Raw genomic sequence first — 72,089 nt, 5'->3', positions numbered from 1 at the left:
CATCCATTAGTCTCATAAAGTGAAATTACTACTTCTTCGTGTTTATTGGTTTGATTCTCATTCACGGATAAACAATACTCGTTGAGAGCAAAACACCATTGAAGTAGTTTTACTCAACAGCTAGCAACCACTGATTCCCATGTCTCTAGCTTATCTACAACGAATCAATCTACAATTGACAAACTTACAACTTAATATACACGGTGTATTTTACAAATTACGAGTTTAGTTAGTAAGAAAACTATATAATTTTAATTTTGTTAGGTGTGAAGTCTGAGTGATAAAGTTTCATATTGATTATGACTGGAGAAAATGTTAGATTTATAAAAGAGGATGTGTGGCGTGAAGGTCTTTTGAAACCATGAATGTTTGGTCAATTAACACTTTCGGACCTCACTTTTGGACCTCGCTCCCCGGACTTCTCCAACTAGTGGTATCAGAGTCCTGGTTGGCTCGGTGGGGAGCGGAAGTGGAACCTAGAGAAGATCAAGGCTAGTAATGTGGGTGATTCACACTTGTAGGAAAGATTGTTGGATTTCAAGTGTGAGTGGTAAAGTCTTACATCAACTAGAAATTGAGAAAATGTTGGATTTATAAGAAAGATGACTCATAACCTATTTTCTTAAGGTTTTTGATGGATACGTGGTTTCAAGGTCTCTTAAAACTATTGATATTTAATCCATTAACACTTTTGAACCTCATTTCTCGAACATTCTTAAAAAAATTATTTGTAAAATATTAGTTAATCCATTCTAAATATTTAGAGATTCAATTTAATTATTCATGCTTCAACCATGACAAAATAAATAAGGATTATTTATGTATAATATAGTCGATCACACCTTTCAAATCAACCTGGATTTTGTGAATATTAAACTACAATTTTAATAATTCTGAGTATAAAGTTTGGTATCTCTGACTTTTCATTGTATACTATGAACTATCGTTAATACTAGTATTTTTTATAGAAAGGGCAAAATTTCTTTATCTTCTTCGATTTATCTTACATTCAAGTTGGACATGACATATCGAGTCAAGAAAATTTGGATCTTGCATATAATTAATGGGAAGTCCCTCTTCCTAGAACAACCGAGATACCAATGGTCCAAGAACTTCTTATATCTACCTGAATACACACTTCCCTAGAATACTATCACTTTGAAAATGCTTTACCCTGATGTCAAATTCTCAAGAAACACATCAAGTAATCTAATTGAATATATACTCCTCAAAATTGACAACCACCTACTTGAAATGATGACACCAAATAAATAAAAATTGCATGTCTTATAAGAGCGATTAAGAGCAATTTATGGGAATAATATTTATGATCTTAATGCTTTTGACATGTGTTTAGTTATGACATGGTTATCCCATCAAAATCAAAAATATAAATATATCATTTCTCCAAAAAAATATTTGACTATGTTCTATAAAAAAAATGGTCTCTCATTTTCAAGATGATAAACTTAGATTTTATTATTTTTAAGACATTTTGAGCATAACATCTCTAAGTTGGTACATACACCATGAGAGGATTTAAATTCGTTCTTGGAAGCATTTGGTTGATGCCTTTTTGAAGCAATATAAGGATAACATGGACATGGGTCTAGACAAAATGCAACTATAAAATTTGGAAAAAAAGAAGATTGTGAAACTTTCAAGGATAATGCATAATGGTCGAGAGAGTAGGCAACTCAAGTAGATTCATCCATATTTGTACTTTGCAAAAATTATAATAGTTGCAGGAGACTTTGATCACTTAAGGATTGTTATAGGCTTTATAAGTGTTTTTATTAAATAAGTGAATGATCCTCCCTAATTATGGGATTGAGATATTTATAAGAATCTCTCTAATCCTTATTCAGTCCAATAACAAGCCATCCCCTTTTTTTGGGGAGTATGTGGCCTTATGATGTAATGGTTTCCTCTTTTCTTTGAGAAGTGGTGTCCAACCCATGATTCAGTAATGACTTTTTAGTTCCTTCTTATGTCTCTCAAGCCACATGCAGGCTGTAAAGTATAAATAATTGCAGGTTTGGGCGACCAGACCCAATTTAGACACCCAAACCCGCTTTGGGAATCCAACCCCACTTTGGGGAGACCAAACCAATATTGATGCATTTGGTTTAGGATTTTAATCACGGGTCCTCCCTTTTTATGCCCAACAAAATTATCCCATTCTAGAGTCTCTCAAGCATGAGGCTTTGGAAAAGTTTAAGTGATTTTACTCTAATGTATTGTGATCTTAAAGATTCTGTAATGACATGTTCCTAGGGTGAGCCCTCAAGTGTATCTTGGGGAGATTCCCTTGAGAGATATTTGGTATGAGTCCCTCAAGCGAAGCTTGATGAGAGTTCTTCAAGCTTTACTTGGGGAAGCACGTGAAACATTAAATGTTTCCCATGATAGGTATGTCTTGGGTAGACAAGTATGTTGAGGACCATTGGTTTCTTCACACATGTCAGGAAGAGAGACATATGGTGGTTCTTCATGCAACCGTTAATGTGTATCTAAGATAGGCAATCAATGCATACGCAACCTATGTTATCGATTATATAAGAGGTGAACTTCAGTTCATTTTCCATCCACAATATCTTTAGAGTTTTCACTTAGCATGGAAAATTGCATTCAATTCTTCTTAAGCTCAACTTCATCTTCCTTCCTTGCTCACATGTATAACATCTTATTTTGTCTCTTCATCCTCTCTTTTTTCCAAAATTATGATCATTAGGGGGTTAGATGATATGGACAATATTATTGAACTCTCAAATAGTAGAGAGTGTAGTTTGTTTGTGTATGTGTATAGAACGTAGGTTGAAGATGAAGAGAACTCTTTGAAATCCTGGTTTCATATATGATTTTCTCAAAATCACTCCTTAAAAAGGATGCATGCATGAAGTATATATATATATATATATATATATATATATATATATATATATATATATATATATATATATATATATATATATATATATATATATATATATATATATATATATATATATATATATATATATATATATATATATATATATTGTGTATGTGTGCGCGCGCGCAAGTATTAAGCAAAAGAAATGCAAGAGGATTAAAAAAAATGAGATTTTTCGAGATTTTTAATGCATGTGCCGACCTATGTAAGTCATGTGTCGGCACATATGATGCATGTGTCAACCTGTATAGGCGACACATCAACTAGAAGCTACAAGCTTTAAAAATTACTTACGTGTGTCGACCTGAAGGTCGTATGTGTCGACTCATAGGAAAATGTTTCTTCTATGTGTTAACTCATAGCATGTATGCGTCGACACATAATTCTTTTTTTCATATAAAATCCAGTTTTTAATGCATGAAACCTTTTCTAAACCATTTCTAACATGTTGTTATGCTTCCTAATGCTAAGATGCACACTGAGACTCAAAGGATACCGTCCAATACACATAAACGCCAAAGTACCCTAGTTTTGACATCATATAAAACAATTCTAATAGGAAGGGCACCCACATACTCCCCTTTTGTTATGATGGAAAAACTTGCGATGATGCATTTGATGTCTTCATGAAGGCTCCCCCTGAATGTGTACATCATAACTTCATAGCTTGCATATGCTTCTCCCCCTTTGACAATATCAAAAAGAGATAAAGCAATCCATTAGAAGTATAACATAAATACAACGTATCACATATACCATATACCACATAGAGGCATTTGCAAAGAAAGAGCGTGCACTCACATATACTTCATACATGAAGTTACACAAATTGAAGTTAACACAACATAAATATAAAGGCAGTATAAACAACATTGCGAAATTTCCATCCGAAAGCCAACACAATAACATAACCAATGTCACACTTGAAACAAGTGATAAAATTGTCAATACATAATCTTAAGGAAAAAACAAACCAAAAGAAAAACGCAAAATTCATGATGACTCAAATAATGAAATGCATGATTGAAATACTCCACAAGATGTTTGACCCAAAGACACAAGTTCAACATTTTAACGTCCTTAACGACCTCTAGGCATTAGCCTCACACCATGATGCCAACCTTGTCCATCATTTCCAAAGTAATAATCCAAGAAATCTCACATCTCTTTGTAGAATTGAGCATAGTGGTAGTGATTCTCATTTTGAGTAGAAATCATGTGATTAATCCTGGCAATTGTGGCAACATGATAACATCCATCTCATTACGCATAGAGACAAACCTTTCAGTCACATAAGAGGAAAAAGATTCAAAGTTTTCGTCTTGTGTTGTCATGTGCTCTTGAATGAGACGAAATCTCTCCACTTGAGTTTCCTCAAAAGCATATCGCCTCTGACAATCCTTCTCATAACGCTTATGTTTCCTAACTTGGATATTTTGAAGCATAATGATGATGGAAGACTGATCTTCATATTCAACATTAAATTTGTTACCTTGACCATCCTCATGATCAACATCTTGCATAAACGCATCAACCTGAGGAACACCATAAGAAGCACCAATAGGTTGATCATCAACCACATGCGTCTCAGCAGCTTCATCAACAAACTCAACATGGTCATCAAAATTATATATTTTCCTACCATTCTTGCTGACTCGAAAATAATACACCCGACGGTTTTTATCCCAAAAGTATCCCATGTTGGTTAAAGTATGTTGGGAGAACTCTTGAGCCATACTCGGAGATCTATACTGAAGATTCAACATCCTTATGTTGAAATAGTTCAAGATTTTGGCAATCATAGAAACATAATAGAATGAAGTTCCTTTATTACAGTCTTTGATGGAAAACATTAGGGACACAAAGTAGTTTTCCCAATTTATCCGGATTTTGTTCAAAAATAATGTAGACAAGGTGAATTTCAGCATTATCAATCCTTGAGAAACCACCATTCTTTGGGTGTAACACGTGAGAGACAAGCTAAAGTAAAATCCTAGGAACCATCTTCAACTGATCGATTGTTATGGGATCATAACAATCATCAGAACAAGGATCTCTATGCAACTCATTCAGATGAATGTTCCATTTAAAATCTTGATGAAGGTTGGTATTCGTCACCAACGGTTCAACATCATCACTAACAATGATAATTCCAAACATCAACTTCCAAATTTCATCAGTAAAATCATAAACTCTATTACCTATTGTGAACTTGAAGGATGAGCCACATCTATCATGCATCATAGAGTAGAACACACAAATGTTGTAGTCTTATGAAAGCTTCAAGAATTAGTTGATGTTCGACAAGACGAACAACATCTGGAATATCCAAGCAGCCAGCAACAACAGGTTTCCAAACATATTGCTTCACAACAAGGTGGTGTTAGTGTTTCTCTTTAAATTCCTCAACACATGTAGACGAAACCAACGAAAAAGGAGTTTTTGGAAATGTAGAGGATGTGGTAGCCTTACCCTTACCCTTGGAATCACTCTTTTGTCTTGCAATCTTTGGTGCCATGGAGAAATTTTCTAAAATAGTTTCGCACGCGAAGTGTTTGATAGAATGCATGAAGAGAAGTGAAGTTGTTTTAGGGATATATGATTACCCACAAACCCAAACCAAAGATAGAGATACTAAAACACACAAAGATAACAATGAAAACCAAATATGAATGCAAATTCAGAGTTTTGGAGACTTGGGTGTGATTTGAAATATGAGGATAATTAGGGTTTTAGAGAAGAGGGAATATGATGATTAAATGAGGAGGCTTAATGATATGTTTGTAAATGGATATTGAATGAGATTTGGTGAATGAATCTAAGAGGAAGTCACCCAGATCGGAAGAGGGAGTGAATAAATCCCAAGTAAAAAACTTAACAAAAATAGTTTTGAAAATCTTAACGGCTAGCGGAAGTGACCCGAATCGAATCGTCTAAGCTAAATCGCTATCGAAAAACTCGGATATGTGTATATAGAATCAAAGTATGATAATTAAAACAAACTTGATCAAAATACTTTCAACCATAATCAATTGAATGCTATACTAAAAGTAAGGTATATTCCCAATGACAAAATACACAAAAATGCAATTGAGACAAATTATCGAACACCTAGTGTGCAATCAATTTCGTTTAAAATTTTGTATGAATTTGTTGATCTTCAAATCCAACCACAATCTAATAAACTATAATCTACTCAACAAAAACTTTTTCAAATGGTTATCAAAAGGTTTAGCCAAACGTATTGATCGCACAATCGATGAATTCAACAATTTGCAAATGAAATGTAAAAGATATATATATATATATATATATATATATATATATATATATATATATATATATATATATATATATATATATATATATATATATATATATATATATATATATATATATATATATATATATATATATATATATATATAGAGAGAGAGAGAGAGAGAGAGAGAGAGAGAGAATAATAAAGGATTTGTTTAGGAAGTTCCCCAATCGGCCTCTATATGGGTACGTCTGCCCTTAATTCAAACTTGAGTTGAGATAATGAAAATTAACCTTACTTTGCAAAAGTAGTATAATATAGAAATATAGTAATCCAACCCTACAAACCGTATGACTCATGTTGATTCTAACACTTTCTGTTCCCCTGGTTTAAGCTTGATTAAGTTACTCAACAATACCAATTTGATCCACCGTCCCATGCTACTCCCTTGCAAGAAACCTCTGTTCTTCAAAGCTTTCACTTGATCGAATTCAAATTGCGAATTGTTGTAACCCAAGATTTGCTAAGATGATCCACCGTTTCACGCTACTCCTTTCAAGCAACCACTGTTTTTCAAAGCTTTCACTCAATGGAATTCAACTTGTGTAATCTTGTCCAAAACCTTCAAATCCCTAATTGATCTTGAAGGAAAATCCCAGCTTAGTTTTCTTATTTGAAACCCTCAAAGATTGCAACCAAATTTATAATTCATCAACCTAAATTGGACATTATCAACACTCATTATAGATTGCACCCAAACAAAAAAATATTATGTGTAGTTTGTTTGTGTGTATGCATAGAACGTAGGTTTAAGAAGAAGAGAACTCTTTGAAATCCTAGTTTCATATATGATTTTCTAAAAATCACTCTTTAAAAATGAGGCATGCATGAAGTATATATGTGTGCAAGTATGAAGAAAAAGGAATGCAAGAGGGATAGAAAAGAATGAAATTTTTTAATTTTTTTAATGCATGTGCCGACCTATGTAAGTCATGTGTTGACACATATGATACATGTATCGACCTGTACAGACGACACATTAAACAGAAGCTACAGACTTTAAAAATGACTTGCATGTGTTGACATGAAGCTCATATGTGTCGACTCATAGGAAAATGTTTCTTCAACGTGTCCACTCATAGCATGTATGTGTCGACACATAGACCTGTTTTCATATAAAAACCAGTTTTTAATGTATGAAACCCTTTCTAAACCATCTCCAACATGTTGTTATGCTTCCTAATGCTAAGATGCACATTAAGGCTCAGAGGATACCGTCAAATATACATAAACGCTAAAGTACCTTAGTTTTGACATCATACAAAACAATTCTAATAGGAAGGGCACTTACATATACTCATTTCCGCTTCACTTAATATCTTCCCAAAGACTTCAAAGTGGTGAGTCAAATAGGGTCCATGTATCTATCAAACATTCTGGAAAGTCATCTTCTATGGGGCATGATGTCAGGATGTGTATTGTTTAGTAACCATGATCAAATAGATAAGTTCGCTGATGAGTTGAAGGCTGAGTTAAATAGTGCAAGGGAGCACTAGTTTAAGAGCAAGATTTATTGAAGACTATGATTGAGGAGTGTGATGAGGAAAAGTGATTTGAGGCGAAGCCTAAAGAGGACCAAAAGAAGGCAAAGGAATATGCCAAAGAAGTCTGTGAGAAATTCGCTCAGAAAGAAAATAAGCTAAAAGATTCTGAAGAATTTATTAAGGCGACCCTTCTCTCCCAAATAAGGCTAGAGGATGACTTGTCATAGTGCAAAGATAAAATGATCGATACCTTTGACAAGTATTTTTAACGGCCTAAAGAACAAGTGTCATTCTTCTACAATGAATTCTATCTGAGCCAACTTGATTTGTTTAATATGACCAATAACATGAAGCTTGTAGATGATGAGCATAAAGTCCCTCCTGCCACTATGATTCTTACTCATGATGCATAGGCTTTTATTGTGAAAAATGAGGCTTCCCCTAACTTTGAAGAGATGTTAGTTGGTGAAGAAGAAAATAATTGTTAGGATCTTTTTTGTTCTTGTCATTTATAGTTTTTCCCCTTTGTGGGGTTTGTTGGTAATTGTCATACCCTGAATTTTCCCCCACCTAATTCCTCTGCATTCATTCATTTACATTTCATATGATGCATTTTTTAATAGAAAAATTCAAAATTTTGGTTCAAAGTCAACCATTTTTTTCTTGGTCCTCATATCCTTTTAAAATTAATTGTCACTAATCTCTCATTCCATTTAATTCAATTTCATTTTAGAAAGAGTTATTTTAGAAAAATCAATGCAAAGTAAACATTTGAATTGACTGATTTTGACCTTCTTGATTTTTGCTTTACTCATTAACTTTTTTATTTTTATGCATGATCCATTCATTTTATTTCTAAATCCATTTTAATTAATAAACATTTTTAAAACCAATTTTCTTTAGGTTTAACATCACATTTAACTCTATGTTAGGGATATGTTTTAGTTTATTCCAATTTATCATTCAAAAGTTTCTTTTTACAAACCATTTCAAAATTTGTTTCCAAACCATATTTACAAGCCATTATTTTGTTACAGGCTCAAACTTTCTCACTTATTTGTTTTTACATCAAGAATAATGCATAATTATTTAAGCAAATCAAAGGATTAGTTTCTAGTGTGGGGCCTCTCAAAGCTTGTAGGTCTTGATCTTGTATGACCAATTTGTCTTCATTCATGAGGCCAATGGCATTTCACCCCTAATATCAACATAGAGTAGCATCTCTAACTTTGAGCAGAGAAGTTTTGTCTTACACCACAAGAGATAACATAGGGTATTAGCATGGTTTTGGAAAAAATAAAAACACCAAAAGAGTCAAAACAATAAAGTAAAAAAAAAGAGATGTATCAGATTTAGTAAAGCACAATAGTGCGGAAGAGCTTGCACCAAAATGAAAAAACAAATTCCTGTCTTTGTAGAAAGTATGGTTAGGATCATTATCTTTTTAACTATTTTGAATCAAACACAATAGCATAAACCCTAATCCAACCTCACACCATAAACCTGAGAGATCACTATAAAAACAGAGATATTCCACAATAGAAGCACACACGATCAACCAACCACATACAAAGAATTCAAAGAAAAAAACCTAACACATTGAGAAAATCATAATCATATTTTTAACTGCAAAAAAAAACCCTAGCCATAAATTATACAACAACATAATTTAAAAAATAACAAAAAAAAACTAAACAACACAAGCATGCCGTGTGAAAATCAAAGTGGATGAGGGTGGAATCGAAACCGAATATGAAAAAAACAAAAAACAAAGAGCTAGGGAGTGATTTTGTTGCACCTAGATATTTAGGTAGTTCTCCTTCTTTAGACTCCATCGTGTTTAAACTTTGAAACCCTGATTTTTTGCTTTGTTGTGTAAACCTTGATCTTTATTTGTTATTACTTTGAAATAATTATTGTTCATTTCATGTGCGTGGATGGTTGTTGCATGATAGTGGTTTAAGGATCGTTCTTTTGACTTTGAAGTTTATGATTTCGGTTTGGCTTGATCTATATTTAGGTTGGGATTTTGACAAAACGAAGCTCGAATTCAGAAATAGCACACAAAAAACAAGGGGGGTTTGTTTTTAGAGGTTAGGGTTTTGAGAGGGTTGGTCGTTGGCAACCGCTTTTATCCAGAAAAGAGGGTTGAAAGTGATTACCGGAATATGGGGAGGGGAGAGAGACTGAGGAACATTTTGAGAAGAGAGAGAACGAGAGTTTATTATGAAACTCTATATGTTGTGTTTAGCCCTTAAACATGTTTTCTCTTCTTTCCACTTTTTGCCACACGTGTGGCTTTCACTTGTCCACGTGGCCAACCTTTGAGCTACCATGATAGGTTGACTCAGTCAGCAAGGGATCCATCCTACACGCGCACTGTCAGCCTTTGATCTCGCTGCCCCTTCTATCAGAGGGATGGAATTGAGTCAACAAAGTTGACTCCCCTCTTTGTGCTGACTATTTGAGTCATATAATGGGCTTCTATTTCTTATGGGCTGAACCGATTTCACTCCTTGCACCCCTCTGGTCTGCTGCGTTTTTCTTTGTCTTTTAGGCCATTTGGACTTTGTTTTCTTCTTAATATTTTTTTCTTACTTTTGTTTTTGAATTTTATTTTTATTTTTTATTTAATGATAATTATCACATATAACTCTAAAATATTTTTTCCATGATTTCTTTTCTATTATTTTTATTTAATAAATTTTGAAATAATATATTTATTTTGTCATTATTAATTCATTAAATCATTGCTACTATTGTTAAATTGGATAATATAATTAATTAATTTCTAAATAGTTTTTTTATCCTTCATTCTATTATTTAATTAAATTGTCTATTTATTTATTTACTTGTTGCAAGATTAAATAAATAAATATATGATGATATTGATTAAATAAATAAACTAAGTAATTTTGGTTCAGTACCATGTACTTCTTTTTAATCCGATTAAATCGTTTTTATCTCGATTCGAACTTTGTTTTCTCAAAGTTTAATGTTAAAGCATTTTTCTAAATAAACTCGAAAGAAGAGGACTGTTGGAATCTAGCATTCAAACAGAACCCTCGAATGATCGGTTCCCAGACACACCTCTTGGGATAGTCGCTTACTCTTTATTTCGCTACTAAAAAGGACTGTTGGGATCTAGCATTCAGATGTAACCCTTGAACAATTGATTCCAAGGTATGCATCTTATTCTTATCAAGCATTCATTACCCATTAATACAAGTTTTCTTGAAACTTAGATTGAAAATGGACCATTGGAATCTAGCATTCTAGTGGAATCCTGAATATTTGATCCTGAGGCTTATATCTCATTCTCATCGAACATTTTTCATTCACTTATAAAAGACACTAACCAATTAAACTTATTTTTCTCGTCGTCGTGCGATCAAAAAATCGTTTTTCAAAATGAAAGATATTTTGTCTCGAGATGATGCAAAGTAATGCTTCATCCATAACCGTTGAGTTGAGATAAGTGACATTTTCCCGTGAATGTTGATATGTAGAAATTAATTCAATGTGATGCAAACGTCTGTTCCTCACTTGTTTTGGGTAAAACAAGGTTTTATGTCGATTATGACAAAATAGCTTTCGCTAAAATTGACAAACAAACAAATATTTTCTACCCAGAACTACGTATACCTTGAGTTCTCCATCGCACCCGGAGATACGTAGGAGCAAGACCGATAATCTTGTAAGGAACATTAATAATAAAAAATTTGCGACCCCTTTCCTCATCTCTTTTATCTTTTAATAACTCGAAGAAAATAATTAACATAAGCTAACATTCAATTGCAAATTTAACTAAAAGGTTCCCGTTTAGTACAACGGACGTAGGGGGTGCTAATATATTCCCCTTACGTAATCGACTCTCGAACCCAAATATGGTTGTGACGACTATGTTCTTTTCCAAAAGATTTATCGATATTTCCCTATTCCTTCATTGAAATAAATAAAGTTCAGTGACAACTCTATTCGAACTTTTTTTTTCGTGAGTGTGCGATGTGCTTCGCGAAGGATCATATTTTTCGAGTTACAAGAGTAATCATTCCCTTGGGTCCATTTGTAATCATGCCTTAGGGCCTTTTGTAATCATGTGATTCTGAACTTTATGTAATCACGCCTTTTTGGGATTTATTGTCAATGAAGTGCTTTATATTTTCTTTATAGAGTTTCATTGTTATTTATTACCTTTAAAGTGAGCACTTAATGCAACCTAATACAGGTGGTGATGATCCTTCCATGAAGGTGCAACTAAGATGACCTAATAAGGCATAAAGGATTCTTACTTGAAGGTCCAACAAACATAGCCTAATAATGCAAAAATGATCAATGAATCTTTAGATGATGAGCAATGGATTATTGTTATGCAAGAGGAATTGAATCAATTTGACATAAATAAAGTTTGGGAACTTGTTCCTAAACCTAATGGTAAATACATTATTGGCACTAAATGAGTGTTTAAAAATAAATTTTATGAAAGTGGCATAATTGTTAGAAACAAGGCTAGATTAGTAGCCTGAAGCTATAATAAAGAATAAGGTATTGATTTTTATAAAAAAAATCTCTTATTGCAAAATTAGAGGCGATTATATTATTTATTTCATATAGATGTTCTTTGAATTTTCAGTTATTCCAAATGGATGATAAAGGAACATTCTTGAATAGATTATTTAATGAATAAGTTTATGTAAGTCAACCTCCAAGCTTTGAAGACTTCAAGAAGGCCCTATATGGCTTAAATATAGCACCAATGGCGTGGTGTGATAGATTAATCAACATTCTATGTGAAACAGGCTTCAAGATGAATTCAGAGTTCCAATTGCCATAACAAGGTATAGAGGTATAATTAGTCCATTGCTTTATATTACCGCTCGTAGGCTTAACGTAATGTTTAGTATTTGTTTATGTGCTCGTTATCAATCTTGTCAAAAGAATATAATATCTCTTATATCAAAAGTATCATGAAGTATCTCAAAGGAACTGCAGATGTAGATTTATGGTATCCAAAAGGTAGTTTATGTGACTCGGCCGTATATTCTGATTCTGATTATGCAAGATGCAAAATTGATAGAGAAAGCACAAGTGGAACATGCCAAATTTTAGGAAATGCACTAGTTTCTTGGTCATATAAAAAGAAAGCATGTGTTTCCCTAAGTATTGCAGAAGAAAAATATATTATTGTTGGAAGTTGTTGTGCATATGTACTGGTTAAAGCAACAATTATTCAATAATGGTTTAAATCTAGGATGCATTCCTCTAATATACGACAATACAAGTGCCATAAGTTTAACTAAAGATCTAATTATGCACTCCCGAACCAAGCACATAGACATTCCTCACCATTTCCTAAGAGATCGTGTTCTTAAAAGAGACTTTGAAATTACATTTGTGGATACTCATGATCAATTGGCCAATATTTTTACAGAAACTTTGGCCAAATAACCTTTCTTTGAAATAATAAGAGATTTGAGAATCCTGGATGAAAATAATACTTGATATCTATTCATTCAACTGCTACATATTTGTTTTGGTGTATTGATCTTAACCGTCACCCGGTACATACCTTATTCCATATACTTTTATGATATTAATATGTATGTTCATATGAAAATATGTGATAATTTATGCATGGATATGTATTTGATAAAAATAATTTTTCTACATAAAACTATGTTCACTTACTTATTCTTGTTCAAAGATTCTCTCTTCTTGATCATGTGAAAATATGTTTTATTATGTCTTATTACATGTGTGTATTGTTAACATAAGATTACAAGTATGGTGAAATATATGCAAAAGAGCCAAAACTATGTCAAAAACGTTATTTTTAAAAAATTTAAAGGTGGTAATCGATTACCCAATCCTGGTAGTCGATTACCAATGAAGAAAACCATTTTTTTGGACATAACCCATATGGTAATCGATTACCCACATATGGTAATTAATTACCACGATAAAATTTGCCTATATATTTATTTCTTTTAGCATTTTTTTCATTTCACTATTTCCTCTTCTCCTTAAAACGTGTATCCCCTCTTCCTCTCCTCCATTTATCCTCACTTCAAGTTCAAGGTACTATTAGAAGTAATTCATATTTATTAGTTGTACTATTTTCTTAGCCCCTAAGTTTGTTAGAGGGTATTTTAGTATTTTATCCTATTCTAGTAACCCTAGTTTTAGCTTATAAATAGGGTGACAATCATTGTAACTTTTATCATGTTTTGTAGTCGTCATTCTCTTAATAGAATATTTCCATTCATCATTCATTCTACCTTTGCACCAACAATTGGTATCAGAGCTCCGGTTCGGATTCATTGGGAAACACGGGAAACACGAGTGAACGTGAGGTCTTGTGTGTTTGATTTTGATTCTTAGATTCGTGTTGAATCTTGAACAAAATCTGATCAGAATTTTAATTCTGTGGGTTGGGAAACACTGTGAGAAATCTGAGTGTACTGTGCAAGGTAGAAAGATGAACGGAAACGGCAACATGAACACCAAACTTCCAGTATTTGACGGTAAAAACTGGAATCGTTGGATGATCCAAATGCGTGTATTGTTCGGTGCTCAAGATGTTCTAGATCTTGTCACTGATGGTTATGTTCCGGTAGCAGCAGATGCGACGGATGAACAGAAAAACGCGCAGAAGGAAGTAAGGAAGAAGGATCAGAAAGCATTGTTCTTCATTCATCAATGTGTTGATGTAAATGTGTTTGAGAAGATTGCAGATTCAACGACAGCAAAGGCTGCGTGGGACACACTGGTTAGATGTTATGGTGGTGACGCATCAGTGAAGAAGGTGAAGCTTCAGTCCTTGAGAAAGCAATATGAGAATCTCAACATGAAGAATAATGAGAAAGTTTCTGAATACATCTCCAGAGTGATTCTGATCACTAATGAGATGAAAGCGTGTGGAGAAACTCTTTCAAAAGAAACAATCATGGAGAAGGTATTGAGATCCCTTACCTCTCAATTTGATTACATTGTGGTAGCAATAAAACATTCCAAAGATCTGAGCACCATGAGAATTGAAGAGCTGCAGAGCAGTCTAGAAGCGCAAGAGTTGCGTTTGACTGAGAGAACTTCTGAAAGGGAAGTAGAGCAGTAGGCTCTGAAAGCAACTTCTGATAGGAGGTATCAGAAGCAGTCAGAAGCCAGGAGAAGATCTGATGGTGGTCAGAAGTCAGAAAGCTTAACCTCTGATAGACAAAAGAATGCTCAGAAGGGAAAAGAGAAGTATGACAAGAAGAAGATCCAATGTTACTGTTGTAAGAAGTTTGGTCACTTTGCTAGAGACTGTTGGTCAAACAAGGAGAGAAAATCAGAAGAAGCAAATATAGCCAGAAGTTCTGATGACGAATCTGTGCTATTGATGGCCTCTGAATCTGATGATATGGATCTGATAGACTGGTGGTATATGGACACTGGTTGTTCAAATCATCTTACTGGAAACAAGAAATGGCTGGTTGACTTTGACTCTGAAAAGAGGACAAAGATCAGATGTGCTGATGACAAATATCTTAATGCAGAAGGTATGGGAAATGTCAGAGTGATTCTGAACAATGGGAAAACAGCATTGATTCAGAACGTGTGGTATGTACCTAGCATCAGAAGCAATCTGATGAGTGTGGGACAATTAATTGAGAAAGGTTTTTCAGTTACCATGAAGGACAATCTTCTGAAGTTGTATGACTGCAATCAGAAGTTGATTATGGAGTCAGAACAGGGAAGGAATAGAACATTCAAGGTGAATGTCAGAACTGCAGACTCAGAATGTCTTAGTGCAACAAGTGCTGAGAAGGAGAGTGAGCTGTGGCACAGAAGATTTGGTCATTTGAATTTCAGAAGCTTAAAACATCTGAATTCAAAGAAGTTGGTACATGGAATTCCTGCAATTAAGAAGCCTGAAAAATCATGCAAAGTTTGCATGGAAGGAAAACAACCACGATTGCCATTTGCGTCAGAAATTGCTCCAAGAGCAAAACATGCCTTGGGAGTTGTACATTCTGATGTGTGTGGTCCATTTCCAGTAGCATCGATTGGAGGGAATAAATACTTTGTGTTATTTGTTGATGAATTCACAAGAATGACATGGGTATCCCTTATTAAGTTTAAACACGAGGTGTTTGATGAATTCAAGAAGTTCAGAATGAAGGCTGAGAATCAGAGTGGTCAGAAGTTGAAGATTCTTAGAAATGACGGTGGAGGTGAGTATAACTCCAAAGAGTTCCAGAAGTTCTGTGAGGAGAATGGAATTGAGCATGAGGTTACTGCTCCTTATACCCCTCAACACAATGGTCTTGCTGAAAGAAGAAACCGCACTTTGCTTGATATGGTGAGAAGTATGCTAAAGGAGAAGAAACTTCCTCAGAAGCTCTGGGGAGAAGTTGTTGCCACTGCAACGTATGTACTCAACCGATGTCCTACGAAGAAGTTGAAGAAAATAGTTCCAATACAGAAGTGGACTGGAGATAAGCAAAGTGTTAGTCATCTGAAGGTGTTTGGTTCTGTTTGCTATAAACATGTTCCAGAAGCCAGAAGACAAAAGTTGGATGATAGAAGCAAAGTGATGATTCTGATAAGGTACCACAGTACAGGTGCATACAAGCTCTATTGTCCAGAAACCAATAAAATTGAATTCAGCAGAGATGTGATTGTGAAGGAATCAGAAGTTTGGAATTGGGATAAGTCTCAATCTGATTCTGATGTTAGAACCTCTGAAGAAAGGTCAGAGTTAAGAATTTCTGAAGACGTTGATTCTGATTCTGATAGTGAGTCTGACTCTGGAAAAGACTCAGAAGATGAAGGTGACTCTGATGATCCAGACTCTGATGACCCAGACTCTGATGACCCAGACTCTGATGGTAATCCAGATTCTGGTGGCAATTCAGACTCTGGAAATATGCCAGACCCTGAAGATGATCAAAGCTCTGGAGGAAGTCAACCATCTGAAGCTAGAAACTCTGAAGCTCAAGACTCTGAACAAGTTCAGAGACCACAAAGAATCAGAAACATCCCCAGAAGATATGCAGAATTTGACATGCTGCAAGACACTGAAGTAGACTCTGAAGGAGAAGTTATTCAGTGTGCCATGTTAGTAGACTTTGAACCCATAAGTACAGAAGAGGCTCTTAAGCAGAAGCTCTGGCTGAAGGCCATGAAAGAAGAACTTGATGCTATAGAGAGAAACAAGACTTGGAAGCTGACAAAACTTCCAAAAGACAAGAAAGCCATCAGCGTCAGATGGTTTTCAAGCAGAAGTTAAAGCCAGATGGTTCAATTGGCAAACATAAAGCAAGGTTGGTAGCCAGAGGATTTCTACAGAAACCTGGGCTGGATTACTCTGAAGTGTTTGCACCTGTAGCAAGACATGAAACAATCAGAATGGTGATTGCAATAGCTGCTAACAGGAATTGGCCTCTGATGCATTTAGATGTAAAATCTGCATTTCTGAACGGTCCATTAGAAGAAGAAGTTTACGTGTCACAACCTCCTGGATTTGTGAAAAAGAATCAGGAAGGGATGGTGTACAGATTATACAAAGCTCTATATGGATTGAAACAAGCGCCCAGAGCTTGGAATCAGAAGATTGATTCATTTTTCAAGAAGCAAGGCTTTCAGAAATGTGAGATGGAGTACGGTGTCTATGTTCAGCATACTTCTGAAGGAAATATGACTCTGGTATGTTTATATGTTGATGATATACTGTTGACTGGAAGTTCTGAACAGGAGATAGCCAAGTTCAAGAAAGTTCTGATGAATGAATTCGAAATAACTGATCTAGGCAAAATGACATACTTTCTAGGGATGGAATTCAGATACTCTGAGAAAGGTATTATTTTGCATCAGCTTAAGTATGAATTAGAACTTCTGAAGAGATTTGATCTGAAGAATTGTAAGATTGCTGTCACACCTTCTGATACAAATCAGAAACTGGATTTTGACTCTGATGGAAAGGATGTGGACGCTACAACCTTCAAACAGTTGGTTGGTTCTCTGAGGTATTTGTGCAATACCAAACCTGATATTTGCTATTCAGTTGGGATGGTTAGTAGGTTCATGAGTAAACCTAAGTGGTCCCATTACCAAGCTGCTGTCAGGATTCTGAGGTATATCAAGGGAACTCTGAAGTATGGAGTATTATTTCCTTCTGGAAGAAAGGATGAGTCAGAACTTCTGAGTTATTCAGATTCTGATTGGTGTGGAGACAGAGTTGACAGAAGAAGTACGTCTGGGTACTTATTCAAATTTCTGGGAGGTCCCATTTCTTGGTGTTCCAAGAAGCAACCTGTTGTGGCGTTGTCAACTTGTGAAGCTGAATATATTGCAGGTGCTGTTACTGCATGCCAAGATGTGTGGATTCTAAATCTATTGCAGGATCTGAAGGTTAAAGTAAACAAACCTCTGAAGTTGATGATTGACAACAAGTCTGCAATCAATCTTGCCAGAAATCCAGTGTTGCATGGGATAAGCAAGCACATTGAGACCAAGTATCATTTTCTGAGACATCAAGTTCAGAGGGGAGTGTTAGAAGTTGTACACTGCAGCACTCAGAAACAGTTGGCAGATGTTCTGACGAAAGCTATCAAGACTGATCAATTTCTCAGATTAAGGGATGGAATTGGTGTTACAAGTTTTGATGGAATATGAATTAAGGGATGGTATTAGAAGTAATTCATATTTATTAGTTGTACTATTTTCTTAGCCCCTAAGTTTGTTAGAGGGTATTTTAGTATTTTATCCTATTCTAGTAACCCTAGTTTTAGCTTATAAATAGGGTGACAATCATTGTAACTTTTATCATGTTTTGTAGTCGTCATTCTCTTAATAGAATATTTCCATTCATCATTCATTCTACCTTTGCACCAACAGGTACCACCTTTATCTCCACTCCATCTACCAAATAATCATGATGTAATCACCCTAATCCCTAATCCCATTCCTCACAAATCTCACTCAAACCTCAAATCCCCTAAACCATAAAAATCTCCAAATCCCTCAAAACTCCAATGGCTTCTCACCTAAATGTTTGAACTAAAAACCCCACTTTTGAAGGTTAGAAAGGCAAGTTCTAGGAAAAAATATATTGGATTTATCAAGGCTATTACAAACTCCCGAGAAGATGGGTCGCTTCTGGGAAAAGTTTTATGACAAAACGTTAATCCAACAAAGTACGGTAACCTATTAGATTTCCCTAGAATAAATTTTCCTAGGAGGCTTAGAACTTTTGGCTTAAGTGACTTTGGGGAATATTCTGGTCCAATTTATCCTGACTTAGTGAAAGTTATCTACTGTAATCTTCAACCGCATGGCAATAACCTAGTGTCCTAGGTTAAAGGAGTTAAAATTATCCTTACTAATGCCCAAATAGGAAGTATTCTAGGTATTCCTAATGAAGGTGTGTTGATTCTCCCTAACTTAAAGAGTGATTCGGAAGGGTTTAGCAAACATGCAATTTATCTGTCTATGTGTCACTTATCTGAATAAGAGATATTTAGCAAGAAGGAAAGGTTTGAAGTAGGTTCCTCTAAGAGAAAAAAAAATTATCTATTGGAAACCTTTTGTGAAATGAAATCATGTTGCATTATTTATTGACTTATGTCATCATACCCAAAGCAACAAATTGCTCTCAACTCACTGGATTTGAACTCCATATTTTGTATGCACTCAAAAATGACATTGCCTTAAAATTGGCCTATATTATGAAGACTCATATGTTCTCCTCTAGGGTAAAGACAACAAGACTTTCATATGCAAGGGAAATCAACAAACTTATTGGGAATCTTTCTAATGATATAAGGAATGAAACAAGGTTTGATATGAATACTTATGAGAATTTGATTGACTATGGTGTAATATGTAAAATGGGTATGTTTTGGGATGAGCATAAGAAGATGTCTATTTATAGAAATGAAGTTCGACCTTCTACCTCGTCTATTCTACCCTTATAATATAAAGTCATCACCAAAAAGATACTTATGGATAAGATTTGTCTCATAAAAACATTTATGATCTACAAAGTCGAATCCATGGAAACCTCCACTGATACCACATTCAACTCAATGGATACCCGATTCAACTTTGGATACCTGTAGCGGTGTATTCGTCGCTATATGATTTATTGATTAAACCATAAGCAAAGTATACAATGAATCGAGTCGCCACCACACTTTTATTTATCCTAAGGACTGGCTAAAAAGCGAACAAAAGCCTAAGAAGTTTTACACATAAAAAACTAATTAAAAGATCAGAGAGTCTGGGTAAGGGGTAAATTACGCAATGGGAAGGTGTTAGGCACCCACAACGTCCTAGGTACTCCTAGGGAGCCCTTTTCACACTTGTTGTATAAAATTGTTATTTGTTATGAAATATTTATCGTGCAAACATGAATGGGATGATGAGAAAAGAATATACAATTTTTATTGTTTTTGTGTTCGAACGGATGAACCTGTTGCCTACGTACCTTCCATCAAAGGTAAGGATCAAAATGCCGTAGTTCGGCTAAAAGATTTCCAAAAGTTAGTGGATTCAATTTTAAACACAAGCCCTAAGGTCTTACGTTATCCACGGGAGAAAACTCAACCTTATACAAACAACGAGTCCACCATGTGAGAAAAGCTTCAACTTGCTAGTGAGGGGTTAACCCTATAATAAGCAAGGAAGACTTACAATTCAATCAACTAAGGACGAATAGGTGAGATTAACATCAACCAACTAAGATAAATCAAACCTACGGCTAATGTATGAAAGCTTAACAAGAATGGACAAAGCCACAAAACAATTGAATGGGTGAAGTTAATTGATTATGATTATTCACAAAAGGAGGGTCAAAGTATGATTAAGATTGATTCAAAAGAAGTACTATGAAATGGAGTTTGAAAAGTCAAGGACTTAGGGTCCAGGTTTCTAATTTGAAAGCATGAAGATGTTTGCACAATATTTATCTCAAGTTTTAAAAGCAACGTGTGAAAAGGTTTAGGACAAAGAGGGATGAATGGATGAAGATGGAGTGTAAAACTTCCTAGAAGGTTCACCTCTTGAAATCATATAGAAGATGACTCAAGTGTGTCCTTTGGAATAGACAATGAGCAATAACAAACAAGCAAAGCAAAGGAAGAAAGTCAACAAAAGCGGATACCGGATGCCAATCACTGGACTTATACCAATCTCCTAAAACAAAACTGGATATCAGAGGCCACTCTATGGACTTATACCAATCTCCTCAACAAAGAAATAAAAAGTGGATAACGGATGCCAATCTATCTGGGCTTATACCAATCTCCAACAAAAACAAAACAAACACTTGGATGTCAGATGCCAATCTATCTGGGCTTACTCTAACCTCCAACATATGATCATGGGAAAACAAATGCCAAATTACATGGACTTACAATTGCATCCTCACATAAATCAAACAAATGCATCAAGCAAAGAGAAGATGAGTGGCCAATGAAATGGTCTTATACTCACTTCCATATCATAGGAGCAATGGCCAATGAATGGTCTTACAATTGTCCTCAATGGGCAATCAACAAAGATATGTCACAAAGACAAATGAAATGATCATGCACTAATGAGCAATTAATGATGATAAATGCACAAAGCATAACAGCAGACATGTACAAATGAACTAAGTAATCAATCAACCAAAGTCATTCAGCACACTCTATAACCAAACAATTAGGCTCATACAAAGGGTAGGCATTGAAGCCAACTGGAATAGGGTTAATGGTGCTCTTAACCTTGACATTGAGAGCCAAGGTGAAGCAGATGAAAGGATATGAGGGGTGTGCCTCATGCTCTTATCCCTGGTCAGGGAGAGCTTCAAATGATAGAAGGTGTGGGAGTTCAGAAAGATGGAACTCTCTCCACAAGTTAGACTCGATAGATCTTGGGTTTTTACTCACTATGCATCAACACATGTGGTGTGAGCAAGGTGAGTGACACACAGAATAGTAGGAGATAGGTTACATATCTCTTGGATTCTACCAATTGCCTTATTTAAAGGACTTTTCCTGCTTGGGACAAAGGTAAACAAGCACAAACACCGCCTCTTAAGGAGGACTTCAGACAGTTGCCTGGCCAAGTAACAGGCCAGGTCTTCCAGACTACATGAAGAAAAAGGATTCTACCTCAATGCTAATGTTATCAAGCAAAGCAATGCAAGTTCTCAAAGAACTATTAGCAACTAATGGTACCTGAAATCAATCAAATAAAATCAGTATACAACTCAAATTCAAAACCAATATAAGATAAGGATCCACAGTCAACACAATCAGTCAAATGTGCAATGCACAAAGCTCAAAGCATATGAGCTAAGCATCCTACAAAACAAACAAGTTAGTTCATGATAATCAATCAAACTCAAGCAACTTGCATAAGTTTCCTTAAGGCATTTGCTTCTTAACCTGAAAAGCAAACTCAAACATGAGAAACAAGACCACTAGGACAAGCCTAGGGTCAAAAGGAGATAAAAATCCAAAACAGCAAGTGAAAGCTATCAAAAATCAAGTTCAAACAATTAAGGAACAAACCCAAGTGGTTTCACATTCATATCATTCATCATTATCATTTCACCAACAAATTAGGTCAAGGCATGTCATATAGAACCTCAAAGAAGTCAACAGAAAGATTCAAGTCAAATCCAATCACAAACATTTCAATAAATCCTCAAATAATTCATGATCAAACATCATCCATAACATGATAAGCATACCAAATTTCAGCTCATTTGGATCAAAGGAAGTAGGTCAATGAAAATCAGAAAGTCAAAGCAAGTTCAAGCAAACTCATACAAAGCATCAAAACATGCACCAACTTCAATTAATCATAAAACAGAAACAAAACATGATAAATGAATGGGACTAAAGCCATGATAAACTTCAAGATATCTACATTACTCATGCCAAATTTCACATACATCCAATTAATAACCAGAATTTCACAAACCAAATACAAACATGTATCACAAAAAATCAACAAATGACCAAGCAGGGGAGAAAAATTTCCAAACAAATAGGAAATGCCATCAATAATTCCAGAAAAATTCACATGTATTCTCAACATCCGAAAGTATATTCATGCAAAAATCCGGACCATTTTGAGTTCAATAAGCATGGTAATTAAAATCATGAAGTTGGACATGAATGGTGTGACACAAATTGTCACACCTCTATTCAAAAAATCATATCTCATCAACCAGCAATGATAAATTCACAAACTCTACACCAAAATCACCATGAACATGTCTAGTTTAAGCACAACAAAATTTCAGCCTCATTGGATTATGTATCATCATTTCACAAGCAAAATGGCATGACATACACAAATGGACACACATGAACAAACCCTAGCACATTTAAAAATCTACACGTGCAAAAAATCTGGAAAAATCACCACAATAAAGTAGAGATCATGAGGAGCATTTCACAAAAAATCCCATCAAATTTGGACAAATATTGCAGAACTTATGAATTTTCTAAGTTTGCCAAACCAAATGAAATAATAATTGAAAAAAGAAAATGATTTAATGAATTATTAAAACACGGATGGCAAAATGGTAATTATGGGACTCACTAAGTGAAACGCTGCGTTTCACTTAGTGAGGTGGCGCGCTACTATTCGTTTCATGGCCAGGAAACTTGGAAATCATGCAGGGCACGGGTTCAAAGGATCAAACACGGGTTTTGAGCGAAAATATTAGGGTTTGGCCGTGTTCTTCAATATTTTTCTCAGATTTTCCAGCAAGAACAAATTGCAACCAAAATCCACAAACAATATATCATTGTGTTCATCTAACAGAGTACATCAGCATTCCAACATTCATTTTCATTAATTCAAGAGGAAGAACTAAGCACAAACACATTTGACCAACAAACTTTAAATCGATGTTTCTCTCTCAATATTCAACCATTTCTCACGATTCAAGTTTCATTGCAATCAGCATGGAGAGATCTTTAATAAGCATAGCATGATTTGGACAAAGATGTGATTCGAATCTTACCTGATTTGAAGAGCAGTATGGAATTCGTGGGTTCTTTGGTCACAACAAGCTGAAACAGATGCTTAGTGATGTTCCAGATGATGAATGGACAATGGATTTTAGCTCAACAAACCCTGAGGCAGCTCCAATCAATATCTGCCATGGAAGGAAGCTTCAATGCAACAGTATGGAAATTTCCCGGTTTTTTTTCATGTTTGAAATTTTTTGCAAATAACTCCTTTGAGTTCCTTGAAAATTTTCTTTTTATCTGATGATATGAATGTAGATGAATGTATGAATGCATGAATGCAACAATGACACTCAAGGATCAAACAAGTCACACCAAACAAAGGTCATGGGAAAGCTCATTGTATCCCTAATATCAATCATCCATTTTGGTGGATTTAGGTTTTCACCTTATCGACACCCAAGTTCCATTGATATTAACGGTACATGAACCGGCTCGAACATCCTTAATATCAACCATCCGTTCTGGGGGATTTAGGTTTTATACCTGATCAACGCCCAGGTTCCATTGATATTAAGGTTGTCTGAACGACTCAACCACGAATCACGGGTTTGCTGAGAGTCACGAGCATGGAGTCTCGGTTAAGAACCACCCAAAGGGAGTGTACTAGGGTTTAAACCTGCCAGACATGTTCTACCAGAGGTTCCCATAATCATCGTTCCATCTTTCGAATATTATCGGAGGAACGAATACTCGTATTCCAAGAATATTCTCAAGAGAAACTCTTATGAGTGTAGTATCGCGTAACAATCGCATCAGAACTTACATCTGAACGACCTCCGCACTACGTCCTAAGAAAAAGGCCAAGATGGGCTTGGTAAACTAAGGTCCTTGGCTTCTGCGGCACATGATTGAAAGAATAATGCCTAACCACAAATAACTTGTGTGACATTATTAATCCAACATGACCTCCACCAAGTGAATGGACTCGCAAGTCAACTGGCTAAGGAATACTCCACACCAGTCAACAAGACTATGCCATTCTCCTATCCTAGAGTGCACTCGAGTTCGGGTATAGAACTCATCTCACAAATCACCAAAGCAAACAACAATTGTATATCAAGCAATTCAAACATTACAATCAATACAGTCATCCCAAATGGTACAAAAATATGTCATATAACAAAAATATGGAGAGATCTTTAATAAGCATAGCATGATTTGGACAAAGATGTGATTCGAATCTTACCTGATTTGAAGAGCAGTATGGAATTCGTGGGTTCTTTGGTCACAACAAGCTGAAACAGATGCTTAGTGATGTTCCAGATGATGAATGGACAATGGATTTTAGCTCAACAAACCCTGAGGCAGCTCCAATCAATATCTGCCATGGAAGGAAGTGTAGCACCTCAAATTTGCACCCATCATTGTACATACATTTTCATATTAGGTCATAGCATATCATGGTCCATTGCATAGCATTGCATTGCCTCTTTTGCCTCAAGTGCAAGCCAATCAAGAAATTAGGTCAAACTGATCAGGAGATCAGTCAACCAAGCAAGCAAGCACAATTCTCAAGGAGCCAAGGCCCTAGGGTTTGTCCAACAAGTTCACATGACTTGGAGGTCCATTTGAAGTGTTCAAGTTAAGGGTTGAAGGCTTGGAGGTCATCAGTTCATACACAGACAGTCAGAAACCCTAAAAGTCAACTGTTGGTCAACTGTCCATTTAATCAGTGATTTGATGAATGGAAATGGTTTGGGAGATCTTATTCATGTCCAAATAGTCTTCATATATCATGTCAAACACCATCATGGAAGAATTTGAAGCCAGATCAGAAATTTCCAAAAATGGAAACTGGACCTGTAACTGAAACTTACCAAAAATGGAAAGTCTTGATCCTCAAGCTTACATCATGATACAAGCTTCAAATGAATTTTTGCCCAACATGAAAGTTGAAGATCTTGTTCTCCCATTTCCAAAAAGTCCAAGAACTCTCAATTCCCATGTGTGGTTGGCAAGTTATGATCAAATCGATTTCAGAAATTCTTGAACTTCAAAAGGCCATATCTCTCAAACCGTTTGGCCAATTTTGGTGGGGTTTTTTCCTACAAGTCACATTTGATCCCCTCTTTCCAAAAATATAAATTTCATGAGCCAAAACATTGCCAATCAAAATGGCATTTTTGAACCTAGCATATGTGAAATTCAAGTTTGACCAATGGTTGACTTTTTGAATTATGCATTTTTAACACTTGGGGCCAATTGGAACTTGCTTAGAATGTTATTTGCAGCATGTACAAAGTCAAATTCGTGCAAGTACTTGCACCCATCACATAGCCATGCCTAGTTGCTTGAAAATGGGAAGAAAAGTACAATTTGCAACCACCATATCCCACATATCCATGAGCCATGCCTTGTACTATGAAAACAGAAAATCTTAACATATTTTTTCTGTCAAACCAACCCTAGAGTTGCAGCAAGAACCAACAGAACTTCACACTCTCAAAAAACTTCATTCTTGGCCATTTTCCAAAATTTTCCAAAAAAAAGCTCCAAAGAACTCTCCTTGGCCATTGTTGTTTCATCATCCAAACAATATTGTGGACTCATTGCAACCTCATTTCACCATCTGTAAGAAGCTTGTGCCAAACTGGTTTTCAAAACATCATCCATGACAGTTGGGATTTTGAGAAGAACCAAGCATCATTGAACTCCATTCCTTCGTCCATGCGTCTCCTGGGGTACTAAAGAAATTCTGTTTCGCCTCTTTGCAACCAAAAGACCACAAACACATCACTGCCATGAAAAAACTTCAGAATAAGGTCAGAATTCGCGCGGCTCAGTTCTTGTTTTTAAACATATAATCATAAAGTTCATTTCACCCTGATTCTATTGATATAAATTTTGTGGAAAATGGTTGCATGTTGAGAGAAATACATGGATTTAAAGTTTCACACTCAAATATGTTTTTGTTTGGTTCTTGGTTGTTAGCTTGATTTAGTGAACATGAAGGTTGGATTATTAATGTACATGATGAGGTGAACACATTGATATATTACTTTTTGATTTTGGCCACCATTTGTTCTTGCTGGAAATTTTTCAATTGAACATGTAGACACTGCATTTTTTTCTGCAATATGAATACTGAGTTTTTTTCTTTTACTGTACACGATACTGGGCATTTCTTTTTACTGTAGCAAAGCCATTAAATAAATGCAAAAAAAGGCCTGGGGCGAGGGGGATTCGAACCCCAGACCTTTGCCTCAAAGCTTCAAATACCAAGTGTTTTACCACTGGGGCGCAATGCCAATTCATTTATTTAACGCCTTCTATGAAATATATATTAAAAAGGAGCGCTGACCTCCCCATTTAAATGAAACGCTGAGTTTCAATACTCAGCGAGGGGCGTTTTCGTCCTTTGTCTTTTTGTATTCCAATAATCAATTAATTCATTTTTCATTTCAATATTTATTTCATTTAATTACTCAAACTTTGAAAAATCATAAGTTCCTCATTTTAATTCCAAATTCATTGGGAATTTTTGAATCATGTCCATCTTGATCTCTAGTTTTTTGTCATATATTTTCCAGAATTTTTGCATGGTCGAATTTTAAATGGTGCTAGGGTTTGTGACATGTGACCAATTTTTGTACATCTTGCCAAAACATTTGTGAAATGATGATACTTTATCCAATGGCTCCCAAATTTTTTGTGCTTAAACTAGACACACTCATGGTGGTTTTGGTGTAGAGTTTGTGAATTTATCATTGCTGGTTTGTGAGATATGATTTTTTGAATTAGGGTGTGACAATTTGTGTCACACCATTGATGTCCAACTTCATGATTTTCATAGCCATGCTTCTTGACCTCCAATTGGATTGAATTTTTGCATGAACCTACTTTTGTATGTCTAGTTTACATGTGAATTTTCTTGGAATTATTTGTGGCATTTCCTAATTGTTTGAGATTTTCTCCCCTGTCTAGTCAAATGTTGACTTTGTGTGACACTTGTTCCCATTTCATTTGTGAAATTCTCATACTTTATTGGATGGACATGAAATTTTACATGAGATAACTAGACATCTTCATATTTGCCATGGTTTTAGTCCCATTCATTTATCCTACACCATCTCGGACTTATGATTTTTCTAAGTTGATGCATGTTTGGTTGACTTCATTGAGCATGTTCAAAATTGCTTTGACTTTCTGATTTTCATTGACTGCCTTCCACTTGTCCAAATGGGATGAAATTTGACATGCTTACCATGCTGTGGGTTGTGATTGATCATGATTTATTTGATGATTTTTGGAAATGTTTTAGTTTGCTTTTGATGCAAGTCTTGCTGTTGACTCCTATGAGCTTCTGTTTGATATACCTTGACCTAAATTGTTCATGAAATGATGATGATGATTGATATGAACATGAAACCAATTGGTTGTGTTTCTTAATTGTTTGAACATGATTTTGGATGCTTGCCCCTTGCTGTTTCGACTTTTTCATTCTCTTTTGACCCTAGGCTTGTCCTAGTGGTCCTGTTACTCACCTTTGAGCTTGTGTTTTCAGGTTGACCAACAAATAACCAATGAGACCATTTCTTTTTGATTGAGTTTGCTCAAATATCATTGCCTAACTTGTTTGTTTTGTAGGTGGCTTGGCTCACATGCCCTAAGCCTTGTGCCTTGCACATCCATGTGCCTCTAATTAATTGTTGGTGTCTGTTTCTTTTTGCTTTGTTTGAACTTGCATACTAACATCTGTTTGACTGTTTCAGGTGCTTTTAGTTGCTTAGTTCCTTGTGAACTTTTTTGCTTTGCTTTGCTTGTATAAGCAATTTGCATTGAGGTATGTCTCTTTTTCTTCATGTAGTCTGGAAGACCTGGCCTGTTACCTGGCCAGGCAACTGTCTGAAGTCCTCCTTAAGAGGCAATGTTTGTGGATGTTTAATTTTGTCCTTGCATAGAGTCAAAGTCCTCCTAAGTGAAGAGGCAATTGGTGGAAGGTAGGGATATGCGATCTATCCCCCACTATTCATGTTGTGTCATCTGCTTTGCTCACACCACTGTGTTGATGCATTGCAGATACAAACCCAAGATCTTGTACAATTGTACAGTTGAGTCAGTTTTAAATGTGTAGAAGGGTTCCCACTTTCTGAACCCACACATTCTTGTCTTGAGCTCTCCCAGGCCAGGGATAAGAGCTGTGAAGTCTTATCTTCACTCACCTTTCATCTGCTTCACCTTAGTCTCTCAATGGCAAGGTTAAGAGCAACATTCACCCAGTTCCAGAGGTTTGTTTGTTGAGGTTGATATGACCCCTCGACTAAAACCTAGCCTTGTTTGAGCCACTTGCTTGTGTATAGGGTGTGCTATCTGTGCTTGTAGGATTGTTTGACTTGCTTCCTGTGCAAGTTAGGTTTAGTTTAGACTTGCTTCCTGTGCAAGTTAGGTTTTGCTTGGCCTGCTTCCTGTGCAAGTTAAGTGCGTGTGTGGCTTGCTTCCTGTGCAAGTCATGACTAGGATAGGCTGGCTCCCTGTGCCAGTTAGCTAGAAACCTTAACTTAGGGTTGATTTGCATGATAACATCTAGGCTCGAGTCGTAGTCTCCCTAGTTGTGTCTCCCTCTGTTATCTGGTTAGGCTAGTCCTGTATCCCTTCGTAGGGGAACTACATCGCCCTGATCTTCATACCAGATGAAGTATGTAGGCAGGAGATTGAGCTGATCTCTCCGGGCGCCTTTTCTTTTCTTTTGTGTATGTGCTTGACAGTTATAGGCTCGAGTCCCCGACTCCCTATTGACTTGTTGTCTTGTTGTGTGCTTGGAAGCTGATGTAAGTCCATCGAGTGGCATTTGGGTTCCAGTGTGCGTGTGTTTTGGTTCGGATGCTGATGTAAGTCCAGTGGTTGGCATTCAGGCTCCATGTTTGCCTTCTTGAGTGTGTTTTGGTTCGGATGCTGATGTAAGTCCAGTGATTGGCAGTCGGGCTCCACGTTTGCCTTTGCCTGTGTTTGTTTGTGTGCGTGTCAGCCGAGCTACGAATGCTCTGATTCTTCTCTCGTCCGAGGAGATACGTATGCATAGGATGCGATATCCTAGCGAGCATGTGTCGTTTCCCCCAGTCCGAACTACTTCGACTCTGATGTCTATGCCTGATAGACTAAGTAGGCCCAGGATACGATATCCTGTCGAGTCAGTTTCAGTCAGTTTCTTTTGTCTCTTTCAGCCAGTGGGTGTGAGTATTTGAGCAGTGTTATAGCAACCATTTTCCTTCCTTTTGTGCGTGGATCCCGTAGAGTACTACGGATGCGTAGGGGTGCTAATACCTTCCCTTCGCATAACCGACTCCCGAACCCATTCTCTTTGGTCGCGAGACCATGTTCTTTCCAGGTTTACTCTGAGCGTTTCCTTTCCCTCTTTTGGGATAAATAACGCACGGTGGCGGCTCTGTTGTTCTTGTTTTCCCGCCGGTTTTTCGCGTGATGCGACAGGAAGCTTCAATGCAACAGTATGGAAATGGCTTTACAGTTGTGATTCTATGCTTGCAAAAGCTTCCAAAAGGATGGTGAGTGATGGTCCAATACACAGAAGCACGAATCCTTTGACAATTTTCCAGAAAAAAACAAGTAAGGAAATGAGAGTTTTTGAGAGGAAATGAATTTCAGATCTGATTTGTGAATAGTGGCTAGGGCTTTTCAGTCAGAAATGAGTCATATATACTCTGTTTAATAATGCATAAGTTTGGTTAATGAAGTGGTAATTGAATTTAGCTCAAATGGAAATGTTTTTGGCCAATTAGTGAAATTACTCAAGTGGCATGTGCATGGCATGCTACAGTGCGAAAATGGGCTTAAACAATCTCCAAATGTAATTTCTGAACATTGGCAATTGGTAGAATGTATTGGCAAAACTTAAATTGAAAGTTCATTTTTCACCCCTCTCTTTTTTAATTCAATGCTCTTGAAAAAGGCCATTTTGATTGGATGATTTTTGGTAAAATGTGATTAAGGATTTGGATAGAGCACATCAAATATGACTTGTAGCAAAAAACCTCACTCAATTTGGCCAAATGGTTTGGAAGTTATCTCACTTTGAAGTTCAAAAATTCTTGAGAATGATTTGATCATAACTTGCCAACCACACATGAGAAATGAGTGTTCTTGGACTTTTTGGAAATGGGAGAACAAGATCTTCAACTTTCATGTTGGAAAAAAATTCATTTGAAGCTTGTATGATGAAGTAATTTTGAGGAGAAGAACTTTCCATTTTTGGCAAATTCAACTTACTATTTTTGGAAACTTTTTATCTGACCTCAAATTCTTCACTGTGGATGTTTGACATGTTATATGAGGCTTATATGGACATGAATGAGACCTCTCAAACCAATTCCCACCATCAAATTACTGATTAAATGCACAGTTGACCACAGTTGACTTTGCTAGGGTTTTGGTTGACTGAACCATGTTCTGATGAATTCCAAGCCCCTACCACTTGAGATCTTGATTCAAAATGATAACACAACTCATATGAACTCTTGATGAATGATCATGGTGCCCAAATTCTTCAAGAATGGCCACCATCCACTGCTTAATGACTGTTTTGACCTAGCTTGCTTCATCTGCAAGTAGCATGGTTAGATGACAATATTTTTGTACTTTTGGTTAGTAAACAGATGAGAAGCAATGATATACAAATGCAAAACATGCTTGGTGATCAAGAACCACACTCACAAGATAACCCACCCACTAGGAGGGAAGCAAAGGTGCACAAAGATCCTTGAGGCAATGATATGATATGATGCCATGAGGGATCTTAGGGACAAAATTGGGGTCTTACAATACCCGCTTCAACTCCATTGATAACTAGTTAGATAGCCTCTCACACAGGGTGGAACAACTTGATTTTGGAGATAATGAGGAAGAATATTTATTTTATTCTTATTTTCTCTATTTCATGTTTATTTATTTATTTATCTCGATCAAACTATATGTATTTCATTTGTAAGAATGGGGTAGTCTGCTTAGTTATTGTTTTTATCGTACTTAATTTGATTTTAAAATGTATGACATGCTTTATCATGTGTGTATGTGTATCAATGTTATCTATGTCTCTATGTATATTTGTTGGTTGACTATTTTTTCTTCTTTTTGATAATGTCAAAAGGGGCAGAACAAGTGGTAGTATTGTGTTTTTATGAAACATTTAAAAACCACAGGTTCACACAAGATTGCACAAATTGCAATACTCATTCATTAAGGGGGGGACATATAATTAAAAGGGAGAATTTCAACTCTTAGAAAAATCACAAATTCAATTGTTTGTCATCATCAAAAAGGGGGAGAATTTGAAGATATGTTTCTCTACTCAACTTGGTTTTAATGAAGACAACTTATATCAAAGAAGAAAAAGAAGCTCAAAACATCAAGTGGTTGAATAAGTATGTGTTATAAATATGGACAATAGGGAATCAAGAAGATTTTGTGATTGATAAACAAAGTTCAAATGTACTTACTACAAAACACTATATGTTACCTTAAAATGCTCAAACAATCATTTCTACTTCCTCTAACTACTACAAAATAGACATTTTATCACACTAAACAATAACAGTTTGTTTTTTAACTGTGGTAATACCTCAATTATGGACACGCTTTTTTATTTATATTTACGAAAATACATTGCACAACGGTCAAACTAATAAACCGGGATTATACATTTATGGAGTGACAGGGTTCGAATTACAACTCCAACAATTTTCTACTTTTTCATTACAATTGATGTTGTCCTTATGATTATAATATATAAATTGAAATTGAAATACTTATCACCACGGTTGATAGTGAGAACCGTTATGAAAATCATTACATTTTATCACGGTTTTTTAAAACAACTGTGGTGAAATTGTTTACTTGTTTATAATATAAGCGAATTAGCTCTCGCTTCTTGATCTTATCACCGTATCTATCACAGAAAAACCCTAGCACACATTTTCTCTCTTCTTCGTCATTCGCTCTCGCTTCATACATAAAGGTATTCTTCTTCTTCCTTGTTCGAGATTTTTTTTCTGTATGTTTTTGTAGTTTTACGTTGTTGTATATTGTTTTTATTGTATTTTCCAATTTCAGATCCTTCTTTCATCATGAATAGTGGGAGAAACAAACTTATCCATGAGATTCAGGTTATAAGAGAGGTTATTGATACGGTGGAGTTATGGTTGAACAAAGTCAAGGAAGCTGAATCTGTTAGGGAACACATTACTGTTGTTGAACCTTCTAATGGAAGGAGCTATAAGAAGATTCATTTCAAGAATCTTAACCCTGAAAAGATGAAGAAGGTAGAAGCTATTATGAATGACCTTATGAATCTGGATGTAACTGATTCTGAATCAGATGAAGACCTTGAGAACTGCACGAATTCAACTAGGCATGAAGATTGAAGACTTTGTTATGTTTTATATGATTTGTTGTTAGTTGTTGTTGTTGACAAGTTTTTGATTTGTTATGGGTAGTTGTTGTTAACATGTTTCTTTTTGTCACGACATGATTTACTTCCTTTTTTAGTTAACAATGTTAATAGTAGTTATGTTGTGGTTGTTGTTGCTTGTTATGTTACAATGTACTTGTTATTTATGTTAACATGTTGCTTTTTGTTGTGATATGATTTACTTGTTATTTATGTATACATTTATGGAGTGACAGGGTTCGAATTACAACTCCAACAATTTTCTACTTTTTCATTACAATTGATGTTGTCCTTATGATTATAATATATAAATTGAAATTGAAATACTTATCACCACGGTTGATAGTGAGAACCGTTATGAAAATCATTACATTTTATCACGGTTTTTTAAAACAACTGTGGTGAAATTGTTTACTTGTTTATAATATAAGCGAATTAGCTCTCGCTTCTTGATCTTATCACCGTATCTATCACAGAAAAACCCTAGCACACATTTTCTCTCTTCTTCGTCATTCGCTCTCGCTTCATACATAAAGGTATTCTTCTTCTTCCTTGTTCGAGATTTTTTTTCTGTATGTTTTTGTAGTTTTACGTTGTTGTATATTGTTTTTATTGTATTTTCCAATTTCAGATCCTTCTTTCATCATGAATAGTGGGAGAAACAAACTTATCCATGAGATTCAGGTTATAAGAGAGGTTATTGATACGGTGGAGTTATGGTTGAACAAAGTCAAGGAAGCTGAATCTGTTAGGGAACACATTACTGTTGTTGAACCTTCTAATGGAAGGAGCTATAAGAAGATTCATTTCAAGAATCTTAACCCTGAAAAGATGAAGAAGGTAGAAGCTATTATGAATGACCTTATGAATCTGGATGTAACTGATTCTGAATCAGATGAAGACCTTGAGAACTGCACGAATTCAACTAGGCATGAAGATTGAAGACTTTGTTATGTTTTATATGATTTGTTGTTAGTTGTTGTTGTTGACAAGTTTTTGATTTGTTATGGGTAGTTGTTGTTAACATGTTTCTTTTTGTCACGACATGATTTACTTCCTTTTTTAGTTAACAATGTTAATAGTAGTTATGTTGTGGTTGTTGTTGCTTGTTATGTTACAATGTACTTGTTATTTATGTTAACATGTTGCTTTTTGTTGTGATATGATTTACTTCCCTAATGCTTTGTTGTTTCTTGTTATGTTATAATGTGGTTGTTGTTGCTTGTTATGTTACACTATACTACTTATTTATGTTAACATGCTGCTTTTTGTTGTGGCATGATTTACTTCCCTAATGCTTTGTTGTTTCTTGTTATGTTATGATATTAATGCTAGTTTATGTTTCCAAAACAACTTAACTCATATTATGGGTGGTTCATAAATGCTTTATTTTGCTATGGAAAAATATTACAAGAAGTATGAATCAATTTTGGAAGTTTCATTTGTCTTGTACTTTTTATTCAGGCAACACAAAGTAGACCATTCCACGATTCTCTTCAATAAAAGGTATGTTGTTGTTGTTTTATTAATATATATGTTGTTGTTGTTGAGTTTATTATAATGTATGTATATTGTTTGTTTCACTCCCTTCATTGAACATGCATTCATTTAAAGTGATTTATAAAATGATTATCTGAAAATTAAGTTATATTTGAAATGAAACATAGATCAAACATGATTTTTAAATTGCATACATCTCACAATTCATCTATATCGCTCTTTAACACGTAGACCTTGATTTATTTCCCCAAATTCTTCAAAGCAATGGTTCATTCTCTATAAATTTATATTACAAAACATCAAATTTATTGAGAAATTGGATCATCTTAATCGTTGTCATCATAATAATCTTCATCATTGATTAAAATAATGATGTTCATAGCGATGACGATGACCCGAATTAGTCAACATATTGATGCTTTGCAAAATAAACTAGAAATGAACCATTGCTTTGAAGATTTTGAGGCATTGAATCAAATATTATGTGTTAAGAAGCAAGAGATGAATTGGAGCATTGAAAAACAATGGTTCCTTTAAGTTGTTTTTCAAGAATAATTTAATTTTTCAAATTATTATCTTTTACATCAAATTTTATGGTTGTATATGTTTAGTGAGGTGTAAGGAAAAATAAGAAATCTAAATTTTTTATAATAAACTCATGGTACTTTTACAACGGTTATATTCTGTAACCGTGGTGAAATATTAATTATTTCCAAATAACTTGTTGTTGTTGCTGGATTTGGAACCTATGACCTTAATATATATCACAATTGTTGTTTAATATAACCGTTATGATAAGTAGTGTGCTACCTTGCTTATAACAACAATCACACCCGCGTTGTGAAAACCATCATACATACAATCACATGTTACCTAACAACGGACGTGCAACCGTTATTATATATGTTTCGCAACCGTCATTATATGTGTTTTCCGTAGTAGTGATCATTCTTCTAATAGTCATACTACATGAGAAGCATTGAAAACCAATGAAGTTTTTCTGGAAAACTATTGATTTTCTAGCCAAAACACATTGATAATCGATTACCACATCCTCCTAGTAATCGTTTACCGACATTTAAATTTCAAAAAAAATTTGTTGGATTGTGGTAATTGATTACCCCCTATGGTAATCGATTACCACGCGAAAAATCACACATTTTCATCAACCAGTGACACTCTGTTTTGGATGATAAAGCCTCGTGAAACACCTCTATTCTTATACATTTAGTCACAGGGGTATCAAAACATGTATTTAAGGCTTCCGACACTAGAAAACAAACTGACCTCTTTAATTTTAATCATTTCCACACCAATTCAAACATTTTTGTAAGTGTTCATTCTAGTTTTCAAATTCTTGAACTTTTACATGATCTTCGTATCATTCACAAAGTTTCATTAAATCTTTCTGAGCACTTGGGGTATACAATTTTTGATTGTAATACTTGAGAAAGAGAAGATCAATCATTGAACTTGGAATTTAAGCTAAGATCAAAATTTATTTAAATCATTTACAAAATGTGTGTTAAAAATTAATCTTCAAGTTTGCGATGATAAGTCGTGATAAAAGAAAAGTAGTGTTCTTACTTGTGTTTATGTGATAGAAGGTTGTAACGTGGTCTTAGAGAAGATTTATACAAGTATTTGATCATCGTGGAAAAATCCTCTAAGATATAGAGAGACTAAATATATCCTTAAAATGGAAAAGAGAACTAATATAAATCATTTTGTCATTTATTTTTCAACACTTTAACTATCTGCACTTTTATCATCCTAAAAATCAAAACTTGCATCGCTTACATTTATCGCCGACTTGTTCCACTACTTTCGTCTCAAGTCCAAAGTTGGTTCATCTCACCAATCATGACCTTATGTGGGTGGGTGGGAGGGGGTATTGGAGTACACTAAATGTAGTATAACTATGTTAGGAAGTTAGTTTGAATGATGGTTAGAAGTAGTTAGGAGAGTTAGATAGAATAACTAACTCTTATCTTGTGTAACTAACTATAGTAAGCTTGACATAAACTTATATATATATATATATATAGTTTGTTATCTCTCATGTACAAATAAATGAACTCATTCTAATAAACACAAGAAGACCTCTCTCTCACACAAATAAATCCTTATGATTCATAACATCTTGTATGGAAAAAAATGAATTAAGCATGTATGAAAGCCAAAATGCACTTAACATCTTTTCTATTTCTCTTCTATCTTACTTATATCAAACAATAAATTAAATCTATATTATTCCTCACATTCTCATATATTTTCTTTATTTTTCATCAACTTCTCCTTTTCTATCTTTTCTTACAGCCTAACTCATTCTAAAGACTCATAAAGGAGACAATGTGCAGGCCTCTCCATGAGCTAGTACACCTTCTCTCGGTCCTAAGTAAATAAACTTATTCTAATGTGGAACAATTGTTCTTGTATCGATGAAAATTGTCGTAAAAGATTGATGTTGTATCGATGAAAATTGTCGTAAAAGTTCTCATGTGCCTATCTCGTATTCTATTCCAATAAATGCTTTCTATTTTGAAATTTCAATTCTACATCTTTTAGAAGAAATTTCCATTATGTGCCGGGTCCAATTCTTCTGACAAAATGTGTCGGGTCCAACTTGAAAAATGAGAAAACTCAAAAAAGATGTATTATTGACACTTCGTTATTTTTTTCATTGAAGCTGACCATCCATAAACAGACGTACAACACTGAAAAACCTGAGATGCCAAAACTTTATTACTATCCTCTGAATCATTAGTTAATCTAATGTACTTTATACTCTGAAATTAAAAGTCAAAGAAAATAATAGTATAGCAGCAATTTTAGTCCACTTTTGCAACCATTATATAATTTTCACAAACTTTGAGACCCTATATATACACAACACACATGCATATGTATTCAAAAACTTCACTCAAAACATGGAACTCAACATTCTTATTTACATCATTTTCCCTCTCCTTGTTCTCATCATCACTACAAAACTATTATTATTCTCCACAAAAACATTCAAAAAGCTTCCACCAAACCCACCCTCTCTTCCCATAATTGGCAATCTCCACCAAATTAAACCACCAATTCACCACTACTTTCACAACCTCTCCCAAAAATATGGCCCAATCTTCACCCTTAAATTCGGTTCTCGACTCGTAGCTGTTGTTTCATCTCCATCTCTAGCCGAAGAATGTTTCACCAAAAACGACATCGTTTTCGCAAACCGTATACACTCTCTCAAAACCAAGTATCTTGCTTTCAACAACACAAACATAGTATCAGCATCGTATGGAGACCACTGGCGCAACCTACGTCGTATAAGCTCAATCGAAATCCTCTCCAATCACCGTCTCAACTCCTTTTCAGATATCCGAAAAGACGAAACCATGAGGCTAATCCAAAAGCTTGCTGAAAACTCTCACAATAGCTTCACAAAAGTTGAACTCAGAACTTTGTTTTCTGAACTAACGTTTAACATCATCATGAGAATGGTTTGCGGTAAACGGTTTTACGGCGATGAATCGGATGAGGCAAAGAAGTTTAGAGATATCATGAACGAGATACAGCAGTTTGGGTTAGGGTCTCAGCTTGGTGAATTTGTACCTTTATTTAGATTGTTTGATTTTAGTGGTCATGAAAAGAAGTTAAAAAAAGTTGGAGAGAAAATGGATGCACTTTTTCAAGGACTGGTTGATGAACATCGTAAAGACAGAAAGGAAAATAAGAATACAATGATTGATCATCTACTTTCTTTGCAAGAATCACAACCTGATTATTACAGTGATCAAATTATCAAAGGCCTTATTATGGTTAATCATCACTTCTTCATTATTATTATCATTACTCCTTTTTATTAAACATATGAATTTCTATATTATAATCATATGGATTGTTGTTTTTGTTTTGTTTTTCAGGCATTGATAGTGGCAGGAACAGAAACTTCGGCTATAACGTTAGAGTGGGCGATGGCTAATTTATTAAACCATCCGGAAATATTGGAAAAAGCGATAGTTGAATTGGAGAATCATATTGGAGAAGAGAGGTTAATTGAGGAAGGTGAAGCTACCAAATTACAATATCTTCAAAATATTATCTATGAGACTCTACGGTTGCATCCAGCGGCACCAATGTTGGTGCCACATGTATCATCGGAAGATTGTAACGTGGGAGGATTTGATGTGCCACGTAACACAATGTTGATGGTGAATGCGTGGGCTATTCATAGGGATTCTGAGTTATGGGCTGATCCGACGAGCTTTAAGCCCGAGAGGTTTGAGGGTAATCGACAAGCGGAGATGCGTGGGTTTATGCCTTTTGGGATGGGGAGGAGGACTTGTCCTGGGTCGGGCTTGGCTTTGAGAACTTTGGGCTTGACATTGGGGTCGTTGATTCAATGCTTTGAGTGGAAAAGGATTGGTGAAGAAGAAGTTGACATGAGGGAAGGACGTGGAACTCTTGTTCCTATGGCGGTTCCATTGGAGGCACAATGCAAGGCTCGTCCAATAATCAATAAGATTTTCTCTTAATAAGATGTTACTTATTTTTTATTTGTTAAAAAGTAGTTTCAAAAGGTGAAGACGGATTTCTAGATCTATTTTTTTTTGTATAACTAAGTTTTAGAGTGAGGGGGTGGTGCTTTATTTCATGGTTGGAAAGTTTTAGATGTGTGTGTCTTGTGAAGAACCACTAATTATAAATGTATTGGCGTTAGTGTGTGTATTTGAAGAACCGTTAATTATAGCCAATGTATAATTATGATTCTTAATAATTTCCATAGCAATTTTAAGTCTTTTAAATTTTAAATTCTCATCACTAACTCTTTCTATCTCTCCTATGACGACAGGATTGTTCCAATGCTAAGTTTGATTAAATTTTTAATTTTGGAAAAAAAGAGTCTAATACAGAGAGTATATCTTCAAAGTCATTCTTAACATATCAAATGCTAGAATGAGATGGAAGGGTACCACAGTTTTGTCGAAGAAAAATGGAAGAGTTTGGATATTCAACAATCAAGCACCATCTAAAAGAATGGCACAAACATCATTGCAAAATCTAATAGGTGTTGGGTTATGATAGGAAACATCAATATTAGGTCAAGAGCAACACACAAGTGAGAGAGACACCACATATTCATCCAAAATCATAAGATTGTAGATGTGTGAATTCTTTCACTTATAAATACTCATATTTCCACATTTATAATCAATGTGTGACTCCAACTTACACTTGATTTATTATTCTCAACAATAGGAAGAATCAAAGGCTTAAGAAAGGAACTTAATATGAGTATGAATCGAGAAGACAATGAGTTTTTGGAATCTAAAGTCATTAGTAAAAGAGAGGTTATTTCTCAATTGTTCAGCTTTATCAAACTGAATAATAGCATTATGTGCTAAAAATCCCAATTGAAATGGATAAAGGAAGAGGATGCTAACTCAAAATACTTTCATTGGTGTGTGCTTATTAAAAGGAGGATGAATGAAATAAAGTGTATTGAAGTTAATGGAATCAACCTGACCTAGGTTGAAGAGATTAAAGTGAGAATTTTAGAGAATTTTAGTGATAGATTTAGATTGGTCATCGCCTTAAGGCCACAATTTTAATTGTCTAAATTCTATCAAATTTGAGAAGATGATAACAATAGCTTGATTGCAGAGTTTGTAGAGGAAGGGGCCATAAAAACGATTATGGGATTGAAAGAGCTCGAAGAGCCCAAGGATGAACAATGTACACTTTGACTTCATCAAATAATTTTGAAAAACAATCCAAGGTGGTCTCCTCATATTCCTATAGGAACTCCACGCCAATAAGAAAATTTTGTGTGGTACCAACAAAGCCTTAATTGTGTTAGTTCTAAAACATGATAATCCGATTAGAATGAATGATTTTCGACCGATCTCCCAAATAGGTTGTTTGATTAAGGTGTTGTCAAAGATTTTGGATAATAGAATGAAAGGAGTAATCCATGAGGTAATCTCATCACCAAAAAGTTATTTTGTTGAAGGTAGACAAATGTCATATGACATCTTAATAGGCAATGAACTAGTGGATGAAGCTAAAAGAAAGAAAAGTGAAACTTTACTTTTTGAAGTTGACTTTGAGAAGGCGACTGATTTAGTAGATTGGAAGTATATTGAACATGTCTTGGAGAAAATGGTTTTCGTATAAAATGGAGAAATTGAATTTTTGAATGTCTCTCAAGCTCAAGTATGTCGGTCTTGGTGAACCGAAATCCAAAAAAAAAGAGTTTAGGTTGGAAAGAGGTCTCAGACAAGGAGATCCCTTATCACCTTTCTTTTTTTCTAATGACACTAGAAGGCCTGCATATGCTACTATCAAAAGCAGTTCAACGAAATCTCTTTTATGGCTACCATTACGGAACTAAAGGAATTATAGCCTCACATTTATAATACGCATATTGTTTTTTTAGTAGTTTTTTATTCCGATTTCACTGGTTGCAAGTCGAATATGAAAAGCACTAGTGAAACTTGTTATTTGTTTGGAAATTGTTTAGTTTCTTGGCACATTAAGAAGTAGCATAGTGTTGCTCTTTCTACCACACTGAGGTTTAATATGTATTTGTTGGGATTTGTTGTGCACAAGTCTTATGGCTAAAGCAATAATTATTGGATTGCGGTTTAAAACTCGGTTGCATTCCAATTAAATTCGATAACACTAGTACAATAAGTCTTGCTAAGAATCACGTGCTACTAAGAAAGTGTGACTTGAATCACATAATGGGTCTCACATACGTTCTTGGATCTTGATTCAAATCACTTGATCTTTTAACTCGAATCATACTCATTTCTTATAACTCGAATCAAACATCATTTCACTCATTTTTATGATAGATCTCCAGCTATAAAAGCATTTTCACTCAAAACCTTTCACAATTTTAGAAAACATACACTTTCACTATTGTTTTGAAATTTCACATCACATTTTTTCTCTCGTTTCAAAAAAGGGTTTTGAATTTTTTTTAAGTCTTTTAAAAACAAATTCTTTCATATCCTACCTCATTCTTTATCAATTTTTGTGTGTAGATTTAAATCTCATCTTTTGTGGTGCTTGATTTTTAAGGAGATTTTGTTATTGTGTTAACGTTTGTTTGAATATTTCTTGAGTTTTTAGAGGTTTGCATAGTGTGTGTGGTTATGGCTGGGGATTACTTTGATATTGATGTGTAGAAGCCTAGGGATTAAGTGGGATTTCTTCTCAATCTTAGTATAGACTAAGGCTCAGGATACCGGTATGATTGAGGAAATATTTTTGCAGAACAGAGACTTTGAAGATGCATTATTGGTGTTAAAAAATTCAAGACAATTTCGAGCAAAGATTTTGTAAGGATTTAGTTTTTGATACTAATGTACAATTCAACGGAGATTTAGATAGGAGATTTTATATTTTCATCACTTATTAACTATAATTACACCTCTTTATTAAACATATGAATCTCTATATTATAACTATATGGATTGTTGTTTGTTTTGTTTTGCATGCATTGATAGTTGCAGGAACATAAACTTTGTCTATAACGTTAGAGTGGGCTTTGGCTAATTTATTAAACCATCCAGAAGTATTGGAAAAAACAAAATTTGAAATGGAGAATCATATTAAACAAGATATGTTAATTGAGGAAGTTGAAGCTACCAACTTACATGTCTTCAAAACATCATCTTTGTGACTCTACGGTTACATCCAATGACACCAAGGTTGTTGCCACATGTATCATCAGAAGATTTTATTATGGGAGGATTTGATGTGCCACGCAACATAATGTTGATGGTGAATGCATTGACTACTCATAGGGATTCTAAGTTATGTGTTGAGCCGACGAGCTTTAAGTCCGAGAGGTTTAAGGGTAATCGGCAAGCGGGCATACGTGGGTTTATGCTTTTTGGGATGGGGATGAGGGCTTGTCCTGGGTAGGGCTTGGCTTTAAGAACTTTGGGCTTGTTGATTCAATGCTTTGAATGGAAAATAATTGACGGAGGGGAATTTCTTATCCCCATCCTATCAAAAACACTCTTTGGAAAACCCAAAATGATCCTCAGATTTCAAAGATGCATCTTCGGGCACACCTTGTCTTAAATCAAAATGTTAACTGGTCCAGAGATGCATCTCCATAATATTTTAAAGCATACACCATCGATCCATTTTGAAAGGCATTTTACATGTTTATTGTTATGTAGATGCATCTCCATTTATTCTACGGAGATGTATCTCTGTAACATATCAGAACAACGCATGTTATGTTTTGTTTATGTTTATTCAGATGAAGATTTATAAATGTTATGTACCATGTTATATGACGAGATTTAAACCATAGAGTCGATATGCAAAAAATGACATATATAAGTCCAGATGGTCCAAAAATGACATATATATATATATATATATATATATATATATATATATATATATATATATATATATATATATATATATATATATATATATATATATATATATATATATATATATATATATATATATATATATATATATATATATATATATATATATATATATATATAAAGTCCAAATATACAATAAAGTAGCATGAAGTGAAAATAAAATACAATCCATAACGAATCCAAAGTATAACTATTATATACTACTGCATTACTGCATATATCGTACAACATCTCTTCTACCTTCTCTGCCTCCTCGGCCTTCAATACCCCCCGTACTAAGGTGTTGTCTCTAGTACATTAATGCATTTCATGACTCCATCATGATGGCATCTAGGACCTACCTCACATCAGACCCATTAAGAAAGATATCTCTGTCAATGTCTTCCTGCGCAATCTCCATTATGCAACGACATCTAGGAAAGACATCCTCGACATGATCTAAATGTTTATACTTCTTCTCTAGTGTCTCCTGATGAGTTGGCCTTGGTGGATCTCCTAGATCATCCTGCACCATATACGGATGTGACACCCTGAAGAACCACTTGATGTACCCCGTCGACGTAGCTCTAGTCGCTCTTAGTTATGGTACTTCGTTCCTCCTCCGGTACCAGATGACACTCATAATCATCAAACATGGCATCCATCTGTCTACGTGTCAAAGTAGGGGAAGCATAGACAATAAGCTGTTTGGGAATAGTCTGAGTGTAGCTTAACTATCGTATCACGCGCTCAGGCAGATGAAGAGTAGTGAGACGTGATCCGCAAGCCAACCATCCCGAGTTTAGCATTATGTCATTAAATGGCCGCATCTCACGTTGATCGACATAGTTGTTGAAGTGCATGTCCTCGGAACCCAAGCGGTCAATATACACTTTAAGCGGGGAAAGTATAGTAGCCCGCGATATATCCTCAATGTAAGTTGGTACACCCTCCCTTTCAGAGATGCACGAGAAATACTGAAGGATCCAAGCCTAAAAAGTTTGGAACACACAAATCACTAGTAATGGCATTGTAAAGATGAAATGAAAATGACATAGAAACAATTAAAAAACCAATAAATATTACTGTCAATAGCGTGATGTTGCATGTGACCTGCTTCTTCTTCCACCTACAACCCTCCGATAACTTCAAGTACAAGTAGACCAATCAAGTGCCCTCAGTTGTACTCATGGATCCGCTCAAAATCCTTGAAGTACCGTAGGTAGATGACATATGTATAAGTGGCACTCTTGTCCATAAAAATCGTAGTGCCAGCCAAATATAGTAAGTTTGCTCTCATATCATAAGCTCTATGGAGCTTCACCTTCTCGTTATGACCTCTAGCTTGCTCTGCTCTCTGGAGCTCATATGTGTATACTTTTTTCATGAATTCGATCCTAGCATGAACCCCTCTAGTTCTCTCCATCTCCGTCAATGCAACCTCTAGGTCAACTCTTAGATAGTTTACCATTAACCCAGTGCCTCATCTTTGCTAATCCTCTCATGATCTAGAAGTTTCCCCCTGATCGGAAGATGCAGCAAACACGACACATTGTTGAGTGTGATAGACATCTCACCAAGAGGGAGATGAAATGACGAGGTCTTAGTATGCCATCTCTCAATGAATGCATTAAGCATCCCATGGTTGGCCGTAATATTATCGGTCATGCACAAGTCCTTCATCCCAGATAGGGACAAAGCTTCCTAAAACCAATCCTCATTCGGTTGAGGCAAGCCACTAATCTTTTGCCCATGCTTAATAAACTTCAGTGGATCAGGGTCCTGTAGAAAAATAAATCAATGTCAGAAACTTGTTGTTGTACCCCAAATTTTGCTAACCCTTCATATGTTTTCTAGTGTCAATTTAGTTTGAATAAATGAAATGACATATTGGATAAGAGAACATGTGTAAGAAACACGATCATACGGTCTCGGGTTTGAGTCCCAACTTTCGTTTTAACACATATTCATTTTTTACCTTTTTGGGTTTGACAAGGAAAAATAATAAATAAATTATATTTTTAAAATTATTTTAAATTTTTAGGTAAATAATATTTTTATGCATTTATAAGAAAAAAATAGAAAACAAAAAATCTGGTATCATTTATAAAAGGATCAAAAATGGAAATCAAGTTCTCATTTGAATATTACTCTTTTGGTTCTATTTTATTTCAATTGAATATAAAAGCACATTTGGTAGAAGAGTTTGTTCAAAGTGTATAAGAGAGAGCTTTTGAGTTCAATTCTCATTCACTTCATTTTTAGAGTTTTTTTCACCCTTTTATGTTTTATTTTACAATTAAATTGCACCTTTTTATTTTTTATCTATTATTTTAAAAAAAAAATATTATTTTATTTTTAATAATTGCTATATTATTTATTTTTCATGTTTTTTAGTAAAAAAGTCAAGGAAAATCAATCAAAATCATTTTCTTCTTCTTATTATTAGTTTATTTTTATTATTATTTATGAAATTTTAAATAAGAAAAATCAATTATTGTTACATTTCACCAAAGTCATGAATCCATCCAGATTCATTGACTTATCCTTTAAGAAATTGATAAAATCAATTAAAATGAAATCATTCCAAGAATAAACAAATCTCATTCAATTTTTTTACCTAGTTTTTATCTATAAATAACACAAGTTTTTACCCTTCTTTCACATCCACAGTTTACCAAATCCAATCTAAAAAAGTTATTGTTCTTCACACTGAAGACAACACCACCCAAACCCTAAAGCCTTCATTATCATCGATCTTTTAAAAAAATGCGAGCAAAGAAGAAGGATTACGAGAAGGCTAAGATCGAAAAACATAAAGTGCAAGAAGGAGTACAAAGAAAAAAAAGGTGAATCTTACCGTTTAGCAAGAGATTTGTCTATTTTTAATAATTATTATATTATTCATTTTTCATGTTTTTTAGTAAAATAAATCAAGAAAAATCAATATAAAATCAAAATCAATCAAAATCATTTTCTTATTATTATTATTAGTTTATTTTTATTATTATTAATGAAATTTTAAATAAGAAAAATCAATTGTTGTTACATTTCACCAAAGTTATGAATCCATCCAGATTCATTGACTCATCCTTTAAAAAATTGATAAAATCAATTAAAATGAAATCATTCCAAAAATAGACAAATCTCATTCAATTTTTTAACCTATTTTTTATCTATAAATAACACAAGTTTTTACCCTTCTTTCACATCCACAGTTTACCAAATCCAGTCTAAAAAAGTTCTTGTTCTTCACACTGAAGAACAACACCACCAAAACCCTAAAGCCTCAATTATCATCGATCTTTTAAAAAAAAGTGTGAGCAAAGAAGAAGGATTACGAGAAGGCTAAGATCGAAAAACATAAAGTGCAAGAAGGAGTTCAAAGAAAAAAAAAGGTGAATCTTACCGTTTAACCAGAGACAATCTCCTCTTCATAGGTCGGTGTTAGACGATAGGCCTAGATCTAGAGGCGGGTGAATAGATCCCAAATTAAAAAATTATTTGAAAACTTTGATTTAGAAAAGTTTATGACGCGGAAGCAAGTGTTAAATATTTCCCGGATCCAAAATCGTCTAACCGAACCTTCTATTAAAAAACTCGTATATGCATATGTTACCACCAATGGTATGATAATAATTCACAAGTTAGTTTATCAACACTTCAAACACTAAATTGAATACTCTATTATAGTAATTATCTATCTCAAATGTCAACAATACAGTAAAGACTAGTTGAGACAATTCATCAAACACTTTGAGTGCAATCAACAAAGTTTGGATATTAGTATAGTGTTTATAGTTTTTAACAACCAATCATTACCAAAAGGTAAGTGATTACTACACCAACACAATTTATCACAGATTTCAAAAGTTATTATCCAAACAATGTTGATCAAGAGATCAAAGTAATTAATAATTTGTGAACCGAAAAATAAATGATATATATATATATATATATATATATATATATATATATATATATATATATATATATATATATATATATATATATATATATATATATATAGAGAGAGAGAGAGAGAGAGAGAGAGAGAGAGAGAGAGAGAGTACGCAAGGATATGTTTAGGCAATTTCACAATCGACCTCGCTATGGGTACATCTTTCCTTAATTCAAATATGAATTGAGATATTAATATGATAAATCTGACTTTGCAAATGTATCAATACAAGAGATGAGAAATCAAATCCCACAAACCCTAAGTTTGTTCTTGACTCTAGCACCTCCAAAAACATTGATCAAATATTGATCAAGTCACCAACAACGCCGCTTCAATTCACCTATTGTTGCTACTTCCTTGATCGACCTCCTTGTCTCAAGGTTTTCAGCTGACTGAGTTAATTCCAAGCGTACATTTATTGAACCCAACATTTGTCAACACAATCCACTATTTCACGACACTCCCTTGCCGATACACATAGTCTCAAGGCTTTCACTCGATCATATCCGAATTGTATAATCTTGTCGAAAACCTTCAAACCCTAAATATCTTAAAGGAAAACCCCACCTCGGTTTTCTTATTTGAACCCCTCAAAGACCCAACCCAATATTCTCTGTACAATAAACCTAATTGGACGTTATCAATCCTAATCTAGATGTCACTTAATCAAAAAATGATTATGTGTAGTCTGATTGTGTGTATGCATAGATTGAATTGAAGATGATGAGACGCTTTGAAATCCTGAATTCATGTAGGTTTTACTCACTCTAGAAACCTTACTAGAGAATAATGCATGTATGAATTATTTATACGCATGGGTGGTTTAGGGAAAAAGGAAATGTAAAGGAGGAAAAAAAATGAAATTTTTGAAGAAAAATATCGGATAGGTCGACCTATACAAGTCATGTGTCGACTTGCTCGATGCATAGGTCGACCTGTCTAAGGTCATGTGTCGACCTATGATAGGTATGTGCTCCCTATGTGTCGACTTGAAGACTCGACACATGAAACAGAGGCCACAGGCTTTAACACAATAGCATACATGTCTACCTATAGACTTCATGTGTCGACCTATAATCAATAAATTTTTTCCATAGGTCGACATGTAGTTCTATGTGTCGACCTATAACCAGAAATGTTTATTCATAGGTAGACCTATAGTTCTATGTGTCGACTTTTACTGCTATTTTTCACACAAACATATTTTTCATGCATGTTTGATGCATGAGACCTTCCCCGCATTATTTTCAAATACTTTTATGCTTCATAATGCTAAGATGCACATAGAGATTCATAGGATACCATCCAATATACATTTACGCTAAAGTATCCTAGGTTTAACATCATATAAAACACATCTAACGGGAGTTGTACTCACATACTCCCCCTTTTTGATGAAGACAAAACTTGAGACTATGTGTTTGCAATAAAAAGCTCCCCCTGAATGTATGCACCCTACAACTTCATTCATCTTCATCTTACTTCTCCCCCTTTACAACATCAAAAAGAAGCGAAGCAAACAATCAGAAGAAACTAAAACCACACACAAACAAATATAGCACACAAAAGCGTTTTGCAAAGATAATAATATCAATATGATAGCACTCACATAGAATGATTTGCATATTGAAAAAAGATACATAAACATAAATACAAGATAATAATGTAACAATAGAACATATTGTCACAACTTATGCCACATAAACATAACATAATCATGAAAAATGAAGTATACAAAGTGAACACAAAATACTTGACATGCTACAAAGAATGACATGATTACGTGACATACACCTTTGGTGCTCCCAAAATACTGCACACACATGTACTCTAGCAAGGCGATAAATAAAGTACCACGACACAAACCATAAACATAGATGAAAAAGTAATAATGACACACAATCGAGGACATTGTTAACAATCTAACATGTTCAATCATAAATCATGAGAAGAATATATAACAAACTGATGCACCAAATACTATATTTCAAGAAGAATTAAGATAGCATAACATCACTATAAGCATATGAATTGATATGCATCAATTAAACATTGTTGGAAGTGATCATATATGAACTATCTTATATGGCAAGAACATCAATCATATGAACCATAAACAACATGCGAAAAGAGAAAGCTAATACACAAAAACGGAAAATGAAACGATGGTACTTTGCTTGTGAAATGACGAGGAATGCACTCTTATGAAGTATGATTGTCAAGAAATGTTATATAGACAAGATATATTCAATGTGCATTAACATAACATTTAGGCAAGTGTTAAGATGTTAAGAATTCCTAATTCCCATCGAATGTTAAAGAAGGGTTCGATCGCAAGTGGTTTTGTAAAAATATCAGCTAGTTGGTTTTTACTATCAACATGTTTAAAAAATGTCGCCTTTTTCAACATGATCGCGTAGGAAGTAATGATGAATCTCAATATGCTTAGTACGAGAATGTAGCATCGGGTTCTTAGTTAGGTTAATAACACTGGTGTTGTCGCACAAAATCAGAATACAACTTAGTTTTATATCAAAGTCAAGTAATTGTTGTTTAAGCCACAAAATTTGAGCACAACAACTACAGGTCGCTATGCATTCCGCCTCAGTAGTTGACAAAGCAACTGAAACTTGTTTCTTGCTATGCCAACTAACTAAGGAATTTGAAAATATGTGACAAGTCCCACTAGTGATTTCATATCCGACTTGCAACCAAAAAAGTTGGAGTCGTTGTAACCAACTAAGCTACAATCACTCCCTTTGGAATACCAAAGCCCATAATTCAAAGTACCATGAAGATACCTAAAAACACGTTTGATGGCTTTGAGATGAGATTCCTTAGGGACTGATTGATATTGGGCACACATACATACACTAAACGTGATATTTGGCCTAGATGCAGTGAAATATAGAAGAGAACCTATCATACCTCTATATTTCTTCACTTCCACATCCTTACCATTTTCGTTCCTTTCCAAGTAACCGTTCATAGCCATCGGAGTGTCAATCGACTTCGCATCAACCATGCCAAATATCTTTAGTGAGTCCTTTCAATACTTGGTTTGACAAATAAGTGTTCCTTCATTTAGTTGTTTGATTTTCAAACCTAGGAAGTAATTTAGCTCTCCCTTAAGACTCATTTCAAACTCTCTCTGCATAAGCTTAGAAAATTCTTTGACAAGTTGCATATTAGTAGATCCAAAGATAATGTCATCGACATATACTTGTACAAGAAGAGTATCATCTCCATGGCGCTTAACAAAAAGAGTAATGTCAATCTTTCCCCTTAAGTACCCTTAATTAATAAAAAATTTGCTTAGTCGCTCATACCAAGCCCTATGTTCTTGTTTCAGACTGTACAAAGCACATTTTAATTTGAAAACATGATTGGGATACTCGTGATTTTCAAAATCGGGAGGTTGAGTAACATACACCTATTCATTAATATAACCATTTAGAAATGCAATTTTCATATCAATTTGAATTAATTTGAAGTTCTTAGAGAAAGCAAAGTCAAGAAGAAGGAATATGGCCTCAAGTCGGGCGACCAGAGCATAAGTCTCCTCCTAGTCAATACCCTTCTCATGGTTATACCCTTGAGCAACTACTCGAGCCTTATTCCAAGATATCACTCCATTTTCATCAAGTTTTTCTCTAAAAACCCATCTTGTTTCTATTACTTGATGATGTTTTGGACGCGGGACAAGGTCCCAAATGTCATTCCTTTTAAATTGACTTAGTTCATCTTGCATTGCCATGAGCCAATGCTTATCAAGTAATGCATCATTAGCATTTTTAGGCTCAATCTGTGACACAAAAGCGAAGTGATAACAAAAGTTACTTATCTTAGAGCGTGTTGTCACGCCTCTTGTGATATCTCCAATAATATTATCAATAGGGTGATCTTTGGATGTTCTCCAAGATAAAGGAAGGTTGTCTACTGCACCTGGACTCTCCTCCTTTTCCTCTTCGTGATCATCATCTTCAACTTTCTCATTTTCATTCGTCGGAGGTTTATCAACCCCTTCACCGGCTTCATTGAGAATGTCATGCAAAGACACACCTATATCATGAAAAGGCATACCCTTCCCAACATGTTTTGGAAAAGACTCATCAAAAGAAACATGAACGGACTCTTCAACAGTAAGTAGCATCTTGTTATAGACCCTATAAGTATTGCTAGATTGTGAGTATCCAAGGAAGATACCCTAATCGGATTTAGCATCGAATTTACCTAGATTGTCCTTTCCATTGTTTAAAATAAAACATTTACATCCAAAGACACGAAGGTGAGAAACATTAGGTTTTATACCTCTAAGTAATTCATAGGGGTTTTTGTTTAGAATAGGGTGTATCAATATCCTATTCAAAGCATAACACGCCATGCTAATAGCACCATCCCAGAAGTACTTTGGTAAATTTCCTTCATTAAGCATCATCCTCGCTAACTCCTTTAAAACTCAGTTTTTACGCTCCACAACCCCATTTTGTTGTGGAGTTCTAGGAGCCAAGAAGTTGTGCTCAATACCATGTCTCTCACAATATTTTTCAAAAGAATATTTTCAAACTCCCCTCCATGATCACTTCAAATGGAAACAATTTTCAAATTCATTTTATTTTGGAACAATCTAGCAAATTGTTTGAAAGTATGATAGGTCTCATCTTTACTAGACAAAAACATAACCCAATAAAATCTAGAATTCTCATCAACTATAACAAATCCATAATAGTTTACACCTAAGCGCTTAGTCTTAGAAGGACCAAAGAGGTCCATATGAAGAAGTTAGATAGGTCTAGATGTTGAAACAACATTTTTTGATTTAAAAGAGACCTTTGTTTGCCTACCCATTTGACATGATTCACATAGGTGATCTTTTGTGAACTTCATCTTAGGAAGACCAGTGACTAGATCCTTTGAGGTTACCTTGTTTAGCAAGTCAAAGTTAATATGAGTTAAGTGCATATGCCACAACCAAGAGTTTTCACTCATTGTAAAAGGCACTTAGTACCAACCAAGTACACATCATTTAAATTAAGCATATAAGTATTATTTACTCTTAAGCCCTTAAACACACAATCCTTCTTCTCATTATGCTCAAATAAACAACAAGTATTAGTGAAAGTGACTTTAAAACCCTTGTCACAAAGTTGGCTAATGCTAAGAAGGTTATGTTTAAGACCATCAACAAGCATTACATCAGAGATAATAGTAGATGGGGAATTACCTACATTACATTTTCCAAGAATATCTCATTTTTTATTATCTCCATAAGTGACGAGTCCCTTTTTCTTTGGCACAAAATCAATGAAAAGCGATATATCACCCGTTATATGCCTTGAACATCCACTATCAAGATACCACATCTTTTCGGTAGATTCAACACATTCAACTGTAGAGTTAAACAAAGGAAATAGGTACCCAATTTTCATTAGGTCCTTTGAAGGGAGTGTAATCAAGGCTTCATTTAGGAAACCATTGAGAGACTCCTTTAGGAACTAACATCTTCCTAAATTTTCACTTTTCAATGGTATGACCATTTTTGAAACAATAATGACAAGCTATATCATGAGGATTTATGCTTTTACCATTCGAATCCTTTTTAAAAAAATTATGATTTTTGTATGAATGATTTAAAGATTTTTCATACTTAGAATGATCAATAGCAAATGCACTTTTAGATTGTAAAGTTGTGTCTAATTTGACTTGAAGAGCATTTAGCTCTTTTTGCCAATTATGACAAAATTCACACCAAACCTAAAAGGTTTTTCACACATATTCTTGTCACTTTGAATATCTATCATAGATCTCTTAATAGCTTCCAACTTCCTTTCGGATTCTAATACTTTAGCTTCTAATTGCAAAAAGATCTTTTCGCGTGAAGTTGATTTCTTAAAAGCATTTAATGCTTCTCTATGAAGATTATCAAAAGCGTATTGTAATTGAGAATAAGATAAATCACTAGTAAGCTCAAGTTTAAAAGTACTTACTTGTTTCTTCTTCCTTCCATTATCCATAAGACAAATCTGAGCCGACTCTACACTTGAAGTGGAGCTTTCATCGCTTGAGGAGTCACTTGCACTCTCACAAGCTACATAAGCTCTTCTAGGTTTATTAGGCTTCTTGTGATGCCCTCTTTCTTTATCTTTCTTAATCATGGGACATTCCGGTATATAGTGACCAATTTCACCACGATTATAACAAGAGTTTCTAAATTTACCTTTCCTATTCTCACCATCTTTTGAATACTTGGACTCCCTTCTAAATTTTGCTAAGGTGCCTTCAGAGTGCTTGACCTTGTTCTTCCGAGTATACCTTTGATATCTATTGATAAATAGCCCAACATCATCATCATCATCATCAGAGATCTTGTCATCCCTTTCTTTATACTCACCAGGCTCATTCTTTAAGGACTTGAAACTAAAAGTCTTTAGAGTAATGGACTTCTTCTCTTCCACCTTGTCTTTACCTTTCTCTTTCCTCATCATCTTTTCATATTCTTTTTCATGTTTTTTCAAGCAAGTGAATTATTTCTCATGTTTTTCCAATTTACCAAACAAAGTAGTAAGATCAAGTGCGTTAATATCATTCGCTTCTTTGATAGTGGTGACCTTGGGTTGCCACTCCCTGCTAAGACATCTTAAAACCTTGTTAGTAGCAATAGCATTGGAGATAGGATTACCTAGATCATTCAATCTATTAATAAGATGTCTAAATCTCTTTTTGCATATCGGGAATGGTTTCACCATGGTTCATACGAAAGAGTTCAAACTCTTGGTTCAACGTATTGATCCTAGCTTGTTTGACTTCATTAGTTCCCTCATGGGAAACTTCTAATGCGCCCCACATAGCCTTGGCGGTTTAACAATGATTGACACGATAATGCTCATCAAAACTTAATGCGGGTATGATAATATTTTGTGCTTTCCAATCATGAGACCACAACTTCTTATCATTATCATTCCATTGATTTTCCAGCTTTTGTATGATGACGCCTTCATCATTGGTCATTATAATTTGATTAGGACCATTGGCGATGATGTCCCATACACCCTTATCAATAGAGTTGATATGGATACGCATACAAGCTTTCTAATAGCCATAATTTTTGTCGGTCAAAATAGGTGCTCTATTATACGCACCTTTAGGTTCGGTAGTTGTCGCATCCGCGAAAAACAACCGGCGAGGCTAAAACAAAAACAACACAGAGCCGCCACTGCGCGTTATTTATCCCAAGATAGGGAAAGGAAACGCTCAGAGAAACCTGGAAAAAGCATGGTCTCGCGACCAAAGAGAAAGGGTAAGGGAGTCGGTTACGCAAGGGGAAGGTATTAGCACCCCTCACGTCCGTCGTACTCGACGGGATCCACGTTCTAAAAGAAAGAAAAGGTTGCTAAAACATCACACACACACAAGGAACGCAGGCGGGGTTAAGAAGAAGAGAGCTCGATAGGACATCGCATCCTATGCCTACGTATCTCGTCTGGAACGAGAATCAAAGCTGCCGTAGTTCGGCTCACGCACGCCAAATAAACAAACACAAACACACCGGCAAACATGGAGCCTGAATGCCAATCACTGGACTTACATCAGCATCCGAACCAAAACACGCACAAAACGGCAAACGTGGAGCCCGACCGCCAATCACTGGACTTACGTCGGCATCCGAACCAAACATACACAAGAAGATAACATGCAAACACACACAAAAAGAAAAAAAGTGCCCGGAGAGACCTCGCACGGTCTCCTGCCTACATACCTCGTCTGGAACGAGGATCAGGGCGATGTAGTTCCCCTGAAAGGGAAAGAAATTCTAGCCAGAAATCAAGGGAAGACACACTACCAGGGAGCTGGACTCGAGCCTAGTGTTGTCATGCATCATTGCCCTACGTTGAGGTTTCTACCTACTTGCACAACTGCAATCTAATCCTATCCAGGAAGAAAGCAAGCATACAAGCATACAAGCAAATAGAGCAAACAAATATTCACAAAGCACACACTATAGCCAATCAAGTGAGGCTCAAACAATGGGTTTGACTGCCGAAGCAAGTCATCTGTACATGGGTAGTATTCGCTCTTAACCTTGCCATTGCGGGGCTAAGGTGAAGCAGATGAGAGGTGAGTGAAGATTAGACTTCACATCTCTTATCCCTGACCAGGGAGAGCTTCAGACAAAGGAGCGTGGGTCCAGAATGGAGGGACCCTTCTACGCTCAAAGACTCTGACTCGATTGCGCAATAGCACAAGATCTTGGGTTTGTGTCCCAATGCATCAACACACAGCCGTGTGAGCAGGGGACGACTCAACAGAATAGTGGGGGATAGATTGCATATCCCTTTGATCCACCAATTGCCTCATAGAGGTCTTTACCTGCTTGGCACAAATGTAAACAACCACAAACATCGCCTCTTAAGGAGGACTTCAGACAGTTGCCTGGCCAAGTAATAGGCCAGGTCTTCCAGACTACATGGAGAATAGAAGTCCTACCTCAAGTGGTTTAAAAACCAAGCAGCAGCAAGCAAGTTCTTAAAGAACTGTAAGCGACTAAATGTACCTGAAATCAATCAAGTATCATCAGTACTCAGACAAACCAACAATAAACAGCAAATGTCAATCTATACAGACAACACAAGTTAATGCACACAAGTGCAAGCTATAAGCTCAAGCTCAAGCATCAATCCCTACAAAACAAAGTCAAGTTAGTTTATAAACATCAACCAAACTCAATTCAAATTGCCTTGAAGCAATCTCCTTAAGCATTGTGCATTTCATCCTGAAAATCCACACCAAATGTGAGAAACAAGACCACTAGGCCAAGCCTAGGGTCCAAAAGGGATAAAAAAATTCTAAACAGCAAGTAATATTCAACCAAAATTACATTAAAACAATTAAAAAGCAAATTCAATTGGTCCCATGCTCATACCATTCACCATTATCATTTCATGCACAATTTAACATCAATCATGCAATTTGCAACACCAAAAGACCAAACAGAACTATTTCACTCAAAAGCATACCAAAACCATTCAATTAATTCCACAAAAATTCACACCAAAACAGGACATATTCAATGTATATCATGTCAATTTTCATCTCAATTGGACAAAAGAAAGTAGGTCAATGAAAATCAAGAAATCCAGACACAATTATTCAAGCCAAACCAAGACATTCAAGCAAGCATCCACTTCAATAATTCATAAAACAGTGACAACATATTAGAAATGAATGGGATCAAAACCATGATGTCCTATAACGTGTCTAAAATTCTCCCACCAAATTTCATCTTCATCCAATACACTATGAGAATTTCACAAGCAAAATGCCAACATGTGTCACACAATGTCACAAAATGAGCATACAAAGAAGAAAATTATCAATCAATTAGAAAATGACATCAAAAATTCCAGCAAAAATCACATGTTATCTTGACATATCAATGATCATCCACACAAAATTTCAGCTCAAACCAACATCCCTAAGCATTTTAAATAAAATCAGAAAGTTGACCTAGCTTGGTGTGACACAAATTGTCACACCTTAATCCAAAAATTCATATCTAATCAACCAAGTATCCAAAATTCACAAACTCTACATGAAAATCACCACCAGCATGTCCAGAATAAGCACAAAAATTTTCATCCATTTCTTTACAAGTATGAGCATTTCATGTTAAAAATGGCAAAACATACAAAATATGCACACAAGTCAAAGATCAATAGGCAAGGTCAAAATTTCTCCATGCACAACTTATGGTATCATGCCTATAAAATTCTAGACAAAATTTGGGATCTATCAAAAAAAGCCTCACTAATTTTGGATTAATAATGAATTTTTTATGATTTTTTAAAGATTTATTAAATTATTGAATAATTATTAAAATGGAATTAGGATTTAAAAGTCTGCAGTGGCATTTGCGTAATTCTAGCGTTCCAGACCAAAACGGTGTCGTCTCATTAATTCAGTGGCGTAATGTGAGTGGTCGAATTTTGCGCTAAACAAAAATTTGAAAGGCAAGGCGAACGAAACGGATCAAACACGATTTTCTCCAGAATTTGAATCTCCTTCCTCGCGCGCTCATGTTCTTCAAGCTGCAGATTCGGTCATGAACTAACCTCAACTAAAATGGACGAGCGAGATACCGTTGGAACCGTCTCTCAACCTAGGTCACAAATATGCTAACGATTTTGCCTAACTCTCACTATATCTCACGGATCGAGCATTTAAAGAAACTACATCAAAACTTCAAATCGAAATAACTCAATCAATAGCTAACCAAATCCAAAACCAAGCATAGCACTATGATCTACACTGAACACACTACAAAACACATATCTCAATTTAAGCAATAGCGAGATTCGGATTGGCACCTTAGATTGAAGACAGTGATGAATTTGTATGTATTTGGATGTGATTCTTCAAAACAGATGAAGAAGAAGGTTGAGGAAGGTGAATAGAACTCGTAGCTAAGCTCAATGTTGATCCAAGTGAAAGCAATCTCAATTTGCCATGGTTATGCTCCCTTGCAACAGTCACGATTTTGATGGTTCCTTGCACCAAATCACCAAAACAGTCCGAGCTAATGATCCATGGAAGATGAAGCAAAAGGAATTTCGCAAAATGATTGAGAATTGATGAAGATTGATGAGAAAAAGTGATGAAGCTTTTTGGAGAATTTGAGAGGTTCTTGGTGAAATTCTGTTACAGACCTTGGTGAATGTGATTGTGGTTAACATTCTGTTACAATTATGATTAAATACTCCACTCTAATCACTCACTTAATCACCAATTAGCAAAACACATGTAATTAGCATAATGTGCAATTTGAGTGAAAGGGCAAAAATGACTTTCCATATTAGGGCTCATGACAGCTATGTGACAGATCAGACATCCTCTAAATACCATTTGGAATGTGTTGGCTTTGATCCCATGGCAATTGGCATTGTATTTCTCATTTTCAATATGCTATGCTAAAAAATGCATTTTAAGTGAATGTTCAAAAGTAGCCTTGCCAAATATTGAACCTTGAACACTTATGACAGTTGAAACAAGTCACATTTGGTATTTGTGATGTGTTGCAAAAACTCCCATTCCAAAATTCCCATTATTTCTCAAGTTGGACCATTTTGCCCTTGGACTTTAATTGTATACTTGAAAATTGACCTTTTGCATTGACCACTTTTGATGATTTTTGCTTATGCACCATGAAAGTACATGTGAAATGGAGTTTGCTCATAAAAAGATCACTCATTTTGGACACTCCATGTGAAAGTTATGCCACTTTGATTATAGGTCTTTTTTGAAATTGAATGGACCATAACTTGCCAACCATACATGAGATTTTCAAGTTCTTGGACTTTTTGGAAAGGTGAGACCAAGATCTACAACTTTCATGTTGAACAAATTTTCATTTGAAGCTTTTTTGGACACGTAATTTTGTGGTGAAAAACTTTCCATTTTTGGAAGCTTCCATTACAAGTCACTTTCTATTTTTGGCAATTTTTGTCCTGACTTTATTTTCTTCATTCTTGAGCTTTGACATGTCAAATAACACTTGTTCCAACATGAATGAAGTGTATCCAACTCTCTCCCACCTCCAAATCCATAAAATCAAGCACAGTTGACCACAGTTGACTTTTTCAGCTGATAGATGAATTTGGCAATGCACTGATCAAGTTAAGCCCCAATCCTCTGATGAAATGGTTCAATGATGAAACCCTAGCCTCCATAAGCTCAATACAATCATGAAATGATCGCCATATCCATTGTAGATCCCATCTCCTGCACATGCCCTGATTAGCCCAATACAACTGATTAGGGTTGACCAGTGGTCAAAGCCCTAATCTCAAGGTATATGATCAATCTTCTTGAATCTTCTGGATGATATCAAGACCATGATGATGATGATGAATCATTGCAAACAAGATGAAGACCAATCCCCTTGAGAATCATGAAACCCTAATTTGGACCTCCACATCCTCAGATGATTAATGACCAGTCCAATGAAACCCTAGCTTGCACATGAGTCCTTTATCTTCTGACCAAGACTTTTGAGGGATGACTTGCACAATGTATCCACATGATATGCAATATGCAATGCCTAATGACCTAAAATGATATGCAATCTGATATGCTAGTCCCAAGAGAGGAGGGCAAATTTTGAGGTGTTACAGCTGCCCCTATTCAATCCACTGTGAACCTGTCGATATGAACAGCCTCGGCTTTCAGATGATCAGGATGAAGAGTGATTGAATACCAAGAACAGACGAACAATTTGCACTCTGATGGGATAATAATTAACAACGCCCGTCAGAATCAGCGAAGAAACAATCTCTGAAACAAATATCCGTCCGGTACGTAGAAAGTCGGCCTGAATACCGAAAAATATCGACCTGGATACCAAAATAAATGGTAACGCAGGGATAACTATGGCCTGAACACCACATCCGCTCGGGATTATTATTCTCTCTTCTTTTTATGCTTTTCTTGAACCCCGAAATTTTTCTTCCTTTTTTTTATTTTCTTGAACCCCGAAATTTTCTTTTGCGCAAATGATCCTCGGATCACCGCATTTGAACCCCACTCTCCTGTTTGCCAAAATAATGAACCCCATTCTCCGGTTTGAACCCCAGTCGCCTGACGATTACTCGCGATCGCCATTGTGAACCCCGTTCTCCAGAAAATGCCGCAACATCTCCCTTTCTCCATTTGAACCCCGTCTCCAGAAAATGCCTCAACATTTTCTTTTCTCCGTTTGAACCCCGATCTCCATTCTCTCGTGATAATTCCGCTGGCAACGTCGGAAATAACACCAAACACCACTCTGAGGGCGACATGTCAGAGGGTATACCTTCACAAAAGGAAGGTAGCATGTGTATCTCTTCCTCAGAAGACACCTATAACAACCTCCATTGGCCTCAGCCAGAGTCTAAGGTGACACATGAACAGAAGATAATCCTGAGGACCTCATCCTGGATATAATCTTCAACTCCAATCTCCATTTGAACCCCAGAAAATGCCTCAGCATATACTCTTCTCTGATTGAACCCCGATCTCCAGAAAATGTCGCAACACTTCCCTTTCTTCATTTGAACCCCATCTCCAGAAAATGCCTCAACATCTCCTTTTCTCCATTTGAACCCCGGAATCGCGCTGATCGCGTAACGTCTTCTGATATTATTTCCATCTCTGTCCGACGGAAACATTTCCTCCAATATCGCACTACTGGGGAACATTGCTGATCTAACGTCGTGATGCTGAACTCCTCGGAGTACCATCTTCACCATCTGATGAAACCAAACCTTCAAGCGGTAACCACGGCTTGAATCGCGCTGATCGCGTAACCTTTCCATCTCTGCCCGACGGAAAAACTCCTCCAGTATCGCACTACTGGGGAATATCTTTGACTAAATCCCGAGGCTAAACTCCTCGGAGTAACACCTCTTCACCCTTGGGCAAAACCACTTCTCGAACAGTAACCACGGTTTGAGACTAGCTTATGCTTGCAATGATGAATGATCGATTTTTCTCTGCGTAATGCTCCATAATTATGGAAATGCTACGCGCTTTATTATTTTTCTATGCAACATGCTATGCTATTTTTTTTCATGATGAATGCATAAAAACGTCCCCCTCAAGGGATTCTGCTGAGGAGCACGAGACACTCTGCTGAGGAACTCGTCAATACTCCGATCTCCACCCCGCTGGGGAATAATACTGCTGCTGGGAAAAGGCAACCCTTGCTGGGGAAGAACCTCCTTTGCACTCAATCCGCTCGGGAATTGCCGGGGATAAGAACCACCAATGCACTCTGTGAGGATACCACAATCTCTGACTTGCTGGAGATATACATCCACCTCTGCTTCGGGAACCCTCACAGATACCTGGCAACTTCACCGGGGAAATGCTCACCGATACTCTGCTGGGAAACAGCCACCTCCAGGCCTGGCAACTGGAGAAGCATCGATCTGACACCTGCTGGGGATAACCATCCTGACCCTGCTAGGGAAGCGAATGCCACTCCGCTGGGGACAACCCATGCAATTCATAGGTAGAATCAACTCAGCTGGGGATGCAAATATCAGTCTGCTACGGAAACTCATCCAATCCACTGGTAGGATGAACACTGCTGGAGATATATTTCATTGAAACCCGCTCCACTCAGGGATAGCAACCTTCAGGCTTGGCTGCTGAGGAAACATCACTTTAAACCTGCCGGGGATAACCATCTTGACTCGGCTGGGGAAGTCACAGACCTCGGATCTGTTGGGAATTGGTCCTCTCAGCTCTGCTTGGGGACCTCGCTGGGGAAATGAGAAAAGTTGGTACCGAACACCTGTCGACTCATCGAACCAAGGTACCCACCTCCCAATTTCGTATCCGTTTTCCACTTTTGAGAATTCCCAGACTCGTCTGGACCTTTTCTGCTCCATCATCTTGTATTCCCAATCGCTCCGCGCTCGACGAGAAACGTACTCCTGGGATTTACACAGACTTTTCAATTCCGACTTTGAAGAGTCTTCTTGATTAATTCCAAAGGCCGTCGGACGTCCCTCGTCGTCTCTTCACCGGTCTCTAACCTGCTTGTCCCTGATTGGACCCTGCGGGGAATTTCTACAGACTTTCCAATCTTCCGATTTTGAAGAGTCTTCTTGATTAAATCCAAAGGTCGTCGTACGTCTCAACGTCTTCGCCATTCTTTCATACATTCGTCCCTGAGCGAACTCTCTGGGGATTTCTCTAGTCAAAGCTTCCATATCACAACCTGCAAGTGAGTGAAAAATATCTAACAGTTCCTGCAAAACAGATCGTTAGATAAAACCGTGCCCCAGGCGTGTCAAGATTTCAACACTTGGGTCACTCAACCTTCCAAATAAGATTTCAAGCTTTCGATCTTATAAACATGCATTGGAAGGAACCTGTATGTCTTAAAATGCAAGATTCTTTATCACAATAATCGGATGTTTTTGCAATCAAAGCGGTAATGAAAAACGAAAACCAAAATTATATGACTGAATATGCATTTTATTGATTGGAAATTGTGTGGCTTAAATTGAGCAAATACAGGGGAAGCAATTCCTGAAAAGAGGTAATTGCACAAAAGGAAAAATCTATCCTAATGGCAATGTGAACCCGTGATCTCATCGAGTTCCAACTCGGTTACACCCCATATGTCCTCAGACTCTCCATGCTTTCTGCCTTCTGAACAAGACGTTTCTGATTGATCCCCACCGGGTATTATCCATGATGCTTTAACCAAAGCGCGAACGATCATGCTGGACGCAGTTGTTCGTTTCAATCCCTCTTTTGCCTGGACCGCCCTTTCGGGTTTTCAGTCCACCGGGATACCCTTTTTTTCCCAAGTCGCCTTTTCAGGCCTTCGACTTGCCGGGTGTACATTTTTTCATTCTATCCCTAATTTTTGCCCGAACCTTTCTTTCTGTTTTTTGGTTCGCCGGGATGCCCATTTTTTGCCTGGACTATTTTATTCTTTTCGTCCAGCGGGTCTCTTTATACGAAGTATTTTTTAACTGCGTCCGCATTCACAGGGGATGGAAAATCCTCGCCATCCATGGTCGTTAGCAACAAGGCTCCACCAGAGAAAACCTTCTTGACCACGAACGGACCTTCATAATTCGGTGTCCATTTGCCCCTTCGATCGTTTTGAGGAGGAAGGATCCTTTTCAGCACCATATCACCCACGTGATATACCCGAGGTCGCACCTTCTTGTCAAAAGCACGCTTCATCCTTTGCTGGTATAACTGCCCATGACAGATGGCTGCTAGCCTCTTTTCCTCAATCAGGCTCAACTCTTCGTACCGGGTCCTTACCCATTCAGCCTCTTGCAGCTTCACGTCCATCAGGACTCTCAAAGAAGGAATTTGAACCTCAACCGGTAACACAGCTTCCATTCCATATACCAATGAGAAAGGCGTTGCCCCAGTAGATGTGCGCACCGACGTTCGATACCCATGCAATGCAAACGGCAACATCTCATGCCAGTCTTTGTAGGTCACCACCATTTTCTGCACAATCTTCTTTATATTCTTATTGGCTGCCTCAACCGCCCCATTCATCTTCGGACGATAGGGAGAAGAATTGTGATGCTCGATCTTGAATTCCCGGCACAGCTCTGCCATCATCTTATTGTTCAAATTAGAACCATTATCAGTAATGATTCTCTCGGGAACCCCATATCTGCAAATGATGTCTCTCTTGAGAAATCTGGCAACGACCTGCTTCGTCACGTTCGTATAAGAGGCTGCTTCAACCCACTTGGTGAAGTAGTCAATAGCCACTAATATGAATCTGTGCCCATTCGAAGCTGTAGGTTCAATCTTTCCAATCATATCAATGCCCCACATAGCAAACGGCCATGGAGACGACATCAAGCTCAAAGGATTTGGAGGTACGTGCACCTTGTCAGCATAAATCTGGCATTTATGACACTTCCGCACGTAATTAAAACATTGGGCCTCCATTGTCATCCAATAATAACCTGCTCTCAGCAACTTCTTTACCATTGCATTCCCACTGGCATGGGTACCGAACGATCCCTCATGAACCTCTTTCATCAATTGGCTTGCTTCTCTATCATCAACACATCTGAGCAAGACCCAATCAAAATTCCGCTTGTACAGAACCCCATCCTTATTCAGGTAGAACACCATGGCCAACCTCCGCAGAGTCTTTCGGTCCTTCTTCGATGCTCCCTCAGGATACTCTCGAGTCTCTAGATAGCGCTTGATATCATAATACCAAGGCTTCTCATCATCAGGCACGGTATCAACATCAAACACATAAGCCGGTCTATCCAGACGACCTACTTCAACACTGGGGAACTGATTCCACCTCTGCACCTTAATCAAGGCGGCCAGAGTAGCCAAAGCATCTGCCAAAGGATTCTCCTCTCTTGGCACATGATGCAACTTCACCTTGGTGAAAAGCGTCAACAATCTCCTCGTATAATCCCGATACGGAACTAAATGAGACTGATGCGTATACCATTTCCCGTTAACTTGATTTATCACCAGAGCTGAATCTCCATATATGACAAGGTTCTTGATCCTCAAATCAATCGCCTCTTCAATCCCCAATATACAAGCTTCATATTCAGCCACGTTGTTGGTGCATTCAAATGTTAGCCGGGCAGCAAAAGGAATGTGGGATCCTTTCGGCGTAACCAAAACAGCACCAACACCGCTTCCATTCACGTTAACGGCCCCATCAAACATCAGAATCCATTCGGATTCGGGGTCAGGCCCCTCCTCCGGGATTGGTTCCTCGCAATCTTTCGATTTGAGAAACATGATGTCCTCATCAGGGAATTCAAACTTCATCGGTTGATAATCATCAATGGGTTGCTGAGCGAGGTAATCAGACAATACACTCCCCTTGATCGCCTTCTGAGAGGTATACTGTATATCATATTCTGTCAAAATCATTTGCCACCTCGCAACCCGTCCGGTCAATGCTGGTTTCTCGAAAATGTACTTGATTGGATCCATCTTGGAAATCAATAAAGTGGTATGAACCAGCATGTACTGCCTTAGTCGGCGAGCAGCCCAGACCAAAGCACAGCAAGTTTTCTCAAGCAGTGAATATCTTGTTTCACAGTCGGTAAACTTTTTGCTAAGGTAATATATGGCATGCTCTTTTCGACCAGACTCGTCATGCTGCCCCAATACACACCCCATAGACCCCTCGAGGACTGTCTGTCGCATCGCGCGAAAAACCGGCGGGAAAACAAGAACAACAGAGCCGCCACCGTGCGTTATTTATCCCAAAAGAGGGAAAGGAAACGCTCAGAGTAAACCTGGAAAGAACATGGTCTCGCGACCAAAGAGAATGGGTTCGGGAGTCGGTTATGCGAAGGGAAGGTATTAGCACCCCTACGCATCCGTAGTACTCTACGGGATCCACGCACAAAAGGAAGGAATATTGGTTGCTAAAATGCTCAAATACTCACACACACTGGCTGAAAGAAACGAAAGAAACTGACTGAAACTGACTCGGCAGGATGTCGCGTCCTGGGCCTACTTAGTCTATCGGGCATAGACATCAGAGTCGAAGTAGTTCGGACTGGGGAAACAACACATGCTCGCTAGGATATCGCATCCTATGCTTACGTATCTTCTCGGACGAGAGAAGAATCAGAGCACTCGTAGCTCGGCTGACACGCACACAAACAAACACAGGCAAAGGCAAACGTGGAGCCTGAATGCCAATCGCTGGACTTACATCAGCATCCGAACCAAAACACACACAAGGGTGGTTAAGACACAAAGGTGAAAAAAGAAAAAGGGCGCCCGGAGAGATCAGCTCAATCTCCTGCCTACATACTTCATCTGGTGTGAAGATCAGGGCGATGTAGTTCCCCTACAGAGGGATAAAGAACTAGCCTAACCAGATAACAGAGGGAGACACAACTCTAGGGAGACTACGACTCGAGCCTAGATGTTGTCATGCAAAATCAACCCTAAGTTATGGTTTCTAGCTAAATGGCACAAGGGCCAACCTATCCTAAGCATGGCTCACACAGGAAGCAAGCCACACGCACTTAACTTGCACAGGAAGCAAGCCAAGCAAAACCTAACTTGCACAGGAAGCAAGTCTAAACTAATCCTAACTTGCACAGGAAGCAAGTCAAACAACCCTATCTTGCACAGGAAGCAAGTCAAACAATCCTAACTTGCACAGGGAGCAAGTCAAACAATCCTACAATCACAGGTAGCACACACTATACACAAGCAAGTGGCTCAAACAAGGGTTAGGTTTTAGTCGAGGGGTCATATCAACCTCAACAGACAAACCTCTGGAATGGGGTGAGTGTTGCTCTTAACCTTGCCATTGAGGGGCTAAGGTGAAGCAGATGAAAGGTGAGTGAAGATAAGACTTCACAGCTCTTATCCCTGGCCTGGGAGAGCTCAAGACAAGAATGTGTGGGTTCAGAAAGTGGGAACCCTTCTACACATTTAAAACTGACTCAACTGTACAGTTGTACAAGATCTTGGGTTTGTATCTGCAATGCATCAACACAGTGGTGTGAGCAAAGCAGATGACACACTGAATAGTGGGGGATAGATTGCATATCCCTACCTTCCACCAATTGCCTCTTCACTTAGAAGGACTTTGACTCTATGCAAGGACAAAAGTAAACAGTCACAAACATTGCCTCTTAAGGAGGACTTCAGACAGTTGCCTGGCCAAGTAACAGGCCAGGTCTTCCAGACTACATGAAGTAAAAGAGACATACCTCAATGCAAATTGCTTATACAAGCAGAGCAAAGCAAAAAGTTCACAAGGAACTAAGCAACTAAAGCACCTGAAACAGTCAAGCAAAGTTAGTATACAAGTCAAAGTTAAATCAAAATGAAACAGATATCAACCAGTCAACACAAGCTAGTGAATGTGCAAGGCACAAAGCTTAGGGCATGTGAGCCAAGCCACCTACAGAACAAAGAGGTTAGACAATGATATTTAAGCAAGCTCAGTCAAATGAATTGGTCTTAATGGCCATTTGATGGTCAACCTGAAAACACAAGCTCAAACGTGAGTAACAGGACCACTAGGACAAGCCTAGGGTCAAAAGAGAATGAAAAAGTCAAAACAGCAAAGGATGAGTATCCAAAATCATGTTCAAACAATCAAGAAACACCACCAATTGGGTTCACATCCATATCAATCACTATCATCATTTTATGAACAAAAGAAGTCAAAACATGGCATTTAGAAGCTCATAGAAGTCAACAGCAAGACTTGAATCAAAAGCAATCTCAAATATTTCCAAAAATCAACAAATAAATCATGATCAATCCTAACACATAGCATGGTAAGCATGTCAAATTTCATCTCATTTGGACAAGTGGAAGGCAGTCAATGAAAATCAGAAAGTCAGAGCAATTTGAACATGCTCAAAGAAGTCAACCAAACATGCATCAACTTAGAAAAATCATAAGTCAGATATGGTGTATGATAAATGAATGGGACTAAAACCATGGCAAAGATGAGGATGTCTAGTTATCTCATGTAAAATTTCATGTCCATCTAATAAAGTATGAGAATTTCACAAATGAAATGGGAACATGTGTCACACAAAGTCAATATTTGACTAGGCAGGGGAGAAAATCTCAAACAATTAGGAAATGCCACAAATAATTCCAAGAAAATTCACATGTAAACTAGACATACAAGAGTAGGTTCATGCAAAAAAATCAGATCAATTGGAGGTCAAGAAGCATGGTAATGAAAATCATGAAGTTGGACATCAATGGTGTGACACAAATTGTCACACCCTAATTCAAAAAATCATAACTCACAAACCACAAATGATAAATTCACAAACTCTACACCAAAATCACCATGAGTGTGTCTAGTTTAAGCACAAAAAATTTGGGGGCCATTGGATACAGTCTCATCATTTCACAATTGATTTGGCAAAGTGTACAAAATTTGGTCACATGCCACAAACCCTAGCAACATTTAAAAACCACTCATCCAAAAATTCTGGAAAAATAATTATAAAAAATTAGAGATCACGGGGAAGGCAATGCAAAAAACCCCACTCAAATTGGATTAAAATTGAACAAGTTATGATTTTTGTAAATTTGAGTGATTAAATGAAATAAAAATTGAAAATTAAATGGATTAATTGATTTATTAATGACCGGATGGCATTCTCGTAATTCCTTGGACCACTTAATCAAACGCGGTCGTTTTGGCCATGAAAATAAAATGTTTTGATTGGTCAGTACAAAACCAAGGCCAGGCACACGTGAAATGAAAGAAAATCTGGGCAAGGCAATGGAAACCTAGGGTTTCTACTGTAGCATTCATCCCTAATTTGAGTTTCACAATTTTTCTCCAGAAATTAAAATTGGATGCACACAAATGTTCATCTAATCATGGCAAACAAGAATCTATCAACCATTTTTCATTAGAACACAAACACATTCGTGAATCGAGCAAAATAAGCAAGCATCATCAAACTTCAAAATGACCTAACTTCATGAATAAGCATCCATTTCAAAAAGTAAAAACATCATGACAACCAGCATAGAAAGACCTTTTAAAATCATGTATCAATTTGACAAAATAGGGAGGTCGAATCCATACCAAAAATTGAAGGACAGTTGTGTTCTTGATGTTGTTTGGTGTTATTGAAGTGAGACTGTTGCAGCACAGCTATGCCTTGATGTATGATGAAGATGCCTTGCCTTGACACAGCTTGGAATGGCTTCAAATGAACTCTGCTATGGCTAATGCTTCTTTGAAATCAGTGCTAGGAAGGGTGGTTTTGCAGGTGGGAAAATATGGTTGGAATGAACTCAAGATGTTGTTTGAATGATGTCTAGGCAAGGCAAGGTTTAGCCTCTTTGGGAATTTGTTGACTGGTTCTTGAAAAGTGCAAGAGATGAAATTTTTAGTGAATGAATGAGCAATGGTTGGTCTTTGATATGGTGGTTGTTACTGAGGTTTTTTCAATGATGAATGGATGGTCCAAACACAATGCAAGGCTAGGTAGCTTTTGGAAGTTCTTGGACAGGTTTCTTGCAAAGGTGTCAAAGTGAGTTTTTTGGAGTGAGTGAAGTTCAATGGTTGGACCGTTGGTTATGGCTGCTAGTGGTTCAACATGATGAAAATGGTGGTGAAAGACCAAGGCTTAAGCTCTTTGAGTTTTTGGGACAGAGTTTTAGGAAATGGCCAAAGTGAGGTGAAGCTTGAGAGAGTGTGAAGATTTTTGTGGTTAGAGGTTGCTGCTACCAGTGCTCTCCATGACAGAAAATGTGTTTGATATGGTCTCAAGCAAGGCCAGGCTTCTTTTCTCTTGGAAATTTCTTTTTGGACAGAAAATCATACCTGCACCCAAGATGAAGTTTGAGAGAATGTCAAGTTTTGGTCTGCTGTTGGTTGGCAAGGCAGGGTTGGTCTTTTGTGTTTGGACAGAAAAATGACAAATGTAATGAGCAAGGTCAATGCAGTTTTTTCTAGGATGAGTGAGCCATGGCTCTGTGTCTGTTGGTTAGGTTATGCTTTTCACTGTGGGAGTCTTGACAGCTTTTAGCCAAATGCCAAGCAAGGTCCATTCTTGAGGGAGTGGATTTTTTGTATGCTTGATGTGTTTGATGGATGTTGATTGTGTTTCAAAAAGTGACAGAACAAAATGATCCAAAGCCCTGCTGTTTTGTGTTGCTGGTGGTTTTTAAACAGCACTTGCAATCTTGACAAAATGCCAAGCAAATCAGTTTTTTGCATCAGTTGAAATTGGTTGGTCTGCTAGTAGGGTTTTTTCATGACAGAAAAATGAGGTTTGGATATTGTGTCAAGCAGGGCCAGGTAGGTTTTTGGAAGTTCTGGACAGGAAAATTTTGAAAATGCAAGTGAGATGATGTTTTTTAAAAATGAAATGCAGTTCTGTTGGCCATCTGATGACTTGTATGGCTGCTATCTTAGGGTTGGTTTTTGACAGGAAAATGATGAACAAAACTGCTATGTGCAGTACCAAGCATGGCAAGTTGGATGCCGTTAGAAGTTCTTCTTGACAGAAAATGGTGAGGCAGTCCTGTTATCAAGCAAGGCAAGGACATATTTGGTAAATGCAATTGAGATGGATTTTTAGAGAGTGAGAGAACCAATGCCCCCCTGCTGTCAAAGTGTGGCTGCCAAAACTGGTTCATCATGACAGAAGATACAAGGCATGGCCCTTCTAATTTTCTGTTTTGATGTACAAGGTATGGCATGGAAGTATGGAGGATTGGTGAAACTTGTACTTTTTCAAATTTCAAGCAACTAAGTAATGGCCTCATGTACTGCATAATTTGACTTGGCAAACATGTTTTAAATGAAATTTCTGAGCTGTTCCAATTGGCCAAATGTTAGAAAAATGATTAAATCAAAAAGTCAAACATTGGTCAAACTTGCATTTAAATGAGATAGGTCAAAAAATGCCATTTTGATTGGTGAAGTTTTGGCTCATGAAATTTATATTTTTGGAAAGAGGGGAACAAATGTGACTTGTAGAAAAAAACCCCACCAAAATTGGCCAAACGGTTTGAGAGATATGGCCTTTTGAAGTTCAAGATTTTCTGAAATCGATTCGATCATAACTTGTCAACCACACATGGGAATTGAGAGTTCTTGGACTTTTTGGAAATGGGAGAACAAGATCTTCAACTTTCATGTTGGGCAAAAATTCATTTGAAGCTTGTATCATGATGTAAGTTTGAGGATCAAGACTTTCCATTTTTGGTAAGTTTCAGTTACAGGTCCAGTTTCCATTTTTGGAAATTTTTGATCTGGCTTCAAATTCTTCCATGATGGTGTTTGACATGATATATGAGGCCTATTTGGCCATGAATGAGCTCTCACAGACCAAATCCAATCATCAAATCACTGATTAAATGGACAGTTGACCAACAGTTGACTTTTAGGGTTTCTGTCTGATTGTGCATTGACTGATGACTTCCAAACCCTAATTCCTTGAGAATTTGACTTCAAATGATGTCCCAAGTTGTACGAACTCTTGATTATTGATCATGGTGCCCAAATTCCACAAGAATGGTCACCATCCACTGCCTTGACTGACTGTTGACTTTCTAGGGTTTTTTGACTGTCTGTGTATGAACTGATGATCTCCAAGCCTTCAACCCTTGACTTGAACACTTCAAATGGACCTCCAAGTCATGTGAACTTGATGGACAAACCCTAGGGCCTTGGCTCCTTGAGAATTGCACTCGCTTGCTTGGTTGACTGATCTCCTGATCAGTTTGACCTAATTTCTTGATTGGCTTGCATTTGAGGCAAAAGAGGGCAATGCAATGCTATGCAATGGATCATGATATGCTATGACCTAATATGAAAATGTATGTACAATGATAGGTGAAAATTTGAGGTGCTACAGCTGCCCCTATTCAATCAGCTGGGAACCCGAACGGATGAGAGCAACGGCTGTCAGACTTTCAGGGTAAACAGGGATTGAATACCAAAGAACCGTAGAAATTTGCACCAGCTGGATATGATACAAAAAGAACTATGTCATTTACCGATGACAACTGCATGACAACTTCAAAAAAGCCGAACCATTTACTGATGGTTAAAACTGGAAACTTGATATTTACCGATATCAACTTCAACTTGACCATTTACCGATGGCTACTGCAATTGGAGATCCGATATTTACCGATATCGAAGAAAACGGGGCCATTTACCGATGGCGTCTCCGCTTGGGGAAGAACAAAATCTTTGTGGTGTAATCAGACAAGACGTTTACCGACGACTTCTGGGGATCTTGATCTTATCCACAAGGGAACAAAGCCTGACCAGGCATTTACCGATGACTGGGATGAGACTCGATGTTTACCGACATCGAAAGATGATGTTTACAGACATCCAAAGAAATGACCAGACATTTACCGATGACTGGGAATGAGAAATTTATCGGGGAGATACAAACAAATATTCGCAACCGGAAACCAGGTAGGACATTGACAGATGACTCTACTGAGGATTTCTAGCTGGGAATTATCAGACATTTACCGATGACTGAGGAAAAGACTCGATGTTTACCGACATCGAAAGATGATGTTTACCGACATCAAAAAATGACCAGACATTTACCGATGACTGGAGTGAGAACCGATGTTTACAGACATCGAAAGATGATGTTTACCGACATCAAAAATGACCAGACATTTACTGATGACTGGAGAATATACTCGATGTTTACAGACACCGAAACAATGGTGTTTACTGACACCAAAAATAATGACCAGACATTTACTGATGACTGGAGAATATACTCGATGTTTACAGACGCCGAAACAATGGTGTTCACTGACACCAAAAATGATGACCAGACATTTACTGATGACTGGAGAATACCCGATGTTTACAGACACCGAAACAATGGCGTTTACTGACACCAAACAAAGAAACACACGCGGGTGCTGGCGTGACACTTACCGGTATCACAAGAACGACATCTTAGATATGTCAAGACAAGGTTGACCACTTGCTGGGGGTCTCACTGAGGAGAAACAAACTTTCTGTCACCATCGGGTGAGGAAATAAACCTCTGTG

The 72,089-nt window shown here is 36.5% G+C and overlaps 1 protein-coding gene across 1 annotated transcript; it reads left to right on the top strand.

Annotated features, from left to right (window-relative positions):
• The first annotated feature begins 37,555 nt into the window (after positions 1-37,555).
• Positions 37,556-39,428, top strand: LOC127120436 (cytochrome P450 81E8). The gene is made up of 2 exons (XM_051050862.1): positions 37,556-38,469; positions 38,575-39,428. Exons 1-2 carry the CDS (start codon positions 37,588-37,590, stop codon positions 39,184-39,186), a joined length of 1,494 nt encoding a protein of 497 aa, XP_050906819.1. The 5' UTR covers positions 37,556-37,587; the 3' UTR covers positions 39,187-39,428.
• Positions 39,429-72,089: the final 32,661 nt, after the last annotated feature.

This window comes from Lathyrus oleraceus, chromosome 2, assembly GCF_024323335.1.
Source record: "Lathyrus oleraceus cultivar Zhongwan6 chromosome 2, CAAS_Psat_ZW6_1.0, whole genome shotgun sequence".
Classification (NCBI taxonomy): Eukaryota; Viridiplantae; Streptophyta; class Magnoliopsida; order Fabales; family Fabaceae; genus Lathyrus; species Lathyrus oleraceus.
Note: the sequence above shows the minus strand (reverse complement) of the source record. Positions and strands in the feature narration are given on the sequence as shown.

Bases quoted from the DNA above. Each gene is read 5' to 3' on its own strand.
- LOC127120436 (XM_051050862.1), top strand. From the start codon at position 37,588: ATGGAACTCAACATTCTTATTTACATCATTTTCCCTCTCCTTGTTCTC. The intron at 38,470-38,574 runs GTTAATCATCAC...TTTGTTTTTCAG, and splicing joins TTATCAAAGGCCTTATTATG to GCATTGATAGTGGCAGGAAC.